Consider the following 71,755-nt stretch of genomic DNA (forward strand, 5'->3'; position numbering starts at 1 on the left):
CCATCACTACTGCATGCTTTTCAGTCTATAGCTCAGTCATTAGCTCTGTTAGCAGCCCAGTCCATAGTTCATTTTCCTGTGTTTCCGTTAGCTCAGCCCTTAGCCCACTGTGCAGCTCAGCCAGCTCCCCAGTGTTTAGCTCAGTCATTTGTTCCATCACCCGCTCAGCCTTCTGTTCAGCCAGTAGTCTCTGCACCTACTGGTCCTGCCACTGCTTCAGCTGGAGGGCCCGAGGAGCCCGTCCAGCCTCATGCCACGTCAGCTGGAGGGCCCGAGGAGCCCGTCCAGCCTCATGCCACGTCAGCTGGAGGGCCCGAGGAGCCCGTCCAGCCTCCTGCCTCGTCAGCTGGGGGTTCAGGAGAACCGCACCAACCTCATGCCTCGTCAGCTGGAGGGCCCGAGGAGCCCGTCCAGCCTCATGCCACGTCAGCTGGGGGTTCAGGAGAACCGCACCAGCCTCATGCCTCGTCAGCTGGAGGGCCCGAGGAGCCCGTCCAGCCTCATGCCACGTCAGCTGGAGGGCCCGAGGAGCCCGTCCAGCCCCATGCCTCGTCAGCTGGAGGGCCCGAGGAGCCCGTCCAGCCCCATGCCTCGTCAGCTGGGGGGTCCGAGGGGCCCGTTCAGCCTCCTGTCTCCGCTGGGGGGTCCGAGGGGCCCGTTCAGCCTCATGCCACGTCAGCTGGAGGGCCCGAGGAGCCCGTCCAGCCTCATGCCACGTCAGCTGGGGGTTCAGGAGAACCGCACCAGCCTCATGCCTCGTCAGCTGGAGGGCCCGAGGAGCCCGTCCAGCCTCATGCCACGTCAGCTGGGGGTTCAGGAGAACCGCACCAGCCTCATGCCACGTCAGCTGGAGGGCCCGAGGAGCCCGTCCAGCCTCATGCCACGTCAGCTGGGGGTTCAGGAGAACCGCACCAGCCTCATGCCTCGTCAGCTGGAGGGCCCGAGGAGCCCGTCCAGCCTCATGCCACGTCAGCTGGGGGTTCAGGAGAACCGCTCCAGCCTCATGCCACGTCAGCTGGAGGGCCCGAGGAGCCCGTCCAGCCCCATGCCTCGTCAGCTGGGGGGGTCCGAGGGGCCCGTCCAGCCACCAGCTGCTCCACCAGCAGCCTCATCCACGTTTGCAGCAGCCGTGTCTTCATCCACGCCAGCTGCGGCCTCCGTGTCTCCGCCCACGCCGTCGCCTGGTCCAGCTTCATCTGAGTCTTCATCCTCGTCTGGTCCGGCCTCTGCCACGCCTGGTCCGGCCTCTGCCACGCCTGGTCCGGCCTCTGCACCTCGGGATCGCCGGCCACTTTCCGGGCCACCAGCTGGACATCACCGCCGTCGAGGTCGGCCCCCTGAACCGTTTCCATGCCGCCGCCGTCCGCACGGTCGGCCCCCGGAACTGTTTGACCATGAACTCCTGTGCCGTCGGCCTCCGGGCCGGCCCCCTGGTCAAATGTACTATGGATTTCTGGACCGTCACCCTCTGGGTCGGCCCCCTGAGGGGTTATGACCTGTTCCCTGCGCCCCTGTGCTTTTGATGGATGTTTTGTTTTGGACTCTGTTTTGGCCCTCCGTCCTGGAACCCCCGCCGCCCGCCCTTGGTGGGTTGTTTTTGGTTTTGTTTCAGTTTGTGTTTAGGGCGTCTGGAATCCGCCCTTGAAGGGGGGGCTCTGTCACGATCCTGGGTCTTATGACCCAGTGTTTTGAGTTTTAGTTCATTTTGATGTTTATAGAATGTTTAAGCTCATTAGGTCTCCTATGTTCATTTGCTTATTAGTTCCCCCTTGTGTTTCCAACCCATGTTAAGGCTCCCCTGCTCTTCATGTGTTTCATGTCTGTGTCTTACGTTGTCAAGTTCTGGTTGTCATGTCTGCGTCTCATTATGTTTCCTATTTTATTTTGAAGAGATCTTGTGTTTTTATATTATGGGTTATGTTTTGAGTCCTTTGTTGTACTATTTCTTGTTTCCTTAGGTCTCAGTTATGGTTATCATAGGTTTAGTTCTTTGGCTTTGTAATATGGCTTCCCTGTGTTCCATGTTGTGTCTACTGTGACGTTTTTGTACCATGTTTCAGGTTCCTATGTTCCGTCTCCCCCGTTGCTGTTAAGTTTACATGTCTAGAGTTCAGTCAGTATGTTTTATTTTGAAGAGGTCTGGTGTTCCTGTGTTCATCGTGTTTAGTTTTACTCTTCCACTGTGACGTCGTTATGTTCATGTGTCAGCTGTTTCTCCATGTGTTCCCACTTCCCTCATTATCCTCCTGTGTGTATTTAGTCCGTGTGCTCTCAGTCATTCTTTGTCAGGTCGTCTGCTCATCCATGTCACAACTTCAGGTATTTATGTCGGTTCACCATGTTTAAGGTTTTTTCATGTTTAGTTTTAGTTCACCCAGTTTAGGTTATTGTTTAGTTTCACCAATGCCCTTTTGTTTGTACCCTCTTTGCTAGCCTCAAACGGCTTGTTTTTTGTTAAATCCACGCCACGTTCAGTTTTTGGTCTGCGTTTGAGTCCTCTTTTGCAAACACATACAGTCTGGCTGGGGCAGACTGTGACAGACTATTTACCATGATGGGAGGATGCACAGGAAGCTATTTACAGGGGATTTAGTGAGGGGACTATACACAACAGTGAGGCAATACGATTTACAAACGTGGAAAACTAAACACAGCAGACCATAAACATGAACGAGAGCTGGGATCAGTGGCTAATGAACACAGATTACATGAACTTGAGTGCAGTGCACATGATTATTCCAGGGTTCCAGGAAGTAATTCATAGGGCTGACATGATTAGGTGGGTTATAGGCCGGATGTCAGAAACTCTGTAACAGATGAAAAAGAGATGTTACTGCGATGTCAAGAGAAACACACACTGGCAACAACTCGTTGCCAGTGTGTGTTTCTTTTAGCTGCTTACTTGTTTTCAGTTGGAGGCGTGACCAGGGAGGGAAGGGTATGATGGAGTCGGTCCGGATGAGTGTTAAGGATATGATCCGATTCCAGAAATCCAAGAGAGTTGGCCGAGAGGCAGGCAGGTGAGAATGAGACTGGAGTCCGTGCTGAGACTGACTTGGCATAAGTATTTGCGAGCAGACCAGCAGCCCAGACTATGGACAGCTGCAGGCAACAGATGAGTAATGATCCGTGGAGTTGACTGGAGACAGAAAAGCACATGGTCAGAAATAGTACAAAACTTAATCCAAGACTTGAATGAGCCAAGAACTAACGCAGGGTCCCAGACAATCTGGCAAAGAGTAGTAGTCAGTAGTGATGTGACGTTCTGTATCGAGGCTTCGAAGCTTGTGTCGAGTAATTGAGGGGGCGTTTCCGCGATGCGCGTATCGAGGCTTGCTTCATTTATGGGAGGAGCTGAAAATGATGACGTCCGAAGCCTCGCTGCCCGGCTGTACCACGTGACTGGTTCATGAAGTGGTTCGAACTTTGCCGCAAGCTCTGACAGAGATATAAACCCCTCAGACTTCATTCAAAATGTAGGTGTTTGATGGAGGGTTGCGGTTAGTGAGAGTTTGGAGACAGTTTGGAGGTTTATGAGAGTGAGGAGAGAAAGTCAGGAGAGAATGGAGCCAGCTAAGAAGAGGAGGATGTCCTCCCCTGTGTGGGAACATTTTGATTTTATTCCTCCCAACAAGGTATGTAAATTTCTACAGAAGATGTATTTTCATAATACTGATACAATTTATGTTAAGTGGCTTTACTTTTGTACAAGGTGAAGTGTTTACTATGTGCCAGGGAGCTGGGATATAACAACAACACCTCATCCATGCTTAGGCACTACAGAGCTTTGCATGAGAATAAGGGGAACACCGATTGTGGAGCAAGACCAGGTGAGCCATCAAATGCCATGATAATATAGCATGCCTAATGTTACTAAATGATATAACAATATTATACAACTGTAATAAGTTACGTGTGTGATATTTATATTTGTGCTTTGTCTTTATTGTCTTTCCTCAGGAGAACAATCTCAAATAGATGAAGACCTGGTTAGCATTGTGATTGCTGTGTCGTTCTTGTTCTGTATTGTTTGACCTGCCATTAACCTGATGATTGTATACTGCTTGCTCTTTTTTTCTTGTTTGTTTTTGGATTTTCTTGTGTTAGAGTCCTCTCTCCAAAATTCATTCATTTATTCACAATCCATCAGTATGAATTGATGGTAATTGAAAATATGGTGCATACATTCATCAATAGGATGACCTGTAACAAGGTTTTGAAGTTAAAGTGGGCTGTGATGTGAATGAACTGGGAGGTCACGTCAAATGCAACTTTTCAGCAGCTCAACAAATATGAGCAAATACAAACCTCACCTGCCAAACCCACTGTGATGGATGGATGGATGGATGGATGTATGATCATCTAAAACTCTATAAAGAGTATTAGCATCTTTCACCTCCTCTTTTGCTTTACAGCTGCTTACTTCATGTTTTTTTTATCCTCATTATCAGCTACAGCAGGAAGCTGTTTTTAGACAACAACAAAATACTTCAATAACTGACTGACGGTGCAGGACCAGAAGAGGCATTGACCTCTTGTGGGGACGGTGGCGCTGGATGTACTCTCCAAAGCCTCCAGCAGGAACAGATGGCAGTGTATAAGCTGCATGTGGATGGACAGACTCCTCAGAGACCCCAGCGGAGACAGCTGGCTGGAAGGACTCTTCTGAGCGCCCAGTGGAGACGAGGAACAGCTGGATGGACTCTCCAGGGTTCTGGATGCTTTTAACCAGGGAACCGGCTTAGGTGCAGGAGCTAGCTGGCCCACTGCTGCACCCACCCGAGGAAGTGGAATCATGGAATACATGTACCAGTGCTACATATTTAAAATACAAAATATGAGTAACTTTATTCAGTTACAGCTACTGCTTAAATGGGTGGTAATCAGAATACAGTTACGTTGTTGAAATAAATAGAATACACGGCGGTCATTTCCAGTTTCTCCAATTTTGGTGATTAAATGCAGTCAGGCGCAGGTTTAGCTCAGTTGGATAAGCATGTAGTCATATATTGAATGGCTGTGAACGCATGGCCCGGGTTCGAGTGCAACTCGATTGTTTGTTTGTTTTTTAACTCAATTTCCATCTGGGATTAATACAGTTTCTCTGTATTACAAAACACACAATAGGAGGCTTTAAATTAAGCGTCCTGTTAATGTTGGTGACGTCAGTTACACAATAGACCCAGAGCAAGCAGTGCACGGGCAGGAATGCATTTTTTACTTGGAAAATCCGACAACACTTCATAAGAAGAATGGGATAGGCGAAACTTCAGTATCTTCGATGTACTATTGCGGTGTGACTTTAAATTACTATTAATGAAGGATACTCGCCACCGAGCTAACATTGTTAGCTGGCGTTACCTGAGGTTAGTTAACAGACTGCAGACTGTTAGGCCGTTTCTAAATACTCAAGTACGCAAGTCTGTACTCGTGTTCTCACGAGTCTGGACTTCGTAAGTTCACACAGGAGTCCAGACTTCCTGAGAACGCAGCGCGATCGTTCTACAATTGGGACGGCAGTGTACTCGATGACATCACAGTTATGGAGTTTTTACTGCCATTCCCTCTTAATTTAAGCACTTTGGCAAAATTCACTTTTACATATCATCTGTTGCATAATAAGCTTCATACAGTTAAGCACAATCACTACATGACAGAAACACAAGCTTAATCTCTCTTAATAAAAATAGTATACATATATGACTGAATAAAAACAGACAACTGAGATGTTAGAATGCTTTTATTTTTATATTAGTAAACACTCAAAACTTACAATAGACAGCTGGGGTTTGGAAGAGAATTGAACAAATATTAAAAATATATTCTGATCATTTTTGGAGTAGCCTTCAGGATCTCCACTTATTAATATGCTGTTTTTAGACTTGATGGTGTATAGGAATTTCTTTCACTTATGTATTAATCACGTTATTGTAATGCCTTGGTGCCACTGGATTTTAACATGTCTGACACTCATACTTAAGACAAATGGTAGGGGGTGTAGTAAGGATGTTGGGGGAAACAGGAACTGCAGAGGACGAGTCTTTTGTCTCTTCGAGGACTCTGGGAAGTAGCAAGGGAGTGTGAACCTTAAGGTGTGAAACAGCTGTGTACTGCCTTTTGTTCCTGAAGAAGGTATTTAACTGAGAGCCATGCTAGGCTCAGGGAGACTCTGCTGACCGTCTGTCCCGCGGTCATGCAGGGGCTCCACAAGCTTGGTTGTCTGTTCTTTGTGTGCTTTGATTAAAGAATGTTAGCTACCGCTCGTCTGCAGGCTTTATTTAAGTGGAAAACTTCCACAACAAAATGGCGACGAGGATGGGATGGTCCGTGTGGTCGCTGAACAACGGTTCCGTGGACGGGCTGATCACCCCTGAGGAAAAAGGTACCTTTGTCCTACCAGCTGTTGAAGCGAAGGAAATGGAGGAGTCACGGAGCCGTGTGTTTTAGCCACCACCGAGATCATCGATTTTGAGGGGACCCCTGCAGATGGGTGAGTTGTAGCTAACTTTGTATACAGTTATGAGGAGTTTTTGTCTGGCCGAGTGGTGAAGTGCTTGCTGCTCCGGAGTTCGAGTCTCTGGAAGGAAAATCCTGGGGTTCGAGTCCCCAGGCTTGTGTTCGGTCCCGGTGTTGTGCAAAAGAAAAGCAGTCGTCTGCCAGAGTAATTGCAAAAACACCGGTCTATCACAGGGAACGGTGGTTCGAGTCCACCGTTGATAATCACGTCTGCACAATACAGTGTGTGGAGTGACGGTATTTTAGCACTTTTCTGCCGGTAAGGGAAGAAGGCCATTGCAGGGGACGCTCTGAATGTAAATATGGGATCTAGATCCAGTAGCAGCGCTCCACCGGGCGGCCAGAGACAAAACTCAATACGTGACTGTATGGTAAGAATTGAGTAAATGTGTGGTGTGTAAGATTGCAGAGAATGGTTGTGTGGGAAAAGTTGATGTGTGTGTAAAACAGTGAGAAATGGGGTTACAAAATGTTGAAAATGGGGAACAAAAATAAGGAAAAAAAAAGAGAGAGGAGTGTAGAAATGTGTGTAAAAGTTGTTTCCAACTAGCGGGAGAGGGTGGTACTGCAGGCCACCGGCTCCCCTAGGGTGGACACACACAAAATTAGCAGAATTGTTGATGAAAATAAGCAATAAAATTAGGGAAAGGGTTTTCTGTTTAATGATCAAAATGTCTCAGTGTGTACTTGCAGGTGAAGAACAGACCCGGATCAATTTTCCACGTGCAGCAGTCGGAAGAAAATTATAGGTTAACACCATTAGAAACACTCAAGCCAAGTTTTTGGCTGAATTGTTTTACAGCTTAACTTCCACGTGTTTGTCACCCTGAGAACACAAGCTCCAAGAATCTCTCCCTGAAGACTAGAAATGCAGTTCCAGATGGATCTCAAGAGCTCACAGCAGCATCCTGAGCAGTGAAGAAAAGGTCCAGCAGCAACAGCTGTGCAAGACAGCGACAGCAAGGAGAAAAATGGCATCATCATGACTGGATGGATGGATGTGCATTTCCAACGAGCTGCACCTTCACTGTGTGTGAATAGACCTTTGAAAAGACTGCTTGAGTTGGACATTTGCCACTTTCGGCGCAAAAATGGCAAGATGAGAGTGTTAAAGACACAGGACAAAGCTGAAAGACAACTGACTCTCACTGGACTGCTGCAAGGGGGAGAGATGAGATGAGACCACAGTGGAAGGAGCAGGGGAGGACATGGAGGAAGCTGTTTTAATGTGGGAATGAAATTTGGGTTTAGGAAACTGGGAAGAAAAAACGACTGCCTTGCGTGGAGAATTGAAAAATGTCTGGAGCACCGCAAAGAGGAGAGGTACACCAAAAATTACACAAACAGAAAAATGCATTAATCCTACTAACACAAACACACATGCAATGAAGCTCATGAAGACCAAATAGTATTTTAAGCATGCATTTCTGTTACCATCATCTTGTCCGGTTCACTTAGTGGGTTAAGAAGTGATACATAGACTAGTGAACTAGTATTATTTTTGGGGAAGGATGATTGAATCATAGCAGGGGTGAACAGAATGCTGCAGGGGGGTCAGATGAGTGGAGACTAATAGATTGAGTTTCTTGTTTCTGATGTGTGAGGGAGGTCTTATCATGACACACATCTGGGTACATGGGGGAAAACAAAAACTCATCATCTAATAGAATATTGCTGTTGTGTGAGGTGTGTGACTGGTGGATGAAAGTTTTGGGGATTTACTGATGCATTTTCTTTGGTACCATTTTTAACCTACAAATTAGTTTTGTTTTGATCGATCATTCTAAGAGAATATGCTTAGACAACTTCTAAAAGAGGCCTTCACATTTTTGATTTTTAACAGTGCACTGAGATTTTTGTTTGGCAACTTTCTCTTTTTCAAGCAGGCCTGCAAGATCGGGATCGAAAGCACTACACAACATGTTGAACAATCGCAAGTGAGCTTCTCCAAAATTAAAATGGGCTCAGGAGAAAGCCACTTATTTGGGACAATCAGAAAACAAGTCCCTGTCAAAAAGGATTCAGCGAGGTAATCCAGTCTAAATTCTTTTTTCCTTTTTTGAAATGACGTCATTGCTGGCAGTAGAAACTTATTGCGTCACGAGAGGTTCTACTGTCAGCAAATAAAAAATGGGGACTGACTGGACTGACAAAAGCTTTCATTGACTTGACACCAGTATGCAAGATTGCAGCTCCACCCAGAGTGACAAAAGGGTGGATGTATGTATGTTTCTTTTTACAGGAGCAGAAAGGTGACAGCAACATCCTGGGTTGCATGAGCTTTTGGGCCGTGCTGACTTAACCTTTTAATTGCCCCTTTCTGTGTCTTTGTGAATTTACCAGGGGTGTGTTATTCATGACCTTGTATTGTTTACAGTGCAGAGGTCACTGTGAGAAAGTGTGCATGCAGATGCGCTGCGCTAACATCTACATCACTTTTTCCACAGCAGAGGGTTAATCGTGGGATCTAATCACATGATTTACAGCAGGACACACCACTGGCTAATGTTTTTTCTTACGACAGGGCCTGGAGTGAAGCTACTCCACGGGAGAAGCCCTGAGAATTTTTAAGAGACAATGCACAACTTTATTGTGTATGTCTAATTGTGCTAAGCTGACATAGGGCAAAAGAGGGTTTTCCGGGGAAGTTTTCATTTTTAAATTGCAGGAACCGTGACATGAGGGATATGGAAGGATTGAGTGAGGCGCAGATGCAGACCATGACTGGGAGAGAATGCTTCAACAAGACCAGTGGGAAGCAGGGACCATCTGCAGGACAACTGACAAACGACAGTGGGCTGCACCACTGGGCTTCCAAAGGATTGTCACGAGGAGATTTTGAACAGCAAAATCTTAAAATAAAATGAAAGAGTTTCGCCGTTGGCGCTGAGGAAGACAACTAAGGTGTACGACGTGCCCTGCCTTAAATCTACAGCCGCGTTGGAACAGAAATCGAGGGATGGAGAGAGCGTGCCAAGCTCCAAAAGTGACAGTGCAGAGGGAGACCAGCGTTGGAATTATGACTCTGTAAATGGCACAGACACCAGGAGCCATGACTGTGACTGAGAATGACCACCTAATGCTGTTTCACTTTGCCATGCAAAGTACTTTGACACTCTGGAGAAGACCTTTCCTCTGTATCATTGTTGTTTCCATTTGCATGTGGGAGCTTAGACTGTGGGGAAGATTAAAGATGAACAAAGGGTGGAGGGAGAACAGAACAGTGAGGATACACAGTGTGAAACTCCTTTAAGTGTACAATAATGTTGATGTGATATACAGAATGTCAGGAAAGAAATTCTGGTTTTAATGTGATTCTTGATTTAAGAATCAAAGGGAGGGATTGTATAGGAATTTCTTTCACTTATGTATTAATCACGTTATTGTAATGCCTTGGTGCCACTGGATTTTAACATGTCTGACACTCATACTTAAGACAAATGGTAGGGGGTGTAGTAAGGATGTTGGGGGAAACAGGAACTCCAGAGGACGAGTCTTTTGTCTCTTCGAGGACTCTGGGAAGTAGCAAGGGAGTGTGAACCTTAAGGTGTGAAACAGCTGTGTACTGCCTTTTGTTCCTGAAGAAGGTATTTAACTGAGAGCCATGCTAGGCTCAGAGAGAACTCTGCTGACCGTCTGTCCCGCGGTCATGCAGGGGCTCCACAAGCTTGGTTGTCTGTTCTTTGTGTGCTTTGATTAAAGAATGTTAGCTACCGCTCACCGCTCGTCTGCAGGCTTTATTTAAGTGGAAAACTTCCACAACAATGGACAGCATTAACAACCTGCTAGCTGCAAATAATCATGTGCTGTTCCACGTGATTATTAACAGACAAAAAGAAAACATCTTACTGATACAGAAATAGTTTTCTATACAAGATCACTGCAAAAAGTGCAGCCTTACCTAATGTCCACCCCACTGTTACTCAATTTATGTTAAGATTGAAAAATCTAATTGGTATAGGTATGGCGAGTAGCCTTCAGTAATAATAGAAAATCACACAGCAATAGTACATTCATGTAGTTGTAAAAAGCATGGCAATATATTGTGTCATGTGGGGAGCGGCTAGTTATCTCCTATCATGCCTTGGGAATATGTGTTGCTCTTTAAGATGTTTATTGTTTATGGTTACGTGACTCTTAACTGTTCTCTTAACTGTTCTTGTTGATGCTGCAGTATGAATTTAATCACAGTTATTGTTGATGGAAAGAATGTAGTACCATGAGTGAGTTCAGGCTTGAAGTTATTGAGCCTCTGAAGCACAGTGTAGTACAGGGAAGGGTTCAATAAAGAGCTCTCCTCTCTGTTTGGGATAGAACACCAAGATCGACGTCTGTGTGGATGCTTTGTTGTTAAGATTCCTCAGCTCGCCACAATATTAAGTAATCCAAGGTATTCAGAATACATTACTCTCACTGAGTAACTTAATGGAATATGTGACAAAATACTTTTTGGCTCATGTAATCTGTAGTGGATTACAATTTAAAAGTAACCTTCCCAACACTGTACAGGAGTCAGCAGAGTCACAGTTGGGTCACCTGGGGAACCGGGATTGGCACAGGTAATGACTTGGTGTCCGCCATCCCCACCCGAGTAGGTACAGGTGCAGGGACAAACAGAGCCTCAGCCTGCCTGGGAACTGAAGCAGGGACCAGCTGGGCCTCAGGCTCCCTCACCTGAGGAACTGCAATGGGTGCAGGGAAAGCTGGGCCCGAGCTCCCCTGGGAGCTGGAACAGGTGGAGGAGTGAGGAGCTCAGGAGCAGTCACAGGAGCAGTAGATTTAACAGTCTCAAAAGCAGGGGCACCCCCAAAGATTTCTTACTTTTTTTGACAATATTTGCTGTTTGTGTAACACACTACTAAAAATATAAAAAGCATACAGTACTTAATTGAGATGGAACATTTTCACAACAAAAGATAACCCCCCCCCCCACTCTTGCTCTAGCGCCGTTGCTGTGGCTGAGACGCAGCGGAGCGAAGGCATAGGTGCCTGGCTTAAAACAGGACATATTAGCTGCATTTAACCTTCGGGAGAATTTGAATTTTTTTTTTTATTTATTATTTTTTTTCTTTCTCATTTCGGTCCACTCTCCACACCAGTTGGTGGCGGTAATGCACCATTTTGCTGTTTGCCAACTGCCAGTAAACCCTATACAGAAGAAGAAGAAGAAGCATTTAACCTTCAGTTACTCTTTATATAGTTAGGTAGGAGTCAGGCCACGTTTCTTTTTAACTGAAAAACATTACATCCAGGTAACCTGCTGTGTTGAAAACGTGTTTCCCGACTATGTTTGCTACCCTACAATCCGTCCTACTCCGTTGTAAAATCAGCGATATTTGACCGTCCTGTTGCTCCCATTGAAATGTATACAGCCTATTTAAAATCTAAAACTTAACATTGTCTGTAGCCTGCTGCTGTTACCACTGTTCTGTTTGAAATGTAATGAGAGAAACTAGTTATTTTATCATATGTGCATGTGCTGATATTGAACCCAAGGTACTAACTAGCTAACTGACTGGTTGCCCATTAACCTTATAACTCCTGGTGTGTGTGTGTGTGTGTGTGTGTGTATACAGAGAGACAGCCAGGTTCATATAAGATCAGATCAAATGATCCATCAATAAAGGATAATGTTGGATCAGTGTTTCAATATTTATATCTTTTATTAGATGTACATGTGGTTTGGTTATTTGCCTTTTGGTTGAAAGTACACTGAGAGAGGACTTTTTTATTAGTGCTCTTAATAGTATTTTTTTTTTAAATCTAATTGAATACAATCTATTTGTGTATGATTGTCAGTCCAAAGAGGGCGAGAGGAAAGAGGAGAACATGAGGAGAAAGTACAAGATCAGGAAGAACCAGGTAGGAAAACAGGCAGGGAGTACTAACAGGCACAACACAAACTGTTAAACTGGCAAAGAAAAAAACAACAACTAATTTTACTCGTACAATCTGGAAGTTGTGTTCTCCCTATATTAAAGCTGCTATACAGAATCTGCTAAACAAACTGGGTTGTCAGCCCTGGCACTGCATTACCATATTGAGCTTCAGTCAGAGGAAGTCATGGTTGCCAAAAACTTTTTGAAGCTCAAGAGTGTGGCTGGTGCCATTCCAGATATGTTAACATTGTACAATCTTCTGGATAATCAGATCTTCCCCACACTGAAAACTGTTATTCAGGTTGCCCTAACAAACCCAGTTAGCAGCTGTAGCTGTGAGAGGTCTTTTAGTGTCTTGAGTCAGCTCCATACCTGGCTGAGAAGGACCATGGGTCAAAGCTGACTCCAGCACCTGGCTGTGATGTCAGTTGAGAAAGATGCTTGAGAGACTTGACCACCAAAATGTGATAGACAGATTTACCAACCTCAAGGTGAGGCAACATAGGTTAAAAGAAAAGAAAAGATCTGCAGAGCCATAGTAGTATCTGCAGTAAAGATATTTTCATACATTGTATACATTGTACCATAGGCCAAGGTGTCTCCATTTTTCTAATTTTTTAATAATATTTTGTACATTTCAAGGACTCTATTTTTGGAGTGTATTTTTATGTATCTGTATTATATATACACTTTAAAAGTGAATCTCTGTCCAAAATATGCACTCAGTTTACTTCTTACTCACTATGAGCATCATTCATTATTCTCCCCCAGTAATTAAGGTTAGGATATGTTTTTTTTTTAAATTCCAATCCATTCTTCTTTAGCAACATTTAAAGAACCTTTATCAGATTTGATGGTTTTGTTACAGACTTTAAAATAGTGTTTTGCTTTTCTTTCACAAATGTGGGGATTAAATTGTGTTAAAATGCACAAAACAGTGATGTCATGTTTTGTGACGAGGACCCAGGCACAGAGAGACTTGATGAATTTAAGAATCTTATGATTTAATAAAGAAATTTGCAGACTTGCACAGAGATGGTAAAATTATGATGACTGATAACGGAGACGAAGAGGGAGGAACAGGGGTGTAAATGCACCAAGGAGACAGTCAGAGGGAACTCAGGACAACTGGAGACGTTTAAGGATGCAGGGACTGACAGAGACAGGGAAGAAGTCTCATTGTGACGAGTAAAGTTTACCTTGCCTGGCTGGGCAGCTCTCTGGGTGCTCAGCACCCCCAAAGCTCTGATCCTAGAATCGCCCCTGCTCAAAAGCATGGCAGACATTGGAATAAGCCCTTCAAAGAGTCTCTATACAAAGTGGTGGGGAAACAAAACAGTCATTAGGAGGAGCATCATGCTTAACAGTCTCTGAACTAGGAGCTATAGTAGGTGTGTTGCAGAGTATAGCATGGTGGAAAAGAAGGGAGAGAATCCCCCACTAAACCTTTTTTTTTTTTTTTAATAATTGCATGCTTTGGTGTTTTTTTGTGTGTCTTGTGTGAGGTGTGGGCCACACCCATGTGGGAGTGGAGATTCTACTCTAGTCCAGCTGCCAGCTATTTGGAGTTGAGTACAGGGATACAGGGAGTAGCTGATTGGGAAGGATTGGAGCCCTTCTCTATAAAAGGGAGAGGAAACGGGAAGAGGAGGTTGTTGGTTTTTTTTTGTTTTTTTTTTAAAGAAGGACACTGTTGCAGCAGGGAAGCCTCGGAGACTCCAGGATGAAGTGTGCACATTTTAAAGGGAAGGATTTTTTACCTGGCCTGGTTTTGCTTTTAAAATAATCTGATGATGTTGGAGGGAGGACTCATTTTCATTAGGAATTGTGTGGATCTGCTGGGAGAAAAACACTGTATTGGAGACTCTCTGTGCCCATGGAAAGGAAACTGGCCAAGTTTTAGGGAAGTTTCAGCTCGAGAGTGGAAGCCCCAGCATCTGGTGTGGAGACCCACCCTCGAACGACGCCAGGCCTGAAAAGGTGGGTGGCAAGCCTTTCTGAGGAAGATTTTTGGCTGCTTGTTGACCACCTTTGCCCTGTTTGTAATCAGGCTAACAACCCTGACCACGGTGGCTTTGGGACTTGGATTCCTGGCCAGAGTTGTGTTTCCAGCCAGTAGTTTGACTCTGAGGGAAAACAATAAATCTTGTGTACCCCATTGCAGTGTGAGTGTGGTGGTTCCTTACTGGTCAATATTAGAGCTTACCACGTTCTGGTATTTAAGCCACTTCAGGCCATACATAACAATAGATCAGATAAGGGGATGGAAAGAGGAAGCGAGAACAAAGAGTAATTCACAGGCAGAGCCTAGCTTATTTCCCACAGTGTTTTTAAATCTGTTGCCTTATGGTTCTAAGCACTGTTACCAGTCTTTGCTTATTATTATCTCATAACACTTGTTTAGTTTTTCTCGATTGCTTAAACACTATAACCAATCTTGTGAACCCAAATTTCAAAACCATAATGCCACTTTCCAAAAAGCACACCCATTTCCCTGAACTATGAACACTATGCCCCTGCTTTACCACATGAGTCAGATGTGAACTGTTACTGCAAAATTCTACACCCAAATCCCTATATTTGTCAGTGCTGACACCATGTGGTCAGTTAGAAAGCACTAGCAGTCAATGTTAACTCACATACACAGCACAGCATTAGCTCAATTAGCACCCAATTGCAGTTTTTCACGACTGCTAAGACACATTCCTGGAAAGCTGCTCTCATTTTCCCCAAACTGTGAATGTAGAGAGTTGGAAATGGCTTTCTATTAAAATCTGGTATCAGAAATAAACCAAGGAAAACGCCTTCCCCTCCCCAAAAAAGGTTTTGTGTGTATTTGTGTACCTGTCAGTTTAAAATGCTATCCTACATCCAGCCGCTAGAGGGTGCATTGCGCACAGCGGTATCGAGTAGCGTTTTGGGGCACAGAGGAAGAATAAACCTTCCAGTTGTGAAACTGACATCAGCTCAACGTGTCTCTTTTTCTATTCTTTATCACAGGTTAGTAAATGCATTTAAATGAATGTATACTGCAGACCTTACAAACAGAGGATGTCGTTTATGTGGGTAATGAGTGCAGCTCGCTAAAGAAATGGGTTCGTTCTGAGTTGTGTCAGAATTGTGGGTTACGGCTGCAGGCTAAATAATGCTAATGCTAGCAGACTTGGCTAATGCGGGCCTGTCTCAAAATGCGTACTTGTGCGTACTTGCGTTCTCATGTACTCGTGATACCATCAGTCGTGTGTGGGGAAGCTAATCTGATCTGTGAGAGACTGCTGGACTCTGAACCATTAATGTATTATGCACTCTGTTAAATGGGTTTTATACTATGTTTTATTCTTCTGGTTAATGTTGTGGTTACAAGAACAATTTTGTGGTTTAATACCAAAGACATTTATAGAGTGTTATAAGGAAACTGTTTGATCAATGCTGACTGCGTAGTAGTAGTGACTGCTGTTAAAGGAGCATTGCACTTGTGGAAAATACATTAGACATTAGGGCTTTTATTTGTAACATGTTAATCTAGATGCTTTTGAACGTGCATAACAGCTACAGCTAAGTACAGGATGTGCGCCAGATGGGTACAAAAAATAGAGATTGACAGACCACGTGACTTTCGCGTATTGCATGCCGGGTACTCGTGGCAAAACAATCAACGCAATTTGCAGCACTGCAAAACGTTCATTCTCCGGTTCCAATACCTTCTTGCTTTTTCTTTGTCCCCCAAAAAAAGTTATGTACAAAACGAAGGAGAACAATGCCGGTCCGTACAAAGACAGACTTGATGAAAAGATACGAGGAAAAAAATCAAAGGAGTGAAAGAGTTAGACCCTTACGAGCACACAGAGTGGACAAAATACGTTAGTGTGCTGCCCAACTTTCACCACGCTCATATTTATAATTATACGGTTCTTGGAGTGAGTGCATACACTCATGAAGTTTAGTAACTTCAGGTCACTGCAACAAGCCCAGGTACAGTTTACCGACGGATGGGTACAGGACCTTGAAATGCACCGTGTAGAACGAAAGACCATCGTACGTATCATAAGTTTACCAGTCTCACAAATCGTCTTCATAAATACACATTCGTTAACCGTTTATTAATAGGACCTTTGAGCTCAACGGTAATTAATTAGTAGTGGAGATAAATTCTGGTTCGCATTACAGAAATGTAGCATTGACAATAATATTGTATGCTGTAATCGCACTGGGCAATTAGTGATACAAAAAAAACAGTTTTATCCTGTGAATAAAAGTATGTTTTTGTCAATGTACCATGGTAATAACAGAAGCGAAACGCAATATTGTCAGGACAATTCACTATTTATGCACAATAAACAAAGGAGCATTACACGACAATTTCTGTTCAGCGCCCGACTTGCTTGTAACCTATATCACCAATTATGTTATGAAAAATGATGTATTAACTACTACAAAACACTGACCTTCGTGTAAATGCTTGGAGCAGACTAACCTGTGAGCTGGAGTGTTCTGGGACGTTATATTTGGTCTTTGAATGGCTGCAATCCAGGCCATCCGTCGCCTCTTTGTTACTTCGGAAACATGGCTCGAACAATTTCTCTTCAACGACGTAATCCGATAACAACCGATCTCTTTACCCGTCGGCTTCCCGTGGCTGTCATGCGACCGGCTATTGCAGTTAATAATACAACAGCTTCTTGCCATTTTTGTTTCTTTTTATTGCTGTGTAATGTAATTTCAATTGAAAGCCTGCGTGCGCTAGTACCTCTTGCCACGAGTTCCCAGAATCCTTTGCGGTTTTACCCCTGAATGATGTCACATTTTCAATCTCTATAGAAAAACGGGAAACATTTGCAGTCTAAGACGACAGAAATAGTTCTTTAAGACATACAGATAGAGGAAGTGTCTAAAGGTCACTAACTAATAGATGTATGATATGTTATTTGCTTACGCACAAAGAGGCTGAACCTGATATACAAAAGCAGTGTGATGTGGGTTTTTTTGTTTTGTTTTTTTTGTTTTGTTTTTTTGAGATCTATGCAGACGGTGACGTTGTGTACTTCTTTAATAAATCATTCACTCTACTTGGCTGGTGTATTGGTGGTTTTGTTCTCAACACCACATCAAAGAATCGGGACAGTTGTTGGTGCTGTGACTCCGGATGTGGTGTGGTTGAGGAGGTTTGATGGAGGAATCAAGAGTCCAAGTGAGAGTGTACGGACACCATCCGGCAGATCGACCGAGTTGGACTGTATAGTTGTAGGTTTGTTTTATGTCAAACATATTATTTTTTTGTAAAGAGTAAAATAGCTATATAAAACAAAAACAGAAGTTACATTGTCAGTACAGTGGAAACACCTTTCACATAAATAATTTAGTGCTGAAACAATAATTAAAATGTTTAAAAACGAGTTCATTTATGTGTGTAAATGTAGTTAAAAACAAATTACAGTGTACACTATTGTGTTTTGTTTATCTTTGTGAAATACGTGTTTTATGGTGATACATTGTGGATCTGATATTATCAATGAATTTAAGCAACATTTTGTTTGTTTTGTCAAAGTTGTGTTGAGAGATTAATACAGTCTCAAGCTCAGGAAACTGTGGCCTTGTATGGTAAACTGGACTGAAGCATAAGGCCATTTCTTTGCTGTTAGTGTGGTGATACCTGAAGCTGTTCTAAGATGTGAGAAGAATAAACTTTCCTGTTGTGGAACTGACATCACCTCAAAGTGTCCCTTTTTCTATTCTTTATCACAGCACCACACGTTGTTGAACTGGAAACCAGTTGCCCCTCTGGTCATCGTCTTAGGGAGGCAACATGAACACAAAACCCAATTTTCAAGCTACATTCACAAAACCTCTGACTCTTCTTGCAAAACCAAACTTTCACCTCAAAACAGTTCAATCTGTGCTCAAAACTGACCTATGCCGTCAAATCATGCCTCAAGTCAATCTAAATTATATACTCAGAGTAGTCACTAAGCACTACATAGAAAAAAGGAAAACACAATGCTCAGGACATGAAGCGGTAGAAATAAATGTTTATTTAGGCTAAATGCATGTTGCATAACAAAATACCTGGGCATTTCTAACACTTGTACATAGAAAAGAGAATTTGCAAAAAAACAGAAATCCTGTGCATTTACATGTAGAAATAAAGCACAGAAATATAAAAATGAAGTACAAAGAAACGAAGTGCATTCCTCCGCCACAGCATCATTTCTCCATACTGGGTCTGGCCATAGGACTTCATCTACATCACAGGCCACATTTTCTCTGGCCAGGCAATGAGGCGTGGCCTGGCATGCCGTATCCAGGCTTGAAATGCCTCCACCCCCATGACACCACAGGCCAGTTCCATGGCTTGCAGGAGATTTACCCTGGTGTAAGGTTGGTGTGCATATACCTTCCACCTCCATGAGAAGAATTCTTCAATGGGGTTCAAGAAAGTGGAGTATGGTGTGTTAATATCAACACTTCAGAGTTCTTTTGATTCCTCAGAGGCATCCGATGGAAAACAAAACACTGCTCAGTAGACCATTTAACACTTTATTTCTCTTTCACATTAGTTCTAGAAGGGAGATACGTCCTGCATGACACGTTGCCACGGATCTCCAAATGGTGGTGTGCCCCTGACAGTTTTATTACAAAAGCTCTCTCATTCTAGCCTAAACAACAGTGTCTCAGTAACTTTCCACTAGAGATGGTCCCCTGTTATCTACATTTTCCCAGTAAACATTTTCCTAGTAAAGCGCTATACAAATACAGGCCATTTACCATTAATAAAAAGCATAGCATTATTGAGGCACTGAAAAATTATTTATTCCCAACAGGTTGAAGGCAAACCTTGGTTCATATTGAACCACTCCCTAACCTGGAGGCCTCCGTGAAAACTCACATTGTCCCAAACAACAACATAGATGGGTTGCTCATCATGCTGCCCTAACAGAACATCTCGCATTTGATTGAGGAAGATGAGGAGCTGGTGAGTGTTGTAGGGCCCTAGGTTGGAATGATGGTGGACCACACCATGATTGCTGATGGCAGCACACAATGTGACATTGCCACCACGCTGCCCAGGGACACCAACAATGGCCCATTGGCCAACCACACTACGGCCTCTCCTTCTTCATCCATCCAGCTTCATCCATGTAGATGTATTCATGGAGTTTTTACATTGCATCCAGTTCGAAAACTCTCTCTAGAAATATATTGAATGCATTTTTGTAAGTGATGTAGGCCAACTACAGCAAATCACTACTTACAGTAACCAACATTTGTATGTCTGGATATATACCCACCTGTACATACTGGAATCTTTGCTCTTTGACTCTATCAGAGTTGCGTTCAAAGGGCACTCTGTACAGCTGTTTCACGTGCAGTCTGTTGCGCTTGAGGACACAAAATGCACATGGTCCTCAATGATCCTCAGCTGAATTTCACGCAGTTTAATGGTGTTGTTCTCATGGACCATGTCAACAATTAGGGTCTCTTGGTGTGGGGAGAACATAGATGTCCTACCACCCCCATGTGGCAGCTTTCAATTCTACAAAAACAGAGCATGCACTTACAAAAATACATACATGGAATAGGCCTACAAACAGTCATACTAACCCTCCATTACAAAACTACAGTACACTGGCACAGTGATGTACTGAAACATGTTTACTGTGGGAAAGTATGTAGTACAGTCATTGTACATATGTAATTGTTGTCAACATTTACATACTATAATGTGCTCTTCTCTAAATTTTCGGATTATAGTAGACACAGTGAATCTACTGATGTTTGGTTGTACTCTTAGTCTGGCCTCCTTCATTGTCATACTATGGACAAGAACATGGTCAATCACAGTAGCTCTGATTTCATCTGATATTACTGTTCTTTGTCCTCGCTGACCACCTTGACCTCCTCTCATACGAACTCTTCTTGGATTTCTAACCATTGTACTGCCTCACAAACCAGTGATCTGGCTTATATGTACCCTTACATCAGTGGTTCCCAAACTTTTTTTGCTGGGCCCCCCTTGTTTTACAAGAAAAATGTTCGCGCCCCCCCCCCCCTTCTCACACGCGCGCACAAACACATACTCAAACCACACACACCCATATTTTGCTCCATTGCGGTTTTCTTTCACACCTCAAACATTTAGTAAACAATTAAGCAAATACAAGTAATCTGCAATAAATTAAGGTAGTAATAAAATAAACTACTAACTCTTTTACACTGTGTCCACACCTACACGGGTATTTTTAATAACGCAGCTGTTTCGTCCACACGGAAACGGCGTTTCCAATCACCGAAAACGGAGATTTTTTTTAAAACTCCTTTCTTGCGTTTACGTGTGGACAAGGAATACAGAGTTGGTCACGCAACGTCAAAGGTATGTGCCTTTTTCACGTCACGCTGTGCGCACGTTATTGTTTACATGAGATGAATTGCAGAATGGCAGATAGTCAGATTAACAGTATTTTGTCTCTATCTTCAGTTTTTACACGCTTACATACACACACGCAGTTACTGTTCCTCCATTTAGAAAGGCATGGTGTGATTATTTTACGTGTAGTTTTTTTTTCATGTGTAATAATATTCAACATTGCTATCAATACATTTTTCAAAAGATGCCTCTCTGTGCAAAATGGGTTTAAAAACATAAACAACTGTGGGATACTGTTTGTCCGTGATTTGAACAGCCCAGCGCTGCTCCTGACGACGGGAAAACCAATTCTGCAGAGGAGAGCTACCTCGGCACTTGTGCAGGTGAAACCAAAGGAAGATATGCTTCACCATATTTTCTAGTCTTTGGCTTACAATGAAGTTGGTTTGGAAACATTCAGCTATGTTTCATCTCCTGCTTTGCGTTTCTGTGTGCGCCCCGTGCTAGCAGTGTCCAAGCGTTTTGTCCCCCCCTTCGCAAAACAGGGCGCCGGTTCGCGGTGGGGGCAGATGGGGGTCAGGCGGACCCCCGGCTATAGCGGGTCTCGTCACAGCATCGGACAAAGGCACCTAATTGGTTGTAACCCTCCATCGATCGCGTAAGTTACGATGGCAAACCTTCGGGTCTGGAGGGACCCCAAAGCGCCACGGCAACAACTCTCAACTTCACATTATCATCATCATCATCATCATCATCATCGTCTCCTTCTTGAGAGTGTTCGCGTACACCGGCCTCAGTGAGGACCTCGGACTCTCCGTTCCTCCTCGACCTCCTTCCTCCTTCTCCCCCGTTCTCCTGCTCCCCGCAGGCGAGCGCTTAGCCGGATGGGCCCCGGGTTACGCGTAAACCGGCCCAAGTGGGGACCGCGGGCGCTCCGTGGGTACTCTGTGACCCCTTAGTGATCATGATGGGGTATTTCGCCACCCCACACCACATTCGTAAGTTACGATGGCAAATACTGGGGTCTCGAGGGACCCCGAAACGTCGGAGGAAACAACTCTCAATTTCAGATCATCATCATCATCATCATCATCGTCTCCTTCTTGGCAGTGTTCGCATAAACCGGCCTAAGTAAGGACCTCGGACACTACCTGCCTCCTAGTCCTCCCTCCTTCTCCTCGGTTCTCTTGTGCCTCGCTGTCGGACGCTTAGCTTTGCAGAGGGCAGTGTTCGCGTAAACTTGCCTCCATGAGGACCTCGGACGCCTCCAACATCCCAGTCCTCCTACCTCCTGCTCCTCGCAGGGGAGGGCTTAGCCGGACGGGCCCCGGGTTACGCGTAAACTGGCCTAAGTGAGGACCTCGGACTCTCACAGCCTCCTAGTTCTCCTTCCTCCTTCTGCGCCGTTCTCCTGCTCCTCGCAGGCAAGCACTTAGCCGAATGGGCCCCGAGTTACGCGTAAACCAGCCTTCATGAGGACCGGGGGTGCTCTCTGCTCCGTGGGTACACTGTGACCCCTTTGTAATTGCGATGGGGTAATTCGCAACCCCAATGCACATTCGTAAGTTACGATGGCAAACACTGGGGTCTGGAGGGACCCCGAACCGCCGGAGCAAACAACTCTCAACTTCACCTCATCATCATCATCATCATCATCATCATCATCATCATCAATGTCTCCTTCTCGGCAGTGTTCGCATAAACGGGCCTAAGTGAGGACTTCGGACTCTCCCTGCCTCCCCGTCCTGCGACCTCCTTCTGCTTCGTTCTCCTGCTCCTCGCAGGTGAGCGCTTTGCCGGATGGGCCTTGGGTTACGCGTAAATGGGCCTAAGTGAGGACCACGGGCTCTCCGTTGCTCCTCGTCTTCCTTGCTCCTTCTCCATCGTTCTCCTGCGCCTCGCTAGTGAAAGAGCAGCTGCTTGGCCTGCCTATTACGCGAACACCGCCCTCCAGTTGGACCTCAGGCTCTCCTTGCCTCCTCCTCATCCTTGCTCCCTCTACATCATTCTCATGCTCCTCGCTAGCGTACGCTTAGGTCTCCAGAGGGCCGGTTTCGCGAACACCCCCATCGGTGAGGAACTCGGGCTTTCCGTGCCTCCGTGTCCTCCTTGCTCTCTCTCTCCATCATTCTCAAGTGCCTCGCTAGTGAAAGAGCAGCCATTTTCCCTGCCCATTACGCGAACACCGCCCTCCGTTTATGCTCCTCGCTAGCGTACGCTTAGGTCTGCAGAGGGCCGGTTTCGTGAACACCCCCTTCGGTGAGGACCTCGGGATCTCCGTTTCTCCTCGTCCTCCTTGCTCCTTCTCCTTCGTTGTCATGCGCCTCGCTAGTGAAAAAGCAGCTGTGTGGCCTGCCTATTACGCGAACACCGCCCTCCGTTTGGACAGACACTCCTTGCCTCCTCCTCATCCTTGCTCCCTCTACATCATTCTCAAGAGCCTCGCTAGCGTACGCTTAGGTCTGCGGAGGGCAGGTTACCTGAACACAGCCTTCCGTTTAGACCTCGGACCCTCAGTGTCTCCTCATCCTCCTTTCCCTTTTTTAAAAACATTTTCCTCGCTCTCACGCGACTCGCTGGCGAGCCCTTAGCTTTGGGGAGGGTGGGTTTCGCGAACACCACCGTCTGTGAGGAACGCAGTACCTCCTACACACACACACACACACACACACACACACACACACACACACACACATACAGGAGGCAGTGAGGAGTAGAAGGAGGTTGTTGCTACGCCTGCGTCGCGAAACCAGGGCTCATTGTGTGTGCGCCCGGAGCAGCTACGGGGGAAACACATGGGACAACCGACCAGTTTGGGGCCATGGTTTATTCAACGTGTATTTTCAGTGTGGTTTAACTTGCTAATCTGATCTGAAATACTTTCCTTGAATGTGCCTTAATTTCACCTCTTTTTTATTTCTTCTTTTCTTAGCTTACTGAAAATGTTGGCGACCAAAGGCCGGATCCAGGGATGTGTGCTGCTTGTGCTACTGGCGTTATGTGGGCAAACTGCTCGCTGTCAACATCGATACAAAGGTAAAGTGCAATCCCAGGGTTGTGTGCTGCTTGTGGTACTCGCTTTATGTGGACAAACTGCTTGCTGTCAACATCAATACAAAGATAACAAAAGAATAGCCTAGTGTAACGTAGTGTTTTATGTTTTTTTTTTTTTCTAGAATGATTCAAATGTTACTATCATTTCCCCAACCCCGCAGGCTCTGCGACCCGTGAAGAACTGAGACTCCTTCTGGTCGGTAAAACAGGATCGGGAAAGAGTGCATCCAGAAACACCATCCTGGGGGATGCGAACGCTTTCAAAGAAGACGTTTCGCCTGAGTCTGTCACCGACGGCTGTCTCAGAAAAGAGGCAGAGGGCGAAGACGGAAGAAATATCGCTGTGATCGACACTCTGGGGCTGTCTTTTGGATGAAATAGATGAAATGGTGGATTTCAATGGAGGAAACCACTACACCAACGAGATGTATAAGGCGGCCCAGAAGAAACTCGAAGGAGAAAGGCTGAAGAGGAGAAAGGAGGAAGAACAAAGAAAAAGGGAAGAGGAGAGGATCGAATTGAAGGAGCGGTGTAAATTCTTCCGCCTCGCTTCCCTGGGATTATTTGGCACAGGAGCGTACTTTACATCTTATGTTCTCATGGGGCTCGGTGGAGCCCTTGGATATTCTCAGTTAAAGACGCCGAGCTTGACGGTTGGGCGTCTTCTTTACTCGTCGATACCGTGAAAACTGCGTAGGTGTATCACCTACTCGACCTAGTGATCAACGAGTACCGCACCGAAGCATGCAACGGGTGCAAGACCAATCACCCCAGCCAGAGACAACACGAGTGTCTGCGAGTCTTGGTGTCAGGGTCCCTGTGCCTACCCGGTCGGCTCAGTATGGCTACATATGTTTTTCATTTTGTTCTTGCTCTCTCCCTTCCTCTCTTTCCCTCCTCCCTCTGCCAGGGCGGAGCTCACCTGTGGGCTTCTGCCCTTGGTCCACGCACCTGGTCGCCATCACGCACCTGTGGCTCGTTACGAGAGTGTTCCAGCTCCTTTATAAGACGGCAGCTCTGTGTTTCTCGTGGCTGGACGGTTGCCGACCCGCATTCCCTGGACCAACCCCTGTGTTTCCTGAGTGATTGAGTGTGCGAGGAGTGGAGTACGTCATCGTGTTTTCTGTGGAGTGTGGAGAGGAGCGTGAGGAGTGGACGGAGTGCGTGTGGACTTTCAGCGTCTTTTCCCTTTGTGTGTGGACCCCCGGAGCCCGGCTTCCCCCTCACCTCTGTAAATAGATCACCTGGTGTGCTGTAATAAAGATTCTTGTGTTTCCCAACTCAGAGCCTGCGCGTGTGTCCGTTCCATCCCGCTGTGACACTTGGAGGATGACTTTTACGCTGAACATTATTACAGCATCAGGAAAAGACTCCTCACGCCGCGTTTCATTCCTTCCATTCAACGTCTCCTGATCATGTATTCACAGCCACCGAAGGCGCTGTACAGCACCGAGCACCTGAAACACGGACAGTTTGTTGATATTGTAATCAAAAATACAGCCCCGGGGGGGAGGGGGGGCATTTTAAAAACGCACCCTCCCTATTGCGCATGTCCCTAAAAGGTATGGCCTTCCAGATTGCCTCAGTTGTATCGTGAGTGTAATTTCAAATAAAATAAAATAAAACTCAGAAGCGTCTGTGTTCTGTCTTCTTCTTCTTCTTCTTCTTCTTCTTATTATTATTATTATTATTATTATTATTATTATTATTATTATTATTGTGATTATGCTTCATTTTTATGTACTGGGGTATCAATGACCCCCACGCTGCCGCAGCAGCTTCTGTGCGTGGCCCCCAAGTGCTATGTTTTCTTTCCCGATCCCCTGACGAACCCATTAGAATCGCTCTGGGGCACTCTTCGACCCCAAATGATCGTTCTGTTTTTTTCATTTTCATTCACCTGTCTCTACTGAGGGTGGGGTACTTTGGGACCCCCGGGGTCTGGGGCTGCCCCGAAGGGGAGCACAAGGGTTAAGATTCTGTAGGTTTAACCATATTTTCTGGTAATTACATGATTAATATTTAAATCTTTTTAAGTGTCTTGTCATGTTCTCCTGTGCCTCTGTGGTTCTCTCCAGGTTCCTCCTTCAGTAAAATACAAACTTGTTAGATTAAAGCTTCTGTTACTGACGCAGACAGCTGGAGACTCGATGGCTGAGTGTTCATTCCTGTTATATTTTCTAAAAGTGTGGTTGAAGTCTGCCGTCTGTGTGGTGCATCATAATGTGGATGCTCTCTGTGTTAGCCTACAAAGCTGGCTGGGATTTCCTCCATCCCTGCTGGATGGATGTCGTCATAAAATCTATTAAGATGTAAATACGGTTAACCTCTCCACACATGATTGAAATATTTGGATTGGACGTGGATCTTTAACATGTCACCAATTATACTTCTGACTTTGAAGTAAAGCCACTTTTTGTTTTGGCTGTTTTTAATCAGTTCCAGTCGTGTTTAACCCCCACTTGGATTTACTTTCCCAAACTTTGTGGCACTAATGATTCTGTGTCCAAACACCTGCTCTCTGAATTTGTACAGAAATTCTAGTGTAAGTCTGAGTTTTGTGCTGCTTTGGAGAATTAGTTGTTTTATATTAACAGAGTCCTGAGTAAAGTGTGGTATTAATGCAGGCATGGTCTCAGTGTTTTCTTCAGTGTTCTGGCTGATGTTATTGAAGCCACAGTGAGCATTTTTGTCCATTCACCAGTGTGGCGGTATTTGAAAAATATACATCACGGGTGAAATGAAGATGGTTAAACTGTTACATCGCAGCTTTAATTTGAATTAACGTGTTTGTCTGTCTGCAGGCTTCTCAGCCGGACGAGCTGACCATCGAGGAGCAGGAAATCTTGGAGGTCATCGATGATGGCGACATGGAGGACTGGGTCAAGGTACAATAATAACACAAACACAGTTGTGTAGCAGAAGCACTCTCATGTTTGAGGGTTGGTTGTTTTGTTTATTAGTTCACTCTCTGGCTCTTAGACTGTTTGACAAACATTTAGTTTCAGTTTTTATAAGACCTCGCACCGGTACAGACTATCTACTGGACGTTTTAGTGTTTCTCTGCGATCAGTTGGACTGATGTGGCTTCAGGAATTAGAATAATTCAACTAAAATGTGTGCGGTGCATTGAGGCAGGTCAGGTTGGCCTGGGTGGTAGAAGCTCTGCTGAACATAAAGACAAATCAAAAAATGTACAAATACACAGTTCTCTGCTTCTTTTTTTGGCCCCGCAGCCATGAAGGGCTGATGGGAGATTCTCGTCACCCAGCCGGGCAGGCAGGTGGGCGGGCATGGCACCCAAGTTTGTGAATGCAATAATTCATGAATGAGGCAGTTTTTAAATTCATACCTTAAGTGCAGCTACTGAAAATCTGGGCCAAATCCTGATTGATGGTGATCCAATCCTGCCTCAGCAGCGCTCCGGTTTGATCACAGTTTGTCAGCTTCTGCTTTTTAACAGCGGTTCGTGGACTCTTGATCAGTTTTAGATCTGCGGAGTGACCTGGTCATGGATATAAAATGTTAATTTGATGATCTCCCAGCTACTTAATTATCATTTTCACTTTGTTTGTCACAGACTGTTACAAAGTTGCTCCTGGACCTTTGGGAGAAAATTTGAGAAGTCTTTGAGGACATTTTTCGGGTGGTCAGTGGTGTGCACTTAAATGTAGAAATGTCAGCTGTGGATGCTCCCATCATTGTGTGAAGTCATTCTTTTATAAACGCCTCTGCAGAGCTGCTGGTGTGTAGTCATTGTGTACTTTGTGTGTGGTTGTTTTCAGATCATTTCCCTGAAGGAACATTGTGCATTGTTGCTGTTTTACTTTGGTTTATTGTGTAAGTCTGGCTTTCCTGTGAGCCATTGTGCAAATGTTCCACATGTTGAGCCAATATTTTATGTATATTTACTTAGGTGATTATCTTTTCATATACAGATATAGTGTTTTAATGGGGTATTTATTTTAATGAATATAATCATACATAAAAATGTGAGCAATATCATTTATATAGATCTGTTTTAGTGCTGTGATGTCTGTGTGCATTGTCTGTGTTTCCAGGCCAGAAACCGTAGCGGACAGGTGGGCTACGTCCCAGAGAAATACCTGCAGCTGCCCTCCTCCAACAGCCTGCTGAGCATGCTGCAGTCGCTGGCCGCGCTGGACGCCCGATCCCATTCCTCCAGCAACTCCACTGAACCTGAAACCGAACTCCCAACCGGCTCCGTCAACGGAGACTCCAGTGGTGAGATCCGCCTCCACCAGATAATATCGGAGTTTTGATTTCCTGCTTTGTTTAATACCCTCGTTGCCACTGTCTGTGTTGCAGTTTCATTCGCAAAGGCTTTGTACGACTACGCGGGACAAACGGAAGATGAGCTGTCGTTCCCAGAAGGCGCCATCATCCGCATCCTGAGCAGAGAGACCCACGAGGACGATGGCTTCTGGGAGGGCGAGTTTAACAGCGTTGTTGGTGTGTTCCCCGCAGTTCTTGTGGAGGATCTCACCGTGACCAGCGAGAATGGAGATGGGCAAAGAGACGGCAGCGCACAGGTAGGCTCACGCTGACTTAAATTTCATGTTCTACACAATTAAAGTTCTTCTGGTTGAACGCACACACACTGTGTCCCCCCCTGGATCAGCTGCCTCTACATCAGCGCAGTACAAATCTACTGTAGCAACTTATTTGTGACACTAAGTCCTGTGTTGTTAAATAATTTATTTCTTTTTATTTTATATAAAATATTAAAGTTTGCACACCTGTCCACTGTTTGTGTTGAAGGCTTCCCCGTCCACACTCTCTCAGTGCGACCGCTCCCCTCGTGGTCCCTTCCAGCCGGGACCTCTCCACAGCAGCCCCCTTCAGACCCCCACCGTGTCCTCTCCAGTGTTGAGTCCCTGCACCGACCACCCTCCTATCACAACGGACACCACAGACCGCCGCCGGCTCCACACAAAAGCCCCTTTCACAGTAAGAATCTCTGGTTTGTCTGTGAGTGGTTATCTGTAAGAAAAAAGGCCGGTGTGAATAATAATCTGCCTCCTCTGCCCTCTTCAGGTCCAGCACAAAGCTCCCCCCAACCCCCCAAATACCCGGAGAGCGGCGGTGGCACCATCCGACCCGTGAGTAAAACCTTCTGTGGTGACGTAAATGACAGCAGACTTTTTTTCATCTTTATTTTAACTGAGCTGGTGGATTTTTACAGGTACGTGCCGCACCTCCGCCCCCGAAGCAGCATCCTCACGGGCAGGTGAAGCGGCGAGAGGAGGTTGAGATCACACTGGTGTGAAGGCGGCACCCCCTCGAGCAGGGACTCGTAAAAACACTCCCAAAGGAAACCCAAGGAAACTTAAAAACTCCTGAAGACGCCTGGAGACGGAAGAAGCCCCCCCACTCGGAGAAGGAACACCGCTGCGCCTTTTTCTTTTAACTTCCCGTTCAGTGTTCTCGTTTCTCAACACTACTTTACCCAGAGTTTGTACAAGGCTTCATTCTCACCCCCGAACAGTTAATAAGGTGATAACGAGCAAAAGAAGTTGATAGAAAAGTTAACATCATTTTATCCGTTAGTAAAAATCAGTGTGTTTGGACTCGCTGGCTGATATTTTAGGGAGTCGAGCTCATTCGTTCCCTTGCAGAGAGCTCAGTGTGGTATCATTCATCAGTTCGAGCAGCCAGTTTGGTTCTAAAGAACATGCAGCTGACTGAATGAGGCGTTTCATGATATTTAACGCACCGACAGCATAAAACAGAGTGGTTAGCTGATGAGCAGACCCTGGATTTTCTGTTGTTTGAGACTCGGTCATAGCAGCGTTTCATGTTAAAGTAAAACATGTTAGACTGGACTGACCTTGACCTTTGAGAGGTCAAACTGAAGGAAGCGTTTGTGTCTTACCTTCATTTTTCTGTTTATGAACAAAGACACGAGTCTGCAGAACATATCATCGATCAGGCCTCTGTTCCCTAGATTTAGACACATTTCACACCCCTTCAGTGAGTCTTGATAATTTCAGCTGTGTTCTGAAATGAGAAACTGAACCCTTGAACACATCAGGGAACTGTTCACAGAGGTCCCAGAGACCTCTATAGGACCAGAAGTCTTTTACAGACGCAGGGGTCGCCCCCTGGTGGCCTGTAAATAGAGTACAATTTTTTTTTGTTGCTTCACTTTTCCAACCTGGCAGCTGTGTCAATGTTCTGATGTCTGTGGTCCTTTTTGGCAGTGACGTCATTCCCGAGTTTGTGCATTCCAGCAGGAAAGTCAGAAAAGCAAAGTAAGATGGGATTTATTTTAGCTGCAGCACGTTCATTGATAGAATGTGGTAAGTGCTTAGCGTGTGGCTTATATCATGAGTCACAAATACAGGTGAGTGACAGAGCAGATTATGTTTATGTTCTCTGTCACCATCTTGGATTGTTGAGGCTGCTCTGACTTTCCAAGAAGGAAATACTAGTTGAGGGGGAGTTCCAGATGAAAATTACTACTGGGAGCTCAGGAATTCCGACTTCCGACTCAATCTGGAATGCACCGTAAGCCAAGGGCCAACAAGACAACAGCAGATATTTTGACGTCGCCCCCTGGTGACAGGACAAGGTTACAGCACCATTGTACAACCACACCGCTGCCTTCAGTGACCTTGCTTTTTAGGTGTAACCACTTTTCTGTATCTCTGTTGACACTTAATCGCAAAAAAAAATGTTGTTTGAAGTCAAAATACAAAGAAATTGTGAGCAGTAATGGGCAAAAATAGTCTGATAATCGCTAATTACATCATCAGCAAACCATAAATCAATTTTCTGTTTTCACCTGAGCGATCTTTAGGCTGCCCGTGCTCCACACGGGTATTGCACATGTTTTCACTTCTTTTTTGGCTTCATTAGTCGATTATGTTTAAGATAAACTGCCTCCTGGCTCCGGTTTCACATTAAAGTCTCTGCAAGAAAACAGATAAGTTCTTCCTTCAGCTCGTCGGAAAACATCACTTCTAACTGATCGTGTTATGGATGCCTTAGCTGCAGAATTTCTCCTCGTTTATGGATTGAAGAAAGAATTTTTTATGTTATAGTTATGATTTCGCCCCCGTTGTGTCTCACGTCGTAGCTCTTTGTTACCACCATCAGATTCACGTCTATGCAATAGAGCTGCACTTGTGAGCAAACCAAAAGTCTCGAAAAGAGGCTGGTCCTCTCCGCCGACACACGTGACCGCTCGCGGTTACACAAACAAGGGAAAAGTGGCAATTTTTACCTGTGATTGTTTTGGATCCCTTATCTTTTTTCCCCCTTCTAATGTTTAGGAAAAGTTTAAAGTGGGAAACATAGCACGTAAACACACAAACACACAGTCTAACTCTTTTGTTTTTATGTTGCATAATACAGAAAAAAACTGTTTTTACGACACTAATGATGCCAGTAACAGTCGCTGTTGGGGAGGACAGTTTACACTGAGCATGTGCAGTTTAAAGATGCCTTTTATTTTTAAGGAGGAAACCATCCTGAGCTGCTAGCTGTCCAGTTTAAAATCTATAGTGAAGCACTTTCTGATGTCTTCTTATTCCTTTTCAGTATAGTGGATGTTTTGTTCAATATTTCCTGTTTGATGTTTGTTTACCAGCCGTATTGGTATCAATACTTCCTGTTATTTAGCCATAAATAGCCATTGTAGTGTCTTTGATTGAGATATGACTTATCGATCGTATTGATAGTTTACGGAGAGCTTAGAGATGGATATCTGTGCAAGTAATGGCACAGCTTTTTTCCCCTTTTTTGTTTTTAGAATTAGGATTTTAAGAAAACAAAAACAATTAAACTGTAGCTGAATCTGATCAGAGGAAAAGAGGTATCCGTCAGCCATGACGCTGCGTTCTCGTTGATCTCCTTGAGATCTGAATGACATCAAACTTATTTTTGAAGTTTGCATTTACCCTGTTGTATTAAAAGAATAACTAAAGTTTCTTTTCCATTAGAGAATTTTTTGTTAACCTGTTTACTGGTCTTGATTATGCATCAAGTCAGAATCTGAAATTCATTTTTTTAAAAAAGGACGTAAAAACTCCCACGTTTTACAGCGTCGGCTATGCGGAGGCTGCCAGGCGTCGTATTTACACACACATGGATGTTTAACTGTATTTATTGTGTACAAATAAATGTGAAATAAAGATAGCTTAAATGGAACAAGACTCTGTTTTAACTCTTAATTCCTGCATCCACCTGTTTAAAATATATTATTTTAAAATAATGTGTTACATGACTACACAGAAGGATGTTTCAGCTCAGTATATAGCAAATATAAAAAATATAAATAATTCTTAATTTTAAAATAAACATTAATCTGATTATTAAAAAAATTATTGGACAAAAAGTACATGGAAAAAAGAACTCGGTGAAATAGAAAAAATAAAGTTCAATATCTTGAAAATCAAATAGAATACAAGCTTTGTTTTCTTCTTTGTTTTCTGTATTTATCTGTTTGTATAAGACAAACAGTTTATCATAAGTAACTGAAAGTCTTTCGGCTCTTCGAAGAAAAACTGATGGGATCCAACAAATAAACATAACTAAAAACTGCACTTTTTCTCTCCGTTTTGGCCTTCCGTCCACACTGAGACAGCGTTTTCGGTCAAGGAAAGCGCAGCATTTTGAAAACGCTCTCCAAAGCGTATACATTTGACGCCGTTTTCGCGTAGCATTGTGGAAAGCGAACTGGAGCCTTTTTAAAAACAATGATACATTGTAGACTACGTCCTCACGTACACGGGTATTTCTGAAAACTGAGATTTTTCGTTTTTTTAAAAAATCCCATCCACACCTCAACACAAAAAACGAAGGAAAATGCTGCCAGGAGCATGCCAAAGCAACAGGTGGCGATATATTCCTAACCGTGTAGAAATGTTGGCCAATCAGATGTCTAGACGCCTGGGCGGGAAAGAGTAAACAAAGATGGCGGCGCAAAGAAGCAGAAGTGAGTTCTATGTGTGGAGGGACAGTAACTGTCTGTGTATGTAAGAATTTAAACACTACAGAGAGTAAAATTAACAGTATTTTGTCTAAGTCCGCCATTGTAGAAATTAATTTCACCGAAACAATAACTTGGCGCACAGTGTGACGTCAAAAAAGGCGCACACCTTTGACCCTGCGTTTTCTCCGTTTTCCTTGTCCATAGTAAACGCAAAAACGGAGTTCTTGAAAATCTCCACCCAGGCAGGAATTTTTAAAACTCTCCGTTTTCAGTGGCCGAAACGTGTGGACGAAAGGTACAAATGCATAGAAAAATCTACGTTTTCAAAAATACCCATACATGTGGACATAGCCTAGTCAAGTGATGCAATCATGTGATAAATTGTGACAGCCCCGTTAAAGATTAATATCAGTTTGTACATGCTCCAGATAGCTTTTCTTCAAATTCTTTAATTCTCAATCGCTTTTGCAACTTTGTACTTTTGTATTACTTGCAGCAACAACTCCACCTCATTGTTAGTCCATTTAAAAAACTCGTGGCTTTTCCTTGACATTTTGCCGCGACGTTTCAAAGAGCCGGAAAGTGAATAAACGGGAGACAGAAATGAGGCAGGTCGAGTCACCTTGCGTTTCGCGCATGCGCAGTACTGGAGCGTAAGCGTTTTCGGCCGTTTCAAAGTGGACGCACAACTCTGTGAAAACGGTAGTCTGGACACGGAGCGTTTTCAAACGAAAACGCCTTTTTCAAATTTATCCGGGCTAGTGTGACTAAGATCACAGGCCGTTCCAATGATGTCACCAATCACCACACTTCAAAGCACAAAGCCTGCGTTGTCACAGTAACGCATTCTGCGATAGGAGGTCATATATAGGAGTGAACTTGACTCTCACACAGCCTGAACTGTCTGCCTGTCCTCATGTCTGCAATGCTGCTGTCTCCTGTCACCCGTCACCCTGCATGTTTCTAAGGTTAGTTTTCTCCATATGAGGTTTGAAGTGTCTGTGTGGTGCAGCTGGTGTGGTCTGTCTCTGTACAGTCGAGGCTGCACCCACCTATAAAAGGTGGAGGCTCACCAGGACATGCACACCTCACAAGTTCCCGGCTCTCTCGACTCGGTTGAAGACGGGTTTCTTGGAGAAGGGGAGGGCAGTGAGGCGCAGTCCCCCGTCCCCCGACGCCCCTCGCGATGCCCCTCCTTCTTCGACTAACCCTCTGCATAGGAGCCGTGAGAGCCAGGAACTTGTGAGTTTTGTATGTCCACTCAGGCATCATTCAAACCTGGTCTGTAGGAAGTTCCTGTCAGAAGGAGGGGGCACCGCGAGGGCGTCGAGGGGCGGAAGGCGGTGCCTTAGTGCCTCCCTCCTTCTGACATTGTAAAGGAACCCTAACTTTATTATTTTTTTAATAGTAAGATATATATATGTATGTATGTATATGTTTTTTGTCCTCAGATGAGGTTTGAAGTGTCTGTGTGGTGCAGCTGGTCTGGTCTGTCTCTGTACAGTCGAGGCTGCACCCACCTATAAAAGGTGGAGGCTCACCAGGACATGCACACCTCACAAGTTCCCGGCTCTCTCGACTCGGTTGAAGACGGGTTTCTTGGAGAAGGGGAGGGCAGTGAGGCACAGTCTCCCGTCCCCCGACGCCCCTCGCGATGCCCCTCCTTCTTCGACTAACCCTCTGCAGAGGAGCCGTGAGAGCCAGGAACTTGTGAGTTTTGTATGTCCACTCAGGCATCATTCAAACCTGGTCTGTAGGAAGTTCCTGTCAGAAGGAGGGGGCACCGCGAGGGCGTCGAGGGGCGGAAGGCGGTGCCTTAGTGCCTCCCTCCTTCTGACATTGTAAAGGAACCCTAACTTTATTATTTTTTTAATAGTAAGATATATATATATATATGTATGTATATGTTTTTTGTCCTCAGATGAGGTTTGAAGTGTCTGTGTGGTGCAGCTGGTCTGGTCTGTCTCTGTACAGTCGAGGCTGCACCCACCTATAAAAGGTGGAGGCTCACCAGGACATGCACACCTCACAAGTTCCCGGCTCTCTCGACTCGGTTGAAGACGGGTTTCGTGGAGAAGGGGAGGGCAGTGAGGCACAGTCCCCCGTCCCCCGACGCCCCTCGCGATGCCCCTCCTTCTTCGACTAACCCTCTGCAGAGGAGCCGTGAGAGCCAGGAACTTGTGAGTTTTGTATGTCCACTCAGGCATCATTCAAACCTGGTCTGTAGGAAGTTCCTGTCAGAAGGAGGGGGCACCGCGAGGGCGTCGAGGGGCGGAAGGCGGTGCCTTAGTGCCTCCCTCCTTCTGACATTGTAAAGGAACCCTAACTTTATTATTTTTTTAATAGTAAGATATATATATGTATGTATGTATATGTTTTTTGTCCTCAGATGAGGTTTGAAGTGTCTGTGTGGTGCAGCTGGTCTGGTCTGTCTCTGTACAGTCGAGGCTGCACCCACCTATAAAAGGTGGAGGCTCACCAGGACATGCACACCTCACAAGTTCCCGGCTCTCTCGACTCGGTTGAAGACGGGTTTCTTGGAGAAGGGGAGGGCAGTGAGGCACAGTCTCCCGTCCCCCGACGCCCCTCGCGATGCCCCTCCTTCTTCGACTAACCCTCTGCAGAGGAGCCGTGAGAGCCAGGAACTTGTGAGTTTTGTATGTCCACTCAGGCATCATTCAAACCTGGTCTGTAGGAAGTTCCTGTCAGAAGGAGGGGGCACCGCGAGGGCGTCGAGGGGCGGAAGGCGGTGCCTTAGTGCCTCCCTCCTTCTGACATTGTAAAGGAACCCTAACTTTATTTTTTTTTAATAGTAAGATATATATATATATATATGTATGTATATGTTTTTTGTCCTCAGAGGAGGTTTGAAGTGTCTGTGTGGTGCAGCTGGTCTGGTCTGTCTCTGTACAGTCGAGGCTGCACCCACCTATAAAAGGTGGAGGCTCACCAGGACATGCACACCTCACAAGTTCCCGGCTCTCTCGACTCGGTTGAAGACGGGTTTCTTGGAGAAGGGGAGGGCAGTGAGGCACAGTCCCCCGTCCCCCGACGTCCCTCGTGATGCCCCTCCTTCTTCGACTAACCCTCTGCATAGGAGCCGTGAGAGCCAGGAACTTGTGAGTTTTGTATGTCCACTCAGGCATCATTCAAACCTGGTCTGTAGGAAGCTCCTGTCAGAAGGAGGGGGCACCGCGAGGGCGTCGAGGGGCGGAAGGCGGTGCCTTAGTGCCTCCCTCCTTCTGACATTGTAAAGGAACCCTAACTTTATTATTTTTTTAACAGTAAGATATATATATATATATGTATGTATATGTTTTTTGTGCTCAGATGAGGTTTGAAGTGTCTGTGTGGTGCAGCTGGTCTGGTCTGTCTCTGTACAGTCAAGGCTGCACCCACCTATAAAAGGTGGAGGCTCACCAGGACATGCACACCTCACAAGTTCCCGACTCGGTTGAAGACGGGTTTCTTGGAGAAGGGGAGGGCAGTGAGGCACAGTCCCCCGCCCCCCGACGCCCCTCGCGATGCCCCTCCTTCTTCGACTAACCCTCTGCATAGGAGCCGTGAGAGCCAGGAACTTGTGAGTTTTGTATGTCCACTCAGGCATCATTCAAACCTGGTCTGTAGGAAGTTCCTGTCAGAAGGAGGGGGCACCGCGAGGGCGTCGAGGGGCGGAAGGCGGTGCCTTAGTGCCTCCCTCCTTCTGACATTGTAAAGGAACCCTAACTTTATTATTTTTTTAACAGTAAGATATATATATATATGTATGTATGTATATGTTTTTTGTCCTCAGATGAGGTTTGAATTGTCTGTGTGGTGCAGCTGGTCTGGTCTGTCTCTGTACAGTCAAGGCTGCACCCACCTATAAAAGGTGGAGGCTCACCAGGACATGCACACCTCACAAGTTCCCGGCTCTCTCGACTCGGTTGAAGACGGGTTTCTTGGAGAAGGGGAGGGCAGTGAGGCACAGTCCCCCGTCCCCCGACGCCCCTCGCGATGCCCCTCCTCCTTCAACTAACCCTCTGCAGAGGAGCCGTGAGAGCCAGGAACTTGTGAGTTTTGTATGTCCACTCAGGCATCATTCAAACCTGGTCTGTAGGAAGTTCCTGTCAGAAGGAGGGGGCACCGCGAGGGCGTCGAGGGGCGGAAGGCGGTGCCTTAGTGCCTCCCTCCTTCTGACATTGTAAAGGAACCCTAACTTTATTATTTTTTTAATAGTAAGATATATATATATATGTATGTATATGTTTTTTGTGCTCAGATGAGGTTTGAAGTGTCTGTGTGGTGCAGCTGGTCTGGTCTGTCTCTGTACAGTCGAGGCTGCACCCACCTATAAAAGGTGGAGGCTCACCAGGACATGCACACCTCACAAGTTCCCGGCGCTCTCGACTCGGTTGAAGACGGGTTTCTTGGAGAAGGGGAGGGCAGTGAGGCACAGTCCCCCGTCCCCCGACGCCCCTCGCGATGCCCCTCCTTCTTCGACTAACCCTCTGCAGAGGAGCCGTGAGAGCCAGGAACTTGTGAGTTTTGTATGTCCACTCAGGCATCATTCAAACCTGGTCTGTAGGAAGTTCCTGTCAGAAGGAGGGGGCACCGCGAGGGCGTCGAGGGGCGGAAGGCGGTGCCTTAGTGCCTCCCTCCTTCTGACATTGTAAAGGAACCCTAACTTTATTATTTTTTTAATAGTAAGATATATATATATATATGTATGTATATATTTTTTGTCCTCAGAGGAGGTTTGAAGTGTCTGTGTGGTGCAGCTGGTCTGGTCTGTCTCTGTACAGTCGAGGCTGCACCCACCTATAAAAGGTGGAGGCTCACCAGGACATGCACACCTCACAAGTTCCCGGCTCTCTCGACTCGGTTGAAGACGGGTTTCTTGGAGAAGGGGAGGGCAGTGAGGCACAGTCCCCCGTCCCCCGACGCCCCTCGCGATGCCCCTCCTTCTTCGACTAACCCTCTGCATAGGAGCCGTGAGAGCCAGGAACTTGTGAAATTTGTATGTCCACTCAGGCATCATTCAAACCTGGTCTGTAGGAAGTTCCTGTCAGAAGGAGGGGGCACCGCGAGGGCGTCGAGGGGCGGAAGGCGGTGCCTTAGTGCCTCCCTCCTTCTGACATTGTAAAGGATTCCTAACTTTATTATTTTTTTAATAGTAAGATATATATATATATATATATATATGTATGTATATGTTTTTTGTCCTCAGAGGAGGTTTGAAGTGTCTGTGTGGTGCAGCTGGTCTGGTCTGTCTCTGTACAGTCGAGGCTGCACCCACCTATAAAAGGTGGAGGCTCACCAGGACATGCACACCTCACAAGTTCCCGGCTCTCTCGACTCGGTTGAAGACGGGTTTCTTGGAGAAGGGGAGGGCAGTGAGGCACAGTCCCCCGTCCCCCGACGCCCCTCGCGATGCCCCTCCTTCTTAGACTAACCCTCTGCAGAGGAGCCGTGAGAGCCAGGAACTTGTGAGTTTTGTATGTCCACTCAGGCATCATTCAAACCTGGTCTGTAGGAAGTTCCTGTCAGAAGGAGGGGGCACCGCGAGGGCGTCGAGGGGCGGAAGGCGGTGCCTTAGTGCCTCCCTCCTTCTGACATTGTAAAGGAACCCTAACTTTATTATTTTTTTAATAGTAAGATATATATATATATGTATGTATATGTTTTTTGTCCTCAGAGGAGGTTTGAAGTGTCTGTGTGGTGCAGCTGGTCTGGTCTGTCTCTGTACAGTCGAGGCTGCACCCACCTATAAAAGGTGGAGGCTCACCAGGACATGCACACCTCACAAGTTCCCGGCTCTCTCGACTCGGTTGAAGACGGGTTTCTTGGAGAAGGGGAGGGCAGTGAGGCACAGTCCCCCGTCCCCCGACGCCCCTCGCGATGCCCCTCCTTCTTAGACTAACCCTCTGCAGAGGAGCCGTGAGAGCCAGGAACTTGTGAGTTTTGTATGTCCACTCAGGCATCATTCAAACCTGGTCTGTAGGAAGTTCCTGTCAGAAGGAGGGGGCACCGCGAGGGCGTCGAGGGGCGGAAGGCGGTGCCTTAGTGCCTCCCTCCTTCTGACATTGTAAAGGAACCCTAACTTTATTATTTTTTTAATAGTAAGATATATATATATATGTATGTATGTATATGTTTTTTGTGCTCAGATGAGGTTTGAAGTGTCTGTGTGGTGCAGCTGGTCTGGTCTGTCTCTGTACAGTCGAGGCTGCGCCCACCTATAAAAGGTGGAGGCTCACCAGGACATGCACACCTCACAAGTTCCCGGCGCTCTCGACTCGGTTGAAGACGGGTTTCTTGGAGAAGGGGAGGGCAGTGAGGCACAGTCTCCCGTCCCCCGACGCCCCTCGCGATGCCCCTCCTTCTTCGACTAACCCTCTGCAGAGGAGCCGTGAGAGCCAGGAACTTGTGAGTTTTGTATGTCCACTCAGGCATCATTCAAACCTGGTCTGTAGGAAGTTCCTGTCAGAAGGAGGGGGCACCGCGAGGGCGTCGAGGGGCGGAAGGCGGTGCCTTAGTGCCTCCCTCCTTCTGACATTGTAAAGGAACCCTAACTTTATTATTTTTTTAATAGTAAGATATATATATATATGTATGTATATGTTTTTTGTCCTCAGATGAGGTTTGAAGTGTCTGTGTGGTGCAGCTGGTCTGGTCTGTCTCTGTACAGTCGAGGCTGCACCCACCTATAAAAGGTGGAGGCTCACCAGGACATGCACACCTCACAAGTTCCCGGCTCTCTCGACTCGGTTGAAGACGGGTTTCTTGGAGAAGGGGAGGGCAGTGAGGCACAGTCCCCCGTCCCCCGACGCCCCTCGCGATGCCCCTCCTTCTTCGACTAACCCTCTGCAGAGGAGCCGTGAGAGCCAGGAACTTGTGAGTTTTGTATGTCCACTCAGGCATCATTCAAACCTGGTCTGTAGGAAGTTCCTGTCAGAAGGAGGGGGCACCGCGAGGGCGTCGAGGGGCGGAAGGCGGTGCCTTAGTGCCTCCCTCCTTCTGACATTGTAAAGGAACCCTAACTTTATTATTTTTTTAATAGTAAGATATATATATATATATATGTATGTATATGTTTTTTGTCCTCAGAGGAGGTTTGAAGTGTCTGTGTGGTGCAGCTGGTCTGGTCTGTCTCTGTACAGTCGAGGCTGCACCCACCTATAAAAGGTGGAGGCTCACCAGGACATGCACACCTCACAAGTTCCCGGCTCTCTCGACTCGGTTGAAGACGGGTTTCTTGGAGAAGGGGAGGGCAGTGAGGCACAGTCCCCCGTCCCCCGACGCCCCTCGCGATGCCCCTCCTTCTTCGACTAACCCTCTGCAGAGGAGCCGTGAGAGCCAGGAACTTGTGAGTTTTGTATGTCCACTCAGGCATCATTCAAACCTGGTCTGTAGGAAGCTCCTGTCAGAAGGAGGGGGCACCGCGAGGGCGTCGAGGGGCGGAAGGCGGTGCCTTAGTGCCTCCCTCCTTCTGACATTGTAAAGGAACCCTAACTTTATTATTTTTTTAATAGTAAGATATATATATATATGTATGTATATTTTTTTTTTGTGCTCAGATGAGGTTTGAAGTGTCTGTGTGGTGCAGCTGGTCTGGTCTGTCTCTGTACAGTCGAGGCTGCACCCACCTATAAAAGGTGGAGGCTCACCAGGACATGCACACCTCACAAGTTCCCGGCTCTCTCGACTCTGTTGAAGACGGGTTTCTTGGAGAAGGGGAGGGCAGTGAGGCACAGTCCCCCGTCCCCCGTCGCCCCTCGCGATGCCCCTCCTTCTTCGACTAACCCTCTGCAGAGGAGCCGTGAGAGCCAGGAACTTGTGAGTTTTGTATGTCCACTCAGGCATCATTCAAACCTGGTCTGTAGGAAGTTCCTGTCAGAAGGAGGGGGCACCGCGAGGGCGTCGAGGGGCGGAAGGCGGTGCCTTAGTGCCTCCCTCCTTCTGACATTGTAAAGGAACCCTAACTTTATTATTTTTTTAATAGTAAGATATATATATATATGTATGTATGTATATGTTTTTTGTGCTCAGATGAGGTTTGAAGTGTCTGTGTGGTGCAGCTGGTCTGGTCTGTCTCTGTACAGTCGAGGCTGCACCCACCTATAAAAGGTGGAGGCTCACCAGGACATGCACACCTCACAAGTTCCCGGCGCTCTCGACTCGGTTGAAGACGGGTTTCTTGGAGAAGGGGAGGGCAGTGAGGCACAGTCTCCCGTCCCCCGACGCCCCTCGCGATGCCCCTCCTTCTTCGACTAACCCTCTGCAGAGGAGCCGTGAAAGCCAGGAACTTGTGAGTTTTGTATGTCCACTCAGGCATCATTCAAACCTGGTCTGTAGGAAGTTCCTGTCAGAAGGAGGGGGCACCGCGAGGGCGTCGAGGGGCGGAAGGCGGTGCCTTAGTGCCTCCCTCCTTCTGACATTGTAAAGGAACCCTAACTTTATTATTTTTTTAATAGTAAGATATATATATATATGTATGTATATGTTTTTTGTCCTCAGATGAGGTTTGAAGTGTCTGTGTGGTGCAGCTGGTCTGGTCTGTCTCTGTACAGTCGAGGCTGCACCCACCTATAAAAGGTGGAGGCTCACCAGGACATGCACACCTCACAAGTTCCCGGCTCTCTCGACTCGGTTGAAGACGGGTTTCTTGGAGAAGGGGAGGGCAGTGAGGCACAGTCCCCCGTCCCCCGACGCCCCTCGCGATGCCCCTCCTTCTTCGACTAACCCTCTGCAGAGGAGCCGTGAGAGCCAGGAACTTGTGAGTTTTGTATGTCCACTCAGGCATCATTCAAACCTGGTCTGTAGGAAGTTCCTGTCAGAAGGAGGGGGCACCGCGAGGGCGTCGAGGGGCGGAAGGCGGTGCCTTAGTGCCTCCCTCCTTCTGACATTGTAAAGGAACCCTAACTTTATTATTTTTTTAATAGTAAGATATATATATATATATATGTATGTATATGTTTTTTGTCCTCAGAGGAGGTTTGAAGTGTCTGTGTGGTGCAGCTGGTCTGGTCTGTCTCTGTACAGTCGAGGCTGCACCCACCTATAAAAGGTGGAGGCTCACCAGGACATGCACACCTCACAAGTTCCCGGCTCTCTCGACTCGGTTGAAGACGGGTTTCTTGGAGAAGGGGAGGGCAGTGAGGCACAGTCCCCCGTCCCCCGACGCCCCTCGCGATGCCCCTCCTTCTTCGACTAACCCTCTGCAGAGGAGCCGTGAGAGCCAGGAACTTGTGAGTTTTGTATGTCCACTCAGGCATCATTCAAACCTGGTCTGTAGGAAGCTCCTGTCAGAAGGAGGGGGCACCGCGAGGGCGTCGAGGGGCGGAAGGCGGTGCCTTAGTGCCTCCCTCCTTCTGACATTGTAAAGGAACCCTAACTTTATTATTTTTTTAATAGTAAGATATATATATATATGTATGTATATTTTTTTTTTGTGCTCAGATGAGGTTTGAAGTGTCTGTGTGGTGCAGCTGGTCTGGTCTGTCTCTGTACAGTCGAGGCTGCACCCACCTATAAAAGGTGGAGGCTCACCAGGACATGCACACCTCACAAGTTCCCGGCTCTCTCGACTCGGTTGAAGACGGGTTTCTTGGAGAAGGGGAGGGCAGTGAGGCACAGTCCCCCGTCCCCCGTCGCCCCTCGCGATGCCCCTCCTTCTTCGACTAACCCTCTGCAGAGGAGCCGTGAGAGCCAGGAACTTGTGAGTTTTGTATGTCCACTCAGGCATCATTCAAACCTGGTCTGTAGGAAGTTCCTGTCAGAAGGAGGGGGCACCGCGAGGGCGTCGAGGGGCGGAAGGCGGTGCCTTAGTGCCTCCCTCCTTCTGACATTGTAAAGGAACCCTAACTTTATTATTTTTTTAATAGTAAGATATATATATATATGTATGTATATGTTTTTTGTCCTCAGAGGAGGTTTGAAGTGTCTGTGTGGTGCAGCTGGTCTGGTCTGTCTCTGTACAGTCGAGGCTGCACCCACCTATAAAAGGTGGAGGCTCACCAGGACATGCACACCTCACAAGTTCCCGGCTCTCTCGACTCGGTTGAAGACGGGTTTCTTGGAGAAGGGGAGGGCAGTGAGGCACAGTCCCCCGTCCCCCGACGTCCCTCGCGATGCCCCTCCTTCTTCGACTAACCCTCTGCAGAGGAGCCGTGAGAGCCAGGAACTTGTGAGTTTTGTATGTCCACTCAGGCATCATTCAAACCTGGTCTGTAGGAAGTTCCTGTCAGAAGGAGGGGGCACCGCGAGGGCGTCGAGGGGCGGAAGGCGGTGCCTTAGTGCCTCCCTCCTTCTGACATTGTAAAGGAACCCTTACTTTATTATTTTTTTAATAGTAAGATATATATATATATATATATGTATGTATATGTTTTTTGTCCTCAGAGGAGGTTTGAAGTGTCTGTGTGGTGCAGCTGGTCTGGTCTGTCTCTGTACAGTCGAGGCTGCACCCACCTATAAAAGGCGGAGGCTCACCAGGACATGCACACCTCACAAGTTCCCGGCTCTCTCGACTCGGTTGAAGACGGGTTTCTTGGAGAAGGGGAGGGCAGTGAGGCACAGTCCCCCGTCCCCCGACGCCCCTCGCGATGCCCCTCCTTCTTCGACTAACCCTCTGCAGAGGAGCCGTGAGAGCCAGGAACTTGTGAGTTTTGTATGTCCACTCAGGCATCATTCAAACCTGGTCTGTAGGAAGTTCCTGTCAGAAGGAGGGGGCACCGCGAGGGCGTCGAGGGGCGGAAGGCGGTGCCTTAGTGCCTCCCTCCTTCTGACATTGTAAAGGAACCCTAACTTTATTATTTTTTTAATAGTAAGATATATATATATATGTATGTATATGTTTTTTGTCCTCAGATGAGGTTTGAAGTGTCTGTGTGGTGCAGCTGGTCTGGTCTGTCTCTGTACAGTCGAGGCTGCACCCACCTATAAAAGGTGGAGGCTCACCAGGACATGCACACCTCACAAGTTCCCGGCTCTCTCGACTCGGTTGAAGACGGGTTTCTTGGAGAAGGGGAGGGCAGTGAGGCACAGTCCCCCGTCCCCCGACGCCCCTCGCGATGCCCCTCCTTCTTCGACTAACCGTCTGCAGAGGAGCCGTGAGAGCCAGGAACTTGTGAGTTTTGTATGTCCACTCAGGCATCATTCAAACCTGGTCTGTAGGAAGTTCCTGTCAGAAGGAGGGGGCACCGCGAGGGCGTCGAGGGGCGGAAGGCGGTGCCTTAGTGCCGCCCTCCTTCTGACATTGTAAAGGAACCCTTACTTTATTATTTTTTTAATAGTAAGATATATATATATATATGTATGTATGTATATGTTTTTTGTGCTCAGATGAGGTTTGAAGTGTCTGTGTGGTGCAGCTGGTCTGGTCTGTCTCTGTACAGTCGAGGCTGCACCCACCTATAAAAGGTGGAGGCTCACCAGGACATGCACACCTCACAAGTTCCCGGCTCTCTCGACTCGGTTGAAGACGGGTTTCTTGGAGAAGGGGAGGTCAGTGAGGCACAGTCCCCCGTCCCCCGACGCCCCTCGCGATGCCCCTCCTTCTTCGACTAACCCTCTGCAGAGGAGCCGTGAGAGCCAGGAACTTGTGAGTTTTGTATGTCCACTCAGGCATCATTCAAACCTGGTCTGTAGGAAGTTCCTGTCAGAAGGAGGGGGCACCGCGAGGGCGTCGAGGGGCGGAAGGCGGTGCCTTAGTGCCTCCCTCCTTCTGACATTGTAAAGGAACCCTAACTTTATTATTTTTTTAATAGTAAGATATATATATATATGTATGTATATGTTTTTTGTGCTCAGATGAGGTTTGAAGTGTCTGTGTGGTGCAGCTGGTCTGGTCTGTCTCTGTACAGTCGAGGCTGCACCCACCTATAAAAGGTGGAGGCTCACCAGGACATGCACACCTCACAAGTTCCCGGCTCTCTCGACTCGGTTGAAGACGGGTTTCTTGGAGAAGGGGAGGGCAGTGAGGCACAGTCCCCCGTCCCCCGACGCCCCTCGCGATGCCCCTCCTTCGACTAACCCTCTGCAGAGGAGCCGTGAGAGCCAGGAACTTGTGAGTTTTGTATGTCCACTCAGGCATCATTCAAACCTGGTCTGTAGGAAGCTCCTGTCAGAAGGAGGGGGCACCGCGAGGGCGTCGAGGGGCGGAAGGCGGTGCCTTAGTGCCTCCCTCCTTCTGACATTGTAAAGGAACCCTAACTTTATTATTTTTTTAATAGTAAGATATATATATATATGTATGTATATTTTTTTTTTGTGCTCAGATGAGGTTTGAAGTGTCTGTGTGGTGCAGCTGGTCTGGTCTGTCTCTGTACAGTCGAGGCTGCACCCACCTATAAAAGGTGGAGGCTCACCAGGACATGCACACCTCACAAGTTCCCGGCTCTCTCGACTCGGTTGAAGACGGGTTTCTTGGAGAAGGGGAGGGCAGTGAGGCACAGTCCCCCGTCCCCCGTCGCCCCTCGCGATGCCCCTCCTTCTTCGACTAACCCTCTGCAGAGGAGCCGTGAGAGCCAGGAACTTGTGAGTTTTGTATGTCCACTCAGGCATCATTCAAACCTGGTCTGTAGGAAGTTCCTGTCAGAAGGAGGGGGCACCGCGAGGGCGTCGAGGGGCGGAAGGCGGTGCCTTAGTGCCTCCCTCCTTCTGACATTGTAAAGGAACCCTAACTTTATTATTTTTTTAATAGTAAGATATATATATATATGTATGTATATGTTTTTTGTCCTCAGAGGAGGTTTGAAGTGTCTGTGTGGTGCAGCTGGTCTGGTCTGTCTCTGTACAGTCGAGGCTGCACCCACCTATAAAAGGTGGAGGCTCACCAGGACATGCACACCTCACAAGTTCCCGGCTCTCTCGACTCGGTTGAAGACGGGTTTCTTGGAGAAGGGGAGGGCAGTGAGGCACAGTCCCCCGTCCCCCGACGCCCCTCGCGATGCCCCTCCTTCTTCGACTAACCCTCTGCAGAGGAGCCGTGAGAGCCAGGAACTTGTGAGTTTTGTATGTCCACTCAGGCATCATTCAAACCTGGTCTGTAGGAAGTTCCTGTCAGAAGGAGGGGGCACCGCGAGGGCGTCGAGGGGCGGAAGGCGGTGCCTTAGTGCCTCCCTCCTTCTGACATTGTAAAGGAACCCTAACTTTATTATTTTTTTAATAGTAAGATATATATATATATGTATGTATATGTTTTTTGTCCTCAGATGAGGTTTGAAGTGTCTGTGTGGTGCAGCTGGTCTGGTCTGTCTCTGTACAGTCGAGGCTGCACCCACCTATAAAAGGTGGAGGCTCACCAGGACATGCACACCTCACAAGTTCCCGGCTCTCTCGACTCGGTTGAAGACGGGTTTCTTGGAGAAGGGGAGGGCAGTGAGGCACAGTCCCCCGTCCCCCGACGCCCCTCGCGATGCCCCTCCTTCTTCGACTAACCGTCTGCAGAGGAGCCGTGAGAGCCAGGAACTTGTGAGTTTTGTATGTCCACTCAGGCATCATTCAAACCTGGTCTGTAGGAAGTTCCTGTCAGAAGGAGGGGGCACCGCGAGGGCGTCGAGGGGCGGAAGGCGGTGCCTTAGTGCCGCCCTCCTTCTGACATTGTAAAGGAACCCTTACTTTATTATTTTTTTAATAGTAAGATATATATATATATGTATGTATGTATATGTTTTTTGTGCTCAGATGAGGTTTGAAGTGTCTGTGTGGTGCAGCTGGTCTGGTCTGTCTCTGTACAGTCGAGGCTGCACCCACCTATAAAAGGTGGAGGCTCACCAGGACATGCACACCTCACAAGTTCCCGGCTCTCTCGACTCGGTTGAAGACGGGTTTCTTGGAGAAGGGGAGGTCAGTGAGGCACAGTCCCCCGTCCCCCGACGCCCCTCGCGATGCCCCTCCTTCTTCGACTAACCCTCTGCAGAGGAGCCGTGAGAGCCAGGAACTTGTGAGTTTTGTATGTCCACTCAGGCATCATTCAAACCTGGTCTGTAGGAAGTTCCTGTCAGAAGGAGGGGGCACCGCGAGGGCGTCGAGGGGCGGAAGGCGGTGCCTTAGTGCCTCCCTCCTTCTGACATTGTAAAGGAACCCTAACTTTATTATTTTTTTAATAGTAAGATATATATATATATGTATGTATATGTTTTTTGTGCTCAGAGGAGGTTTGAAGTGTCTGTGTGGTGCAGCTGGTCTGGTCTGTCTCTGTACAGTCGAGGCTGCACCCACCTATAAAAGGTGGAGGCTCACCAGGACATGCACACCTCACAAGTTCCCGGCTCTCTCGACTCGGTTGAAGACGGGTTTCTTGGAGAAGGGGAGGGCAGTGAGGCACAGTCCCCCGTCCCCCGACGCCCCTCGCGATGCCCCTCCTTCGACTAACCCTCTGCAGAGGAGCCGTGAGAGCCAGGAACTTGTGAGTTTTGTATGTCCACTCAGGCATCATTCAAACCTGGTCTGTAGGAAGTTCCTGTCAGAAGGAGGGGGCACCGCGAGGGCGTCGAGGGGCGGAAGGCGGTGCCTTAGTGCCTCCCTCCTTTTGAGATTGTAAAGGAACCCTAACTTTATTATTTTTTTAATAGTAAGATATATATATATATGTATGTATATGTTTTTTGTCCTCAGAGGAGGTTTGAAGTGTCTGTGTGGTGCAGCTGGTCTGGTCTGTCTCTGTACAGTCGAGGCTGCACCCACCTATAAAAGGTGGAGGCTCACCAGGGCATGCACACCTCACAAGTTCCCGGCTCTCTCGACTCGGTTGAAGACGGGTTTCTAGGAAAAGGGGAGGGCAGTGAGGCACAGTCCCCCGTCCCCCGACGCCCCTCGCGATGCCCCTCCTTCTTCGACTAACCCTCTGCAGAGGAGCCGTGAGAGCCAGGAACTTGTGAGTTTTGTATGTCCACTCAGGCATCATTCAAACCTGGTCTGTAGGAAGTTCCTGTCAGAAGGAGGGGGCACCGCGAGGGCGTCGAGGGGCGGAAGGCGGTGCCTTAGTGCCTCCCTCCTTCTGACATTGTAAAGGAACCCTAACTTTATTATTTTTTTAATAGTAAGATATATATATATGTGTATGTATATGTTTTTTGTCCTCATATGAGGTTTGAAGTGTCTGTGTGGTGCAGCTGGTCTGGTCTGTCTCTGTACAGTCGAGGCTGCACCCACCTATAAAAGGTGGAGGCTCACCAGGGCATGCACACCTCACAAGTTCCCGGCTCTCTCGACTCGGTTGAAGACGGGTTTCTAGGAAAAGGGGAGGGCAGTGAGGCACAGTCCCCCGTCCCCCGACGCCCCTCGCGATGCCCCTCCTTCTTCGACTAACCCTCTGCAGAGGAGCCGTGAGAGCCAGGAACTTGTGAGTTTTGTATGTCCACTCAGGCATCATTCAAACCTGGTCTGTAGGAAGTTCCTGTCAGAAGGAGGGGGCACCGCGAGGGCGTCGAGGGGCGGAAGGCGGTGCCTTAGTGCCTCCCTCCTTCTGACATTGTAAAGGAACCCTAACTTTATTATTTTTTAATAGTAAGATATATATATATATGTATGTATATGTTTTTTGTGCTCAGATGAGGTTTGAAGTGTCTGTGTGGTGCAGCTGGTCTGGTCTGTCTCTGTACAGTCGAGGCTGCACCCACCTATAAAAGGTGGAGGCTCACCAGGACATGCACACCTCACAAGTTCCCGGCTCTCTCGACTCGGTTGAAGACGGGTTTCTTGGAGAAGGGGAGGGCAGTGAGGCACAGTCCCCCGTCCCCCGACGCCCCTCGCGATGCCCCTCCTTCTTCGACTAACCCTCTGCAGAGGAGCCGTGAGAGCCAGGAACTTGTGAGTTTTGTATGTCCACTCAGGCATCATTCAGACCTGGTCTGTAGGAAGTTCCTGTCAGAAGGAGGGGGCACCGCGAGGGCGTCGAGGGGCGGAAGGCGGTGCCTTAGTGCCTCCCTCCTTCTGACATTGTAAAGGAACCCTAACTTTATTATTTTTTTAATAGTAAGATATATATATATATATGTATGTATATGTTTTTTGTGCTCAGATGAGGTTTGAAGTGTCTGTGTGGTGCAGCTGGTCTGGTCTGTCTCTGTACAGTCGAGGCTGCACCCACCTATAAAAGGTGGAGGCTCACCAGGACATGCACACCTCACAAGTTCCCGGCTCTCTCGACTCGGTTGAAGACGGGTTTCTAGGAGAAAGGGAGGGCAGTGAGGCACAGTCCCCCGTCCCCCGACGCCCCTCGCGATGCCCCTCCTTCTTCGACTAACCCTCTGCAGAGGAGCCGTGAGAGCCAGGAACTTGTGAGTTTTGTATGTCCACTCAGGCATCATTCAAACCTGGTCTGTAGGAAGTTCCTGTCAGAAGGAGGGGGCACTGCGAGGGCGTCGAGGGGCGGAAGGCGGTGCCTTAGTGCCTCCCTCCTTCTGACATTGTAAAGGAACCCTAACTTTATTTTTTTTTAATAGTAAGATATATATATATATGTATGTATATGTTTTTTGTGCTCAGATGAGGTTTGAAGTGTCTGTGTGGTGCAGCTGGTCTGGTCTGTCTCTGTACAGTCGAGGCTGCACCCACCTATAAAAGGTGGAGGCTCACCAGGACATGCACACCTCACAAGTTCCCGGCTCTCTCGACTCGGTTGAAGACGGGTTTCTAGGAGAAAGGGAGGGCAGTGAGGCACAGTCCCCCGTCCCCCGACGCCCCTCGCGATGCCCCTCCTTCTTCGACTAACCCTCTGCAGAGGAGCCGTGAGAGCCAGGAACTTGTGAGTTTTGTATGTCCACTCAGGCATCATTCAAACCTGGTCTGTAGGAAGTTCCTGTCAGAAGGAGGGGGCACCGCGAGGGCGTCGAGGGGCGGAAGGCGGTGCCTTAGTGCCTCCCTCCTTCTGACATTGTAAAGGAACCCTAACTTTATTATTTTTTTAATAGTAAGATATATATATATATATGTATGTATATGTTTTTTGTCCTCAGAGGAGGTTTGAAGTGTCTGTGTGGTGCAGCTGGTCTGGTCTGTCTCTGTACAGTCGAGGCTGCACCCACCTATAAAAGGTGGAGGCTCACCAGGACATGCACACCTCACAAGTTCCCGGCTCTCTCGACTCGGTTGAAGACGGGTTTCTTGGAGAAGGGGAGGGCAGTGAGGCACAGTCCCCCGTCCCCCGACGCCCCTCGCGATGCCCCTCCTTCTTCGACTAACCCTCTGCAGAGGAGCCGTGAGAGCCAGGAACTTGTGAGTTTTGTATGTCCACTCAGGCATCATTCAAACCTGGTCTGTAGGAAGTTCCTGTCAGAAGGAGGGGGCACTGCGAGGGCGTCGAGGGGCGGAAGGCGGTGCCTTAGTGCCTCCCTCCTTCTGATATTGTAAAGGAACCCTAACTTTATTTTTTTTTAATAGTAAGATATATATATATATATATATGTATGTATATGTTTTTTGTGCTCAGATGAGGTTTGAAGTGTCTGTGTGGTGCAGCTGGTCTGGTCTGTCTCTGTACAGTCGAGGCTGCACCCACCTATAAAAGGTGGAGGCTCACCAGGACATGCACACCTCACAAGTTCCCGGCTCTCTCGACTCGGTTGAAGACGGGTTTCTTGGAGAAGGGGAGGGCAGTGAGGCACAGTCCCCCGTCCCCCGACGCCCCTCGCGATGCCCCTCCTTCTTCGACTAACCCTCTGCAGAGGAGCCGTGAGAGCCAGGAACTTGTGAGTTTTGTATGTCCACTCAGGCATCATTCAAACCTGGTCTGTAGGAAGTTCCTGTCAGAAGGAGGGGGCACTGCGAGGGCGTCGAGGGGCGGAAGGCGGTGCCTTAGTGCCTCCCTCCTTCTGACATTGTAAAGGAACCCTAACTTTATTTTTTTTTAATAGTAAGATATATATATATATATGTATGTATATGTTTTTTGTGCTCAGATGAGGTTTGAAGTGTCTGTGTGGTGCAGCTGGTCTGGTCTGTCTCTGTACAGTCGAGGCTGCACCCACCTATAAAAGGTGGAGGCTCACCAGGACATGCACACCTCCCAAGTTCCCGGCTCTCTCGACTCGGTTGAAGACGGGTTTCTTGGAGAAGGGGAGAGCAGTGAGGCACAGTCCCCCGTCCCCCGACGCCCCTCGCGATGCCCCTCCTTCTTCGACTAACCCTCTGCATAGGAGCCGTGAGAGCCAGGAACTTGTGAGTTTTGTATGTCCACTCAGGCATCATTCAAACCTGGTCTGTAGGAAGTTCCTGTCAGAAGGAGGGGGCACCGCGAGGGCGTCGAGGGGCGGAGGGCGGTGCCTTAGTGCCTCCCTCCTTCTGACATTGTAAAGGAACCCTAACTTTATTATTTTTTTAATAGTAAGATATATATATATATGTATGTATGTATATGTTTTTTGTCCTCAGATGAGGTTTGAAGTGTCTGTGTGGTGCAGCTGGTCTGGTCTGTCTCTGTACAGTCGAGGCTGCACCCACCTATAAAAGGTGGAGGCTCACCAGGACATGCACACCTCACAAGTTCCCGGCTCTCTCGACTCGGTTGAAGACGGGTTTCTAGGAGAAAGGGAGGGCAGTGAGGCACAGTCCCCCGTCCCCCGACGCCCCTCGCGATGCCCCTCCTTCTTCGACTAACCCTCTGCAGAGGAGCCGTGAGAGCCAGGAACTTGTGAGTTTTGTATGTCCACTCAGGCATCATTCAAACCTGGTCTGTAGGAAGTTCCTGTCAGAAGGAGGGGGCACCGCGAGGGCGTCGAGGGGCGGAAGGCGGTGCCTTAGTGCCTCCCTCCTTCTGACATTGTAAAGGAACCCTAACTTTATTATTTTTTTAATAGTAAGATATATATATATATGTATGTATATGTTTTTTGTCCTCAGAGGAGGTTTGAAGTGTCTGTGTGGTGCAGCTGGTCTGGTCTGTCTCTGTACAGTCGAGGCTGCACCCACCTATAAAAGGTGGAGGCTCACCAGGACATGCACACCTCACAAGTTCCCGGCTCTCTCGACTCGGTTGAAGACGGGTTTCTTGGAGAAGGGGAGGGCAGTGAGGCACAGTCCCCCGTCCCCCGACGCCCCTCGCGATGCCCCTCCTTCTTCGACTAACCCTCTGCAGAGGAGCCGTGAGAGCCAGGAACTTGTGAGTTTTGTATGTCCACTCAGGCATCATTCAAACCTGGTCTGTAGGAAGTTCCTGTCAGAAGGAGGGGGCACTGCGAGGGCGTCGAGGGGCGGAAGGCGGTGCCTTAGTGCCTCCCTCCTTCTGACATTGTAAAGGAACCCTAACTTTATTTTTTTTTAATAGTAAGATATATATATATATGTATGTATATGTTTTTTGTGCTCAGATGAGGTTTGAAGTGTCTGTGTGGTGCAGCTGGTCTGGTCTGTCTCTGTACAGTCGAGGCTGCACCCACCTATAAAAGGTGGAGGCTCACCAGGACATGCACACCTCACAAGTTCCCGGCTCTCTCGACTCGGTTGAAGACGGGTTTCTAGGAGAAAGGGAGGGCAGTGAGGCACAGTCCCCCGTCCCCCGACGCCCCTCGCGATGCCCCTCCTTCTTCGACTAACCCTCTGCAGAGGAGCCGTGAGAGCCAGGAACTTGTGAGTTTTGTATGTCCACTCAGGCATCATTCAAACCTGGTCTGTAGGAAGTTCCTGTCAGAAGGAGGGGGCACCGCGAGGGCGTCGAGGGGCGGAAGGCGGTGCCTTAGTGCCTCCCTCCTTCTGACATTGTAAAGGAACCCTAACTTTATTATTTTTTTAATAGTAAGATATATATATATATGTATGTATATGTTTTTTGTCCTCAGATGAGGTTTGAAGTGTATGTGTGGTGCAGCTGGTCTGGTCTGTCTCTGTACAGTCGAGGCTGCACCCACCTATAAAAGGTGGAGGCTCACCAGGACATGCACACCTCACAAGTTCCCGGCTCTCTCGACTCGGTTGAAGACGGGTTTCTTGGAGAAGGGGAGGGCAGTGAGGCACAGTCCCCCGTCCCCCGACGCCCCTCGCGATGCCCCTCCTTCTTCGACTAACCCTCTGCAGAGGAGCCGTGAGAGCCAGGAACTTGTGAGTTTTGTATGTCCACTCAGGCATCATTCAAACCTGGTCTGTAGGAAGTTCCTGTCAGAAGGAGGGGGCACCGCGAGGGCGTCGAGGGGCGGAAGGCGGTGCCTTAGTGCCTCCCTCCTTCTGACATTGTAAAGGAACCCTAACTTTATTATTTTTTTAATAGTAAGATATATATATATATGTATGTATATGTTTTTTGTGCTCAGATGAGGTTTGAAGTGTCTGTGTGGTGCAGCTGGTCTGGTCTGTCTCTGTACAGTCGAGGCTGCACCCACCTATAAAAGGTGGAGGCTCACCAGGACATGCACACCTCACAAGTTCCCGGCTCTCTCGACTCGGTTGAAGACGGGTTTCTAGGAGAAGGGGAGGGCAGTGAGGCACAGTCCCCCGTCCCCCGACGCCCCTCGCGATGCCCCTCCTTCTTCGACTAACCCTCTGCAGAGGAGCCGTGAGAGCCAGGAACTTGTGAGTTTTGTATGTCCACTCAGGCATCATTCAAACCTGGTCTGTAGGAAGTTCCTGTCAGAAGGAGGGGGCACTGCGAGGGCGTCGAGGGGCGGAAGGCGGTGCCTTAGTGCCTCCCTCCTTCTGACATTGTAAAGGAACCCTAACTTTATTTTTTTTTAATAGTAAGATATATATATATATGTATGTATGTATATGTTTTTTGTCCTCAGATGAGGTTTGAAGTGTCTGTGTGGTGCAGCTGGTCTGGTCTGTCTCTGTACAGTCGAGGCTGCACCCACCTATAAAAGGTGGAGGCTCACCAGGACATGCACACCTCCCAAGTTCCCGGCTCTCTCGACTCGGTTGAAGACGGGTTTCTTGGAGAAGGGGAGGGCAGTGAGGCACAGTCCCCCGTCCCCCGACGCCCCTCGCGATGCCCCTCCTTCTTCGACTAACCCTCTGCAGAGGAGCCGTGAGAGCCAGGAACTTGTGAGTTTTGTATGTCCACTCAGGCATCATTCAAACCTGGTCTGTAGGAAGTTCCTGTCAGAAGGAGGGGGCACCGCGAGGGCGTCGAGGGGCGGAAGGCGGTGCCTTAGTGCCTCCCTCCTTCTGACATTGTAAAGGAACCCTAACTTTATTTTTTTTTAATAGTAAGATATATATATATATGTATGTATATGTTTTTTGTGCTCAGATGAGGTTTGAAGTGTCTGTGTGGTGCAGCTGGTCTGGTCTGTCTCTGTACAGTCGAGGCTGCACCCACCTATAAAAGGTGGAGGCTCACCAGGACATGCACACCTCACAAGTTCCCGGCTCTCTCGACTCGGTTGAAGACGGGTTTCTAGGAGAAAGGGAGGGCAGTGAGGCACAGTCCCCCGTCCCCCGACGCCCCTCGCGATGCCCCTCCTTCTTCGACTAACCCTCTGCAGAGGAGCCGTGAGAGCCAGGAACTTGTGAGTTTTGTATGTCCACTCAGGCATCATTCAAACCTGGTCTGTAGGAAGTTCCTGTCAGAAGGAGGGGGCACCGCGAGGGCGTCGAGGGGCGGAAGGCGGTGCCTTAGTGCCTCCCTCCTTCTGACATTGTAAAGGAACCCTAACTTTATTATTTTTTTAATAGTAAGATATATATATATATGTATGTATGTATATGTTTTTTGTCCTCAGAGGAGGTTTGAAGTGTCTGTGTGGTGCAGCTGGTCTGGTCTGTCTCTGTACAGTCGAGGCTGCACCCACCTATAAAAGGTGGAGGCTCACCAGGACATGCACACCTCACAAGTTCCCGGCTCTCTCGACTCGGTTGAAGACGGGTTTCTTGGAGAAGGGGAGGGCAGTGAGGCACAGTCCCCCGTCCCCCGACGCCCCTCGCGATGCCCCTCCTTCTTCGACTAACCCTCTGCAGAGGAGCCGTGAGAGCCAGGAACTTGTGAGTTTTGTATGTCCACTCAGGCATCATTCAAACCTGGTCTGTAGGAAGTTCCTGTCAGAAGGAGGGGGCACCGCGAGGGCGTCGAGGGGCGGAAGGCGGTGCCTTAGTGCCTCCCTCCTTCTGACATTGTAAAGGAACCCTAACTTTATTACTTTTTTTAATAGTAAGATATATATATATGTATGTATGTATGTATATGTTTTTTGTCCTCAGATGAGGTTTGAAGTGTCTGTGTGGTGCAGCTGGTCTGGTCTGTCTCTGTACAGTCGAGGCTGCACCCACCTATAAAAGGTGGAGGCTCACCAGGACATGCACACCTCACAAGTTCCCGGCTCTCTCGACTCGGTTGAAGACGGGTTTCTTGGAGAAGGGGAGGGCAGTGAGGCACAGTCCCCCGTCCCCCGACGCCCCTCGCGATGCCCCTCCTTCTTCGACTAACCCTCTGCAGAGGAGCCGTGAGAGCCAGGAACTTTTGAGTTTTGTATGTCCACTCAGGCATCATTCAAACCTGGTCTGTAGGAAGTTCCTGTCAGAAGGAGGGGGCACCGCGAGGGCGTCGAGGGGCGGAAGGCGGTGCCTTATTGCCTCCCTCCTTTCTGACATTGTAAAGGAACCCTAACTTTATTATTTTTTTAATAGTAAGATATATATATATATGTATGTATATGTTTTTTGTGCTCAGATGAGGTTTGAAGTGTCTGTGTGGTGCAGCTGGTCTGGTCTGTCTCTGTACAGTCGAGGCTGCACCCACCTATAAAAGGTGGAGGCTCACCAGGACATGCACACCTCACAAGTTCCCGGCTCTCTCGACTCGGTTGAAGACGGGTTTCTTGGAGAAGGGGAGGGCAGTGAGGCACAGTCCCCCGTCCCCCGACGCCCCTCGCGATGCCCCTCCTTCTTCGACTAACCCTCTGCAGAGGAGCCGTGAGAGCCAGGAACTTGTGAGTTTTGTATGTCCACTCAGGCATCATTCAAACCTGGTCTGTAGGAAGTTCCTGTCAGAAGGAGGGGGCACCGCGAGGGCGTCGAGGGGCGGAAGGCGGTGCCTTAGTGCCTCCCTCCTTCTGACATTGTAAAGGAACCCTAACTTTATTATTTTTTTAACAGTAAGATATATATATGTATGTATGTATGTATATGTTTTTTGTCCTCAGATGAGGTTTGAATTGTCTGTGTGGTGCAGCTGGTCTGGTCTGTCTCTGTACAGTCGAGGCTGCACCCACCTATAAAAGGTGGAGGCTCACCAGGACATGCACACCTCACAAGTTCCCGGCTCTCTCGACTCGGTTGAAGACGGGTTTCTTGGAGAGGGGGAGGGCAGTGAGGCACAGTCCCCCGTCCCCCGACGCCCCTCGCGATGCCCCTCCTTCTTCGACTAACCCTCTGCATAGGAGCCGTGAGAGCCAGGAACTTGTGAGTTTTGTATGTCCACTCAGGCATCATTCAAACCTGGTCTGTAGGAAGTTCCTGTCAGAAGGAGGGGGCACCGCGAGGGCGTCGAGGGGCGGAAGGCGGTGCCTTAGTGCCTCCCTCCTTCTGACATTGTAAAGGAACCCTAACTTTATTACTTTTTTTAATAGTAAGATATATACATATATATGTATGTATATGTTTTTTGTCCTCAGAGGAGGTTTGAAGTGTCTGTGTGGTGCAGCTGGTCTGGTCTGTCTCTGTACAGTCGAGGCTGCACCCACCTATAAAAGGTGGAGGCTCACCAGGACATGCACACCTCACAAGTTCCCGGCTCTCTCGACTCGGTTGAAGACGGGTTTCTAGGAGAAGGGGAGGGCAGTGAGGCACAGTCCCCCGTCCCCCGACGCCCCTCGCGATGCCCCTCCTTCTTCGACTAACCCTCTGCAGAGGAGCCGTGAGAGCCAGGAACTTGTGAGTTTTGTATGTCCACTCAGGCATCATTCAAACCTGGTCTGTAGGAAGTTCCTGTCAGAAGGAGGATGGACAGTGAACATTTTAAGCCCACTCGGCAGCGACAGATGGCCGCCCCTTCCTGAGCCTGGTTCTGTCGGAGGTTTCTCCCCGTTAAAAGGGAGTTTTTCCTCCCCACCGTCGCCAAGTGCTTGCTCATAGGGGATTTTTTGGGCTTTTTTTTTTAAAACCAACCACTGATAAGTTCACTGGCATCAAGTTTAGGACTCTGCAAATATTTAAATGGATAATTCGTCATCAAGTGAGGAATGATCCATTTAAATCATATTTGAGAGTCACATATATTTGTATATAAATATGATTTGTTGGACAATAAGGCCAATCACAGACTAATTTGGACAATTGGGAAAAATTAAATAAATAAAAAAAATTGGATAAAATGCATGTGTCATTGTTTCATATTGATTTCAAATAACATACCATTTGATTTCAACATATTTTTGTTACACTTGCAGTGGTGTTATTTTGTTATGATCCTGTTCATTTTAAATATAAATATAAATATAAATCATCTAAATAGAAATGGAAAACTAGAAAAATTAAAAATATAGCTTTACTAATCTGAAAGTTATTTGTCATTGGAGCCATCATTCCCACAGTGGAAACACATTATTTCATATTATGTTCAATTCAGTAGTTAAAAGTATAAAATTTAATAATGTCTATTTTTAGTTTACTTTGTTAATAAACACATTTTTTAGTATTTTAGAAACACTAACATCATACATATCCAAATATGAAGCAATGTTTTAACTCCCATTTACATACAGACCTGTGGCCAACTTTATAAACCATTTTGAATTTTTTCCAGCTGAGGCGTTCAAAATAGATATACTTTTGATTGTCACGGTGTTATTTGGGCAGCTGCCTGCCTAATATAACATAACATCACCACAATATTTACATTAAATGAGGAAATGTATCTTTGTTTCCTCAGCTAAGACTGCTTGGCTGCTGTAGCTTGTGTTTATGTTGAGAGTGACATCTGATTTAAAAGCAAGAAGCAAAAGCTACTGAGCACCATCAGTCAGCACAGAGGCAATGCTACAAATTTAAGGAACAAAGGTCAATTCTTTGTGTGTGTACATGCACAGAGCACATGTGCACACGGTTGTGCAGATTAACTCACAGATGTATATGGCAGCTCACGTTTGTGGCATTGACATTGTTTTCCAATCTTAAATGTAATACATACATTTCCGTCATTGGCCATAATTCTTGCAAGGAAGGGACTCAAAGGTCACAAGTTATTAAATAAAATTAATTAAACACACCATTAAAAGAAGTTCACTATTCACCCCTTAAACATCATAGCTAGCAGCAGTTATTTATATCTATGAAAGAGAGAGCTTAATTGTTTGATTAAGCTGGTTGATTAAATAAGTTGGGGGAGCAAAAGTAAAATGAGCTACTTGTGGGATACTATTTAACTTGGGTTGGGTTGGGTAAGCTGCTCATTTTATGCTCATTTTACTTTTCAGATGGTGTCAAGCCTGGCAGTTTGGTGTAATTGTTAGCCTAGTAATTCATAGTAATATATTTCTCACACACAACCTCAACCTCTGCCTCTCCATGTGAGCAGAGACGCAGCAGCATCTTCTTTCTACAGGAAGCCTGATTAAAATGTGAGGCATTTATACGGTGTACAAGATTAAAGAATATAAAACTGATATTACTAAACCTGATTTCCTTCCATCTATTTTCTGCTGCTTATCTGAGTCCGGTCATGATGCCCAGACGTCCCCCTCCCCAGCCACCTACTCCTGCTCTTCCTGGAGAACAGTGAGCCGCCACTCTGGTGCCTTTCGGTGTAAACGAGTAGCTTTCCAAATAACTCAGCTCTTCATCATGTTTCTAAGGCAGAGCTCAGACATCCTTCAGAAGATGCTCATTTAAATAAAATATATATATATATATATATATAAATAAAATTGGCATTGACATAAATTTCTATGCCTATCAAAATGATATCCTCAGCAGTTAAAGGTATGAGTGGTGGTCATTTTTGTTGCTTTTGCTTTCACTATATAATGAATAAACCCATATAAGGAAAAGTCATGAAATATGATGATCATGGGATTTTAATTTAACAGTTTTTACAATTCCAGAGGAGTCAAAATGACCCTTTGGACATGATGAGTGTGACGTTCTGCAAAGAGAAGGAAATCCTCTGGGAAGTTTAAGTCTCTGAATCTAAACGTGCGTGTTATGTCTGTGTTTGGGTTTGGAGTTATTCTGATGTGGTTTGTCACCCCTTACTCACACAATCCCTGGAAAATCTTTGCAGGAAGTGTACAAAATGCACTGATGTGTCACTTTTTTCCATTAAACTGGAATTTGGCCTCAGTGAGGACCTCGGACTCTCCGTTCCTCCTCGACCTCCTTCCTCCTTCTCCCCCGTTCTCCTGCTCCCCGCAGGCGAGCGCTTAGCCGGATGGGCCCCGGGTTACGCGTAAACCGGCCCAAGTGGGGACCGCGGGAGCTCCGTGCTCCGTGGGTACTCTGTGACCCCTTAGTGATCATGATGGGGTATTTCGCCACCCCACACCACATTCGTAAGTTACGATGGCAAATACTGGGGTCTCGAGGGACCCCGAACCACCGGAGCAAACATCTCTCAACTTCACATCATCATCATCATCATCATCGTCTCCTTCCTCTTTCTCCTTGGTCCTTCTACCCTGCGCTTGCAAACGCTCAGCTTTACAGAGGGTAGTCTTCACGTAAACCGGCCCTCTCCTCAGTTCTCCTGGGCCTCGCTGTTGGACGCTTGGCTTTACAGAGGGCAGAGTTCGCGTAAACCGCCCTCCTTGAGGGCCTCAGACTCTCCCTGCCGCCTTCCTACCTCCTTCTGCTCCATTCTCCTGCTCCTCGCAGGCAAGCGCTTAGCCGGGTGGGCCCCAAGTTACGCGTAAACCGGCCTTCATGAGGACCGGGGGTACTCTCTGCTCCGTGGGTACACTGTGACCCCTTTGTAATTGCGATGGGGTATTTCGCAACCCCAATGCACATTCGTAAGTTACGATGGCAAACACTGGGGTCTGGAGGGACCCCGAACCGCCGGAGCAAACAACTCTCAACTTCACCTCATCATCATCGTCATCATCAATGTCTCCTTCTCGGCAGTGCTCGCATAAACCGGCCTAAGTGAGGACTTCGGACTCTCCCTGCCTCCCCGTCCTGCGACCTCCTTCTGCTCCGTTCTCGTGCTTCTCGCAGGTGAGCGCTTTGCCGGATGGGCCTTGGGTTACGCGTAAATGGGCCTAAGTGAGGACCACGGGCTCTCCGTTGCTCCTCGTCTTCCTTGCTCCTTCTCCATCGTTCTCCTGCGCCTCGCTAGTGAAAGAGCAGCTGCTTGGCCTGCCTATTACGCGAACACCGCCCTCCAGTTGGACCTCAGGCTCTCCGAGCCTCCTCGTCCTCCTTGCTCCCTCTACATCCTTGTCACGCTCCTCGCTAGAGTACGCTTAGGTTTGCAGAGGGTGGGTTTTGCGAAAACCGCCATCGGTGAGGACATTGAGCTCTCCGTTGCTCCTCGTCCTCCTTGCTCCTTCTCCATCGTTCTCCTGCGCCTCGCTAGTGAAAGAGCAGCTGCTTGGCCTGCCTATTACGCGAACACCACTCTCTGTTTGGACTTCAGACACTCCTTGTCTCCTCCTCATCTATGCTCCCTTTGCATCGTTCTCATGCTCCTCGCTAGCGTACACATAGGTCTGCGGAAGGCGGGTTTCGCGAACACCCCCTTCGGTGAGGACCTTGGGATCTCCGTTGCTCCCTGTCTTCCTTGCCCCCTCTACATTGCTCTCAAGTGCCTCGCTAGTGAAAGCGCAGCTGTTTGGCCTGCCTATTACGCGAACACCGCCCTCCGTTTATGCTCCTCGCTAGTGTATGCTTAGGTCTGTGGAGGGCCGGTTTCGCGAACACCCCCTTCGGTGAGGACCTCGGGCTCTCCATTGCTCCTTGTCCTCCTTGCTCCTTCTCTACCGTTGTCATGCGCCTCGCTAATGAAAGAGAAGCTGTTTGGCCTTCCTATTATGTGAACACTGCCCTCCAGTTGGACCTCGGGCTCTGCGTTGCTCCTCGTACTCCTTGCTCCCTCTACATCGTTCTCAAGTGCCTCGCTAGTGAAAGCGCAGCTGTTTGGCCTGCCTATTACGCGAACACCGTCCTCCGTTTATGCTCCTCGCTAGCGTACGCTTAGGTCTGTGGAGGGCCGGTTTCGCGAACATCCCCTTCGGTGAGGACCTCGGGCTCTCCGTTGCTCCTCGTCCTCCTTGCTCCTTCTCCTTCGTTGTCATGCGCCTCGCTAGTGAAAAAGCAGCTGTGTGGCCTGCCTATTACGCGAACACCACCCTCCAGTTGGACCTCGGGCTCTGCGTTGCTCCTCGTCCTCCTTGCTCCCTCTTCATCGCTCTCATGCTCCTCGCTAGTGAAAGAGAAGCTCTTTGGCCTACCTATTACGCGAACACCACCCTCCAGTTGGACCTCGGGCTCTCCGTTGCTCCTCATACTCCTTACTCCCTCTACATCGTTCTCAAGCGCCTCGCTAGTGAAAGAGCAGCTGCTTGGCCTGCCTATTATGTGAACACCACCCTTCAGTTGGACCTGGGGCTCTCCATGTCCCTCGTCCTTCTTGCTCCCTCGCCTTCGTTCTCATCTGCCTCGCTAGTGAAAGACCAGCTATGTGGCCTGCCTATTACGCGAACACCGCCCTCCGTTTGGACTTCAGACACTCCTTGCCTCCTCCTCATCCTTGCTCCCTCTACATCGTTCTCAAGAGCCTCGCTAGCGTACGCTTAGGTCTGCGGAGGGCGGGTTACCTGAACACAGCCTTCCGTTTAGACCTCGGACCCTCAGTGTCTCCTCATCCTCCTTTCCCTTTTTTAAAACATTTTCCTCGCTCTCACGCGCCTCGCTGGCGAGCCCTTAGCTTTGGGGAGGGTGGGTTTTGAGAACCCCACCGTCTGTGAGGAACCCAGTACCTCCTACACACACACACACACACACACACACACACACACACACACACACACGAGGCAGTGAGGAGTAGAAGGAAGTTGTTGCTACGCCTGCGTCGCGAAACCAGGGCTCATTGTGTGTGCGCCCGGAGCAGCTACGGGGGAAACACATGGGACAACCGACCAGTTTGGGGCCATGGTTTATTCAACGTGTATTTTCAGTGTGGTTTAACTTGCTAATCTGATCTGAAATACTTTCCTTGAATGTGCCTTAATTTCACCTCTTTTTTATTTCTTCTTTTCTTAGCTTACTGAAAATGTTGGCGACCAAAGGCCGGATCCAGGGATGTGTGCTGCTTGTGCTACTGGCGTTATGTGGGCAAACTGCTCGCTGTCAACATCGATACAAAGGTAAAGTGCAATCCCAGGGTTGTGTGCTGCTTGTGGTACTCGCTTTATGTGGACAAACTGCTTGCTGTCAACATCAATACAAAGATAACAAAAGAATAGCCTAGTGTAACGTAGTGTTTTATGTTTTTTTTTTTCTAGAATGATTCAAATGTTACTATCATTTCCCCAACCCCGCAGGCTCTGCGACCCGTGAAGAACTGAGACTCCTTCTGGTCGGTAAAACAGGATCGGGAAAGAGTGCATCCGGAAACACCATCCTGGGGGATGCGAACGCTTTCAAAGAAGACGTTTCGCCTGAGTCTGTCACCGACGGCTGAGGCAGAGGGCGAAGACGGAAGAAATATCGCTGTGATCGACACTCTGGGGCTGTCTTTTGGATGAAATAGATGAAATGGTGGATTTCAATGGAGGAAACCACTACACCAACGAGATGTATAAGGCGGCCCAGAAGAAACTCGAAGGAGAAAGGCTGAAGAGGAGAAAGGAGGAAGAACAAAGAAAAAGGGAAGAAGAGGAGAGGATCGAATTGAAGGAGCGGTGTAAATTCTTCCGCCTCGCTTCCCTGGGATTATTTGGCACAGGAGCGTACTTTACATCTTATGTTCTCATGGGGCTCGGTGGAGCCCTTGGATATTCTCAGTTAAAGACGCCGAGCTTGACGGTTGGGCGTCTTCTGTACTCGTCGATACCGTGAAAACTGCGTAGGTGTATCACCTACTCGACCTAGTGATCAACGAGTACCGCACCGAAGCATGCAACGGGTGCAAGACCAATCACCCCAGCCAGAGACAACACGAGTGTCTGCGAGTCTTGGTGTCAGGGTCCCTGTGCCTACCCGGTCGGCTCAGTATGGCTACATATGTTTTTCATTTTGTTCCTGCTCTCTCCCTTCCTCTCTTTCCCTCCTCCCTCTGCCAGGGCGGAGCTCACCTGTGGGCTTCTGCCCTTGGTCCACGCACCTGGTCGCCATCACGCACCTGTGGCTCGTTACGAGAGTGTTCCAGCTCCTTTATAAGACGGCAGCTCTGTGTTTCTCGTCGCTGGACGGTTGCCGACCCGCATTCCCTGGACCAACCCCTGTGTTTCCTGAGTGATTGAGTGTGCGAGGAGTGGAGTACGTCATCGTGTTTTCTGTGGAGTGTGGAGAGGAGCGTGAGGAGTGGACGGAGTGCGTGTGGACTTTCAGCGTCTTTTCCCTTTGTGTGTGGACCCCCGGAGCCCGGCTTCCCCCTCACCTCTGTAAATAGATCACCTGGTGTGCTGTAATAAAGATTCTTGTGTTTCCCAACTCAGAGCCTGCGCGTGTGTCCGTTCCATCCCGCTGTGACACTTGGAGGATGACTTTTACGCTGAACATTATTACAGCATCAGGAAAAGACTCCTCACGCCGCGTTTCATTCCTTCCATTCAACGTCTCCTGATCATGTATTCACAGCCACCGAAGGCGCTGTACAGCACCGAGCACCTGAAACACGGACAGTTTGTTGATATTGTAATCAAAAATACAGCCCCGGGGGGGAGGGGGGGTATTTTAAAAATGCACCTCCCTATTGCGCATGTCCCTAAAAGGTATGGCCTTCCAGATTGCCTCAGTTGTATCGTGAGTGTAATTTCAAATAAAATAAAATAAAACTCAGAAGCGTCTGTGTTCTGTATTCTTCTTCTTCTTCTTCTTATTATTATTATTATTATCATTATTATCATTATTGTGATTATGCTTCATTTTTATGTACTGGGGTATCAATGACCCCCACGCTGCCGCAGCAGCTTCTGTGCGTGGCCCCCAAGTGCTACGTTTTCTTTCCCGATCCCCTGACGAACCCATTAGAATCGCTCTGGGGCACTCTTCGACCCCAAATGATCGTTCTGTTTTTTTCATTTTCATTCACCTGTCTCTACTGAGGGTGGGGTACTTTGGGACCCCCGGGGTCTGGGGCTGCCCCGAAGGGGAGCACAAGGGTTAATTGTGTTTGACTTTTGCTACCAGTGCTCACCATTATGCAACACAGGTGCATCACAATGATAATATGTTGACAAGATGTGTCTAAACAGGTGAAAAGTGCTCATGGTTTTGCCAAAAGAGTGACTGATTCAATAAGTGGGTTCAGGCAACTGAGACTTTGGTTCAAACAATAGAGTTTAGTGTTTTCGAGAAAAACTGTAACGAAGTGGAAACACTAGGAGTCAAAATGTATCACACACCAATCAGAAACTTTGATGGATAGAGAAAAGTCAGCTCATTCAGGTTTGAGACAATGGATCCAAAGACATGCAAAGCAAGAGTTTGAGGAGGATGAGGAGGTCTAGGACACCAGGGAATGAGGAGGAGGTGGAGGTAAAGGAACATAATTGCCCATTGGCTTATTGTAAATGTCCCTGGTCAGCAAGGAGGGAATGTCACTCTGTGCGCAGCCATCAGCCAACGAGGGTTACTCCACTGCCAAGCCATTTTAGGACCCTATAACGCTATGCTTCTCGTTGCTTTTCTTGATAGTCTGAGACAACATATGTTCCAGCGGGACTGCAGGGAACCAGCACAAACCAGAGCAGCCCCACTACGTTGTTGTTTGGGATTACGTTAGCTTCCATTACATTGCTATGGTTGATGACTGGTGTTCTAACATCTTTCTGCCTGCATACTCTCCCTTTCTAAACCTGATAGAGGAGTTATTTTGGGCATGGCGGTGGAAAGTGTACGACAAAGAACCATATGTCCATGTGCACCACCTCCAGGCCGTGGAAGATGCCTACCTTGACATATCAGTATAGACCTTATGGATTTGTGTTTACTGTTTTGGGAATATGAGGCATAGTTTCAAGAAATGTGTTTAAGCAATCAAGAAAAACTGTAATCAGCTACCATCTCTCCTATGGATTCTTTAATGTCTACAGTCTCAGATCAACACAGCCCTGCCCTTCAGCACTATCAGCAGCAGGAGCAGCAGCCAACCCCTCAACAGCAACATTGTACCTAGGGCTGCCACAAACGATTATTTTGATAGTCGACTAGTCACTGATTATTTTTGATTAGTCGACTAATCAGATCATGCATCGATTGGACGTAAAACGTACAGCTTATTGCACCAGCAGCATCTGCTCTTATATAACTATCATTAGCTTACAGCTTTAAGTGTTTAAGGTATGTGCTAACTAAAAATAAAGACAAGATGATATTTCATTAAATTGTAATGAAATCTGCAGATAGTTTCGGTGAAGTTTATGAAAATATGTTAAACGTTTATTTTGTGACCCAGAAAGAATAATAAGAGTAATATTAAAACTAACTAGCTGCCGCCATTGTTGGAAACTGAGCAGGGCCGCGCTATGAATTCTGGGACACAGCTGCTTCTTCTTCAGGGTTTAACGGCAGCTAATTCTAATTCCTGAATATTCTTTTTTTTTTTTCTTTTTATGTGATGAGAAAGAAATTATTTTACATCTCATCACAGCTTTCCCTGCTTCCCAGAGAACAGATGTTGATGTTCCAAGGTCATTATAGTCTAAATATAAAGTCCACTCCTTTTATAAAATGTTGAATAAATTCTTCATCTTTGAGCAATGATGTATTAATCTCCAGTTTTTACTTGGTGGAATGTTCTTCTGATGTATTAGTGTTAAAGATAGAGGAGCATGATCGCTGACAGCTATAGGGTGTATCTCGGTGTCTGAAATGTCACTCAACAGTGAGCTGCTGACTACGAAATAATCGTGATGAGAGTAGGAGTGATGGACATATGAGAAAGTATATTCCTTACGGTTGAGGTGAAGGGAGCGCCATGCGTCGCCAAGACCAAAGTCGCTCATATACTGTTTGATTATATTTGTGGACTGCAAATTGTGCTGAGTTCCTGCTGTATTGAGCCTATCCATTTCTTCATTTAGTCCAAAGTTGAGGTTGCCCCAAGAAGTGCGCAATCTGGGTGTTCAGAGAGTGCACTAAAAAAAAAAAATTGGAAGAAGCTATGTACTTACAATACATAGCTTTTTGTTAAGTATAGATAATTTAATGATTAGGAATCTACCCTCTGGATCTATAAATGTGAGTACTGAGAAATTAATATCTTTATGTATTAAAATTGCTTCTCCCCTTTGTCTAAAGTTGTAGGAGGCGGAGAACACAGTGGGAAACTCAGGTATTTTAAGTTCATTTATAGCTGTGACAGGTCTGTTTGTGTCTTGTAATAAAACAACGTCTGCCTGTAGTTTTTTAAGCTGGTTAAATATTTTAACCTCTTTTCTCTGGAGACAGCTCCATGCACATTCCATGTGACAAACTTTAGTGCGCCCATAGTTTTATGCGTATAGCTAGTGATGCACGCTGCATGCATCGGGTGAGGACAATGGAAATACATCACTCGTTTGTAAATAGAAAGAAGAAAAATGTGTGGCGAGATGCTCCATAAGTGTCTTGAAACGGCTGTGTGCAGGCAGGAAAGGACCCAAATGCAGACTCATACACGGAGACGAGACTTAAACTCAAAACCAGCTTTATAAGAGGAAACACCTGGGAACCACGGCTGGCACAAATTACACAGACGAGACTAGGAAGAGCAAACACAACATGACGCACACTGACAAGAGACTATCAAAATAAAACAGGAAGTACTGGAGGGAGAGAGAAAACACAGAGGAGCACGAGGGAGAGAGAGGCCATGACGAGCTTGGGAAAATAGATAAACGTGACGGAATAAAACAGAAGGAGGGAAAACAAGGCACAAAAGCTCACATCACTATTTAAAGACAGACACACAGAGGGAGACACAAAGGGCAAAGACACAAGGGGAAATCTAATCAACAATTCTAAACAGAACAACCCAGGTAATATAGAATAAACAGAGTGGACCTCAAACATAAATAATAAGACAAAATGACAAAAGACACAAGAAAACTCAAAACACTGGTCCATGATAATAAGTCTGATTATGTGTGTGCATATTAGCTAATATGAGCAAGTGTATACACGCTTGAGTGTGTGTCTGTGTGTACTGTGAGGCTGTTGTGGATATGCTGCCCTTGAGCGTGTGTGTGTGTGTGTGTGTGTGATTGTGCTATGTGCATATGTAGAAATGGAGGGTGTTGTTTGTGGCTGCGTAGGGAAACAGGTGATCGAAAGGAGAAGGAAAGAAACCAAGGAAAGGGTGAGCGGGAGGGATGAAAGAGAAAACTGAACAACAACAAAAACAAAACATTGTATTTAATGCATTAACGGAGAATGACGGAGTTTTATCTGCTATAAGACACTGAAATAGCAAATTGATATTAATAAGTTAAACAGGTGTTAATGCAAGAGAATATAAAAGGAAAAAAAAGAAAAATGTAGTAGATTTTTATCTGGAGTGAAGTCAATACAACCACAGAACAGTGCTGGGGTCGCGATAGATCTTGTCCGTCCACGTAGAGCCAGTCCCACAGTGATGACAGCACGGGAGCTCTTTTGAATGAAGCTGAGTCAGACTGGGGACAGGACCTTGTGTGGTTCCAGGATCTCAGGCAAAGGCCTGAAGTGGCATAGGTTTTGAGTTCTGAGTCCTCTTTACTGGAACTAGAAGGTATGATTCGATCATTGGGACAACTGCTCTTGGTGCAACCTAGGTCCCGGCTGAAGACCAGAGGTGACCGTGCCTTTGCTACTGCTGCACCCAACCTCAGGAACAATCTTCCAGCTGACATTCACACACCTGAATCTATTCAATCTTTTAAACTACAATTGAAAGCTTATTTATTTAATCTAGCATTCCTGGCTAGTTAGAGTTTTTATTAGGTAGGATTCATTGTACTTTGCAATTGCACCTATATGCAATCGTAACTTATATTATTATATTACCGGTATAATCTTCCAGTTGATATTCCCGTGTCGGAATTATTTGATCTTTTGAATTACGATCAATAACTTATTTATTTAACTTAAATTTTTTTCATCTGGTAGTGTTTTTTGCACTTCACTATCGCATCCTTATGTAATTTTAATTTTATGTAATTTTATTTTTATTTCCTACTATTGTACTATTGAGAAGCACTTTGGTGTACCTCTGGTCTTTAAATGTGTTATATAAATGAAGTTGTATTGTATTGTACTCTTCACTTCACCATACTTCTTCTTTCGTCGCGAGCCGCCGCTGCAGGCCTGGGATTCAAACAGCAGAGAAGGTGGTGAGCTGGAGATTGGAGGAGTGAATGTTGACAGGGAGAACCCTCCCATTCTGATCACCGGAGACTTGGACGAGGACCAAGCAGTTGATTCATTTGGCCAGAGTCACGTGATCAGTGACGTCATTAAAAAGCTTCATTAAATGCTTTGGTACTTGATTCAGTGGTTTATAAGGAAGTGAATCATTTGCGGGATTTGTGGAGTTTTTTGATGGTGAGAGACAGCAAACCAGTGATTATTCTGTTGAGAGATATGCAGCCAGCCAGGGTGGGAGGAGGTTCTGTCATGTGGGAGTATTTTGAGTTGATTTTGGTCACAACAGAAGCATACTCCATAATGTGTTGTGCATTATTATATGTATATTATATGCAATTTTAATCTATTGTATTTACCAACATCAAGAAGTCACAAGAAAAGAAAGACCACACCATGGCACAAGGAAAGTTTATTGATGAAAATTATTTATTAAACAAATAAACATAACAATTTCTTCACCCCCAAAAATACATGTTCAAAGCAACACAACGGTGGCCCAACATCAGATAGATCTGTTGTCAGAGTTATATTGTTGGATTGTTTTTTATGCTTAGAAACATATAATCATATATGCTTAGAGGTATATAATCGATTGTATAATGACAGGATGTCTGATCCTTAGTAGTCTACAAAGACTCTGTGTGCGTTCCAGAGCACTCTGGCATACACACACATCCTAAGGTCATGAGAGAGGTCGTACCTGCTTTTTCTGATTTATAGTATAGGAGGACACCTACTCTGTGTCTGTTTAGGTGAACTGTTGGACTCACAGGCGCCAGCAGATCATTCACAGGGTCACATCTTGACACACACACACACAGACAAACACACATACCTACACTACACACAGACGAGGTACTCTTTGTTCACACGTACGCCTGTGTAAGATGTCATATGTTAATGAACCTATGCATATTCATGTAACCGCAATAAAAGGCAGTGCTACAGGGGAGCTGACTGAGAGTGACTGGGGTTCGAGCGGCAGGAACAGTGCTCGTCTCAGTCATCTCCCTCGTGCACAAGATCACACAAAGAGCTCTGGTGACTTGCGTCTTGCTTTTGCTAGTTGCAGTAAATTGCCTCGGCTGTTCCAGCAACAGGTTTGTGCCAACATAAACCTAACAACTGTGAACTCCACTCTGTAGCATGGGCAGTCATAATGAAGCAGTTCATTTTATTTTGTGGATTCAAGCTGCTCTTCATATTTTTGGCCACCAGATGTCACCAAAGACGACTGTGTTGAAAAGCTTTGAGTAATGAACACAAGCTTCAATGCTTCAGAAAGCTTCATTTGGCCATCACTAACACTGGGAAGCTAGAAAACTAGAAACCTGAAAACTAGAGACTAAGGACGAAGATCACAGGGAGCTCGGAGGAAAAAAAACACAGTACGGTAAGGGTACGACGCAACAACTAACAGCGAAGCAAAGGACTTAAATACACAAGCATGGCAATGAGAGGATTGGGAACAGGTGGCAACACAGCTGGGACAAATAAGACCTAATGAGACAAGGGAAGAAAAATCAGACACACTGCACACAGGGCAGGGACTATCAAAATAAAAGAGGAAACACACGACAGGCACAGAGGCACGCTCTTGACACTGAATAGGACAAACACGGAGCACAGGGACAGGAGTAACAAACTGCGACATGAGACACAACTAGGGAGCAAGAAAATAAACATGACAGAATTAAACCTACACTTAACATCAGGGGCACAGGAACAAAACCCAAGAACTAGAAATCACAAAACAGAAAAACTAGAAAGCTAGAAATACAAGACAGGAACTAAAACACTAGCAGTCATAAACCATGATGAACTCAAAGCTTGTTATTAACACAGAACACAAAGCACTGGGTCACGGACCTTCAGTGATAAATCTTTGTTTTTACTTGTGAACTATGAAAGCTGTGAACTATGAAAGCTGAGACCAATGAACTAATGATCACGGTATTCAAAATCAAAGCTGATATTTTCTGAATTTTTCTCTCAATAGTTATATGGTGCATCTATTTTTATATGATATTTTTTATATGATTTTACTGTAGTTCAGCCACTTCCATTATGAAATAATTAGAACTTAATTCGAATAAAAGTACTCAGAATGACTTGTAATATTTTTGGTGATCCTGTGACCTTCCCTCATCACATCAAAATGCTGACATATCATTTGTGTTTTGTGCAAATTAGCAAGCATTAGCATGCTTGTGTACTAGCTAAAGCTATAGGGTTAAATGTGATAATTATTTTATTTTTTATATACGCTAAATATTAAGCATAATAATATGCTAAAATCACCATTATCCATTAGCATAAAGCTGTAATAGTTTCAGGTGTAAAACTCGCATATAGTTTTACTATTACCATTTTACTTACTTATTTTTCTTTATTTTCTGACTATCACTTCCTACATTTTTACAGAAATATCTCTATTTGTATAACTGCATTATCAAAACAGCTCATTACTTTAGGTTTAAGATATTTGAGGTGAGTTGTTTCCTGTCACTGTGCATCTATAAACACCAACTCTTTCAGTGTAGTTTGCTACATATATCTGTAAGTCAAAGGTGCAGCTGCTGTATTTTGTCTACTTATCTAGTCCAGTGTCAGGCTTCACCAGAGTCATTCATGCCTATTTAGCATCACCAATTAACCCAACTCCATGCATGTCTTTGGGCTGTTGGGAGGAATGTGAAGTACCTACAAAGGGAAAAAATCCCAGGATGCATTTAAAAATATAACCTTCTTGCTGTGAGGCAATAGCTCTAACCACTATATCACTGTGCTGTCACTGCTGAAGTGACACATAACACAACGTTAGCATAACAAAGTATGCTAACGTTGTGTTATTCAAAGGCTGCTTGAACATAAGAGGCACTCTAGTGCAGGCTACACTTGTTAGTTTGGCGTAGCTAATTGTACTGTTGTTGGACTGATTCATAACAGCTGTGGTGTTCATGGTGTCATGGTTCTGGGTACTTGAGTTTGTGGATATTCACGTTCCATTCATTAATAATACCTGATTCTTAGTTTGCTTATTAGTTACATTTTCTTCTTTATGTATTTTCTTAGTGTATTTCTTGTCCCAATCTCATTTGTCAAATCCGTTTTGTTAAGTTCAATTATGTCTGCATTTCCCTACTTAGTTATTACTTCTCACTTCTTGTTTTTTTTGTTTTTTTTAGAATCATTTATCTCTTGTATTTCACTTTTATTCTACTTGTTCTGCTACCCTACATTCCTCCATTTTACCAAGTGGATCATTATGGCCTTGCCATATTGGTCCATTTGATTGACCTTTATTATAATTATGTATTTATTTTACAAACGGGACAGACATGACTGGGGGATAGGACAGGGAGAAAGAATGAAAGAAAGAGAGGGAGAGAAAGAAAACCAGAGGGGAGAAGAGACGGTGAGAAAGGGGGGAGGAAAGAAAGAAAAACAAACAAAACACCTGGATCACCTGTATGGAGAAAAAAAACCAGAAGAGAAATCAAACAAAAAAAAGAGCAACATAATAAATACAGCACCATCACAATAAACTAGCTAGCAGTAGATAACAGTAGATACTAAACATTAAAC

At 46.8% G+C, this 71,755-nt stretch overlaps 1 protein-coding gene and 1 long non-coding RNA gene across 2 annotated transcripts; both read left to right on the forward strand.

The window, feature by feature from the left end:
• Nucleotides 1–25,226: 25,226 nt before the first annotated feature.
• Nucleotides 25,227–28,379, forward strand: LOC146378608 (F-BAR and double SH3 domains protein 2-like). The gene is made up of 4 exons (XM_084941617.1): nt 25,227–25,295; nt 26,616–26,699; nt 27,873–28,056; nt 28,141–28,379. The coding sequence occupies exons 1-4, from the start codon at nt 25,227–25,229 to the stop codon at nt 28,377–28,379; spliced, it is 576 nt and encodes a 191-aa protein (XP_084797743.1).
• A 339-nt stretch (nt 28,380–28,718) lies between these two features.
• Nucleotides 28,719–29,059, forward strand: LOC146378609 (uncharacterized). Its single transcript, XR_014801477.1, has 3 exons — nt 28,719–28,782; nt 28,870–28,934; nt 29,018–29,059. It is a non-coding gene; the product is annotated as an uncharacterized LOC146378609 (long non-coding RNA).
• Nucleotides 29,060–71,755: the final 42,696 nt, after the last annotated feature.

The sequence above is a fragment of the Perissodus microlepis genome, chromosome 10, assembly GCF_051167445.1.
Source record: "Perissodus microlepis isolate ML-2025 ecotype Zambia chromosome 10, ASM5116744v1, whole genome shotgun sequence".
In the NCBI taxonomy this organism is placed as follows: domain Eukaryota; kingdom Metazoa; phylum Chordata; class Actinopteri; order Cichliformes; family Cichlidae; genus Perissodus; species Perissodus microlepis.

Bases quoted from the DNA above. Each gene is read 5' to 3' on its own strand.
- LOC146378608 (XM_084941617.1), top strand. From the start codon at position 25,227: ATGTATTCACAGCCACCGAAGGCGCTGTACAGCACCGAGCACCTGAAA. The intron at 26,700-27,872 runs GTACAATAATAA...CTGTGTTTCCAG, and splicing joins ACATGGAGGACTGGGTCAAG to GCCAGAAACCGTAGCGGACA. The intron at 28,057-28,140 runs GTGAGATCCGCC...TCTGTGTTGCAG, and splicing joins CGTCAACGGAGACTCCAGTG to TTTCATTCGCAAAGGCTTTG.